Below are 72,089 nucleotides of genomic sequence, written 5' to 3' on the forward strand. Positions count from 1 at the left end.
GTTTTATTTTGTGTTTAAGTTACACATCTGTTGATTGAAGGCCACCAGGCACTGAAACAGCAGACTTTGTGCCTTTGTCTTTGGAAGTTGGAAAGTGATAAGTGCCAGCCTCTGAAGCAGCTACAGGATGTAGAGCAGCTTCACAACAGAATGGGGAATGATGTCCTCCATTTAAAAGCTTCAGCTCTTTTCTCAGTTTCTTGACTTTCTCTGATTGTGCAGCATTTGTTAATTATTTTTCTTCATTCTTTTTCTTAAAGAACCCAAGCTGCTTTTCAGTTAGGAATGAAGTAAAGTTTTTTTTTCTCTTCACTGTGTGGCCTATTAAACCTGCTACACAAATTCACTATTCTGTGTATTTTGTTCAGGGCCCAAACAAAACAATGGAACTGAGCATTAAAGTCTTTAGGGGTCATTTGTTTATTGCAGTTGCATTTGTTGAACAACTTAGCTGTCATACTTAAACATTTAACTGAAGTTGAGAAATCGGCATTTACTATCAATGAAATAAAACTATTTTAGAAAAACAGTACATATATATTTATTTATTCATTTATTTATTTTGTTTATTTATAGACATTTGTGATAATGATTTAATAGTTGGAGATATTTTAGCCAGTTTATAGAGAAATTAAAGGTCATGTTACTATGATACAAACAGGAATTGCAATATAAAGTGACAGAAAAGCAGGCTTATGTATTTAGAGAGAAAGCCAGGACAGAGAGAAATTGACAGAAGTAAGGAAGTGAATGAAGAAGGGAGAGTAAAGAGATGTAAGGTATAAGTAGGTATTTGCTCACATTTAGGAATATAGTTTATCCTGGTGTTGAGCAAGAAGAGATCCAGCTTTTGGCTAAGAAGTCTTTCAGAAGGATGGGATGGTGGGTATTTACCTGATGGATACACATAAGGAGTTCCAGGCCTTAGCAACATGGTGTGAGTACAGACAATGCCCAATAGATGTGATAGGTGTATGGGCAGATGGGAGTTTTTGATCACTGGATCGTAATGAACAACATAGAACATAGTTGTATAGAATGTTATTTAGTGCTGAACAAGCCAATGGATTCAGAACGATTTTTTGGTGGTAAGAAGCTGTGCATAAGTTCTAACAATATAGGCTTTTTAGTGTGATACAGTGGTGGGTTCTGAAAGGGGTATAACTTTGTTTGGGACTGGGGAAAGTGTGGTTTTTATTTCTCTAATTTTTTCTCACAATTAAACCTCACAGGTATGCACATCAGGTCTCTGTAACTTTTATGAGCCTGTGACAGTGTGGTCATTATTTCTTTAACTTTTCCCACAATCAAATCTCAGAGGTATGCACAAAAAAAAAAGATCACTATAGCTTGTTTATGGGCTTTGTACTGTTTAGGAGGAACAAGCTGGAATAGATGATGGATATTTTTTTCACTTTTCTCACAATCACATATCAAAAGTGTATACATGTGGCTGACTGAGGGTTAAGGCCTAGGAGGCATATTGCGAATATATGACTTGGATCAAGTTAAAATATATTACTGTATTCTGGTTTTCAGATGGATACACAGAAGATGGCTGTATTTTGGGGGTGAAGACACAAGCTGCATGATGTGTGAAAATATGACTGTTGCCATTTATAATTCAGTCTCATGCCAATCCATCATCAACAGGATACATAGTCGGTGACTATCTTTTTTTTTTTTTTTTTTTTTTTTTACAGGGAGACAGAACACTATTCTAAGATATGATTTGTGCATTTATCTTCTCAGTTTATTGAGAACTACTTTTTTTGCCAACTTTGATCATTAATCCTTGGGTACAACTTATTTCTTCCTTGAAAGAAAAAAAGTAAGACTGAATTTCCTCACTTGGTCATGATTTTTGTCTAGGCCTTAATTGTAGCAAAAGGGTGTGGAGTACACCTCACAGCATCTAGAACCTCATGGCTTACAGGGCTCAAGTAGCCTCCAGACTATCATCTTAATTCTGCTATTTCCTCCACAGTTCTTGCAGTACAGTCTTGACCATTTAGGGAGTGTTGACAGGATGTGGGAAGAAAATGAAGACTAAGAATGGATTTATTTATTTAGCCACAGTTTGTATTTGGGCAATCTTTGTCTCAAATGGCCTGAAACAAATCTCTAAAACACAACTCAGTGCATCTAGAAACTAATGTTTTCTCGGCTACCTAGACATTTGGCTTAATTTGATTATTTACTCTTACTCTTGATTTATTATGGTGCAATCCTGGCTGTTTAGGATATATTGAAAGAACACAGGACAAATCTGAAGAATAAGACAAAATCTGAGAAAACAAGAAAAAAAGTAATCTGAATGGTGTGGCTAAGCCAGGATGGGTGGAAATAGGGGACACACTGGGGATATGCAGGGGTAAATGGGGGCCCGTAGAGTCCTTTTCCTAAGGTTTCATTTCAGCAAAGGCCAGAGTCAAAATATTCAGTTCTGTCAGGGCCGTCCCCATTTTAATTACATCACATAGTTTATCAACAAGATTTTTTACACTTCATAAAATGTTTTCTAAGACGTTGACATCTGGATAAGAAAGAAAAAAGCATGCAAGATACTTGGTTTTGTCAGATTTCTGGTATACAACAATCCTTTTTATTATATCTTTATTTACCATTACATATCATATATCTGGTTGCTTAGTAAATAGTGTTAAACATGCCCTTGAAGGCACACTCCTCAAGTGGTTTAAGTTATATTTAGCCACTGGCTTTGTCACTGATGAGTGGCACACTGCAGTGGTGATGCCCCTCCAATATTGTGGGCTTACAACTGACTTGGGTAATTACAAACCTTTCAGCCTTCCAGGCCTCATCTGTAAAACCATGAGATGTATTAAATTAAACTCATAAACTGTGATATCAAGACCCTTGTTTTGCTTTACAAATGATAGAGCCTACCTATTTAAACTGGTAAACTTTAAAACTTCAGCTTGGCAAGCTAAGAACTTGGTTATATTCAACTGGACGTATAAGAGAATTTAAGTACCTTTTTATGCACTTTTTTTTAAAAAAAATACAGTATTTAAATTGATTTAAACTGTGTATGAAGGAGTGTTGAAGGAATTTGTAACTGGTTATTCTGCTCTTCAGTAACTTGAACTAAAAGCTAGTGTTGGCTGAATTTTGTTATTTGCTAGTAATTACAGGTGTGGGGGTAGCCACATTCATTGATTTCCTGTCCTTGCATATTTAAACTGGTGCATGTGAAATAATTCCTGCTTTAAAACTTCAGCTTGGCAAGCTAAGAACTTGGTTATATTCAACTGGACGTATAAGAGAATTTAAGTACCTTTTTATGCACTTTTTTTAAAAAAATACAGTATTTAAATTGATTTAAACTGTGTATGAAGGAGTGTTGAAGGAATTTTTAACTGGTTATTCTGCTCTTCAGTAACTTGAACTAAAAGCTAGTGTTGGCTGAATTTTGTTATTTGCTAGTAATTACAGGTGTGGGGTAGCCACATTCATTGATTTCCTGTCCTTGCATATTTAAACTGGTGCATGTGAAATAATTCCTGCTTTAAAACTTCAGCTTGGCAAGCTAAGAACTTGGTTATATTCAACTGGACGTATAAGAGAATTTAAGTACCTTATTATGCACTTTTTTTTAAAAAATACAGTATTTAAATTGATTTAAACTGTGTATGAAGGAGTGTTGAAGGAATTTTTACTGGTTTTTCTGCTCTTCAGTAACTTGAACTAAAAGCTAGTGTTGGCTGAATTTTGTTATTTGCTAGTAATTACAGGTGTGGGAGTAGCCACATTCATTGATTTCCTGTCCTTGCATATTTAAACTGATGCATGTGAAATAATTCCTGCTTTAAAACTTCAGCTTGGCAAGCTAAGAACTTGGTTATATTCAACTGGACGTATAAGAGAATTTAAGTACCTTTTATGCACTTTTTTTAAAAATACAGTATTTAAATTGATTTAAACTGTGTATGAAGGAGTGTTGAAGGAATTTTAACTGGTTATTCTGCTCTTCAGTAACTTGAACTAAAAGCTAGTGTTGGCTGAATTTTGTTATTTGCTAGTAATTACAGGTGTGGGGTAGCCACATTCATTGATTTCCTGTCCTTGCATATTTAAACTGGTGCATGTGAAATAATTCCTGCTTTAAAACTTCAGCTTGGCAAGCTAAGAACTTGGTTATATTCAACTGGACGTATAAGAGAATTTAAGTACCTTTTATGCACTTTTTTTAAAAAATACAGTATTTAAATTGATTTAAACTGTGTATGAAGGAGTGTTGAAGGAATTTTTAACTGGTTATTCTGCTCTTCAGTAACTTGAACTAAAAGCTAGTGTTGGCTGAATTTTGTTATTTGCTAGTAATTACAGGTGTGGGGTAGCCACATTCATTGATTTCCTGTCCTTGCATATTTAAACTGGTGCATGTGAAATAATTCCTGCTTTAAAACTTCAGCTTGGCAAGCTAAGAACTTGGTTATATTCAACTGGACGTATAAGAGAATTTAAGTACCTTTTATGCACTTTTTAAAAAATACAGTATTTAAATTGATTTAAACTGTGTATGAAGGAGTGTTGAAGGAATTTTTAACTGGTTATTCTGCTCTTCAGTAACTTGAACTAAAAGCTAGTGTTGGCTGAATTTTGTTATTTGCTAGTAATTACAGGTGTGGGGGTAGCCACATTCATTGATTTCCTGTCCTTGCATATTTAAACTGATGCATGTGAAATAATTCCTGCTTTAAAACTTCAGCTTGGCAAGCTAAGAACTTGGTTATATTCAACTGGACGTATAAGAGAATTTAAGTACCTTTTATGCACTTTTTTTTAAAAATACAGTATTTAAATTGATTTAAACTGTGTATGAAGGAGTGTTGAAGGAATTTTTAACTGGTTATTCTGCTCTTCAGTAACTTGAACTAAAAGCTAGTGTTGGCTGAATTTTGTTATTTGCTAGTAATTACAGGTGTGGGGTAGCCACATTCATTGATTTCCTGTCCTTGCATATTTAAACTGGTGCATGTGAAATAATTCCTGCTTTAAAACTTCAGCTTGGCAAGCTAAGAACTTGGTTATATTCAACTGGACGTATAAGAGAATTTAAGTACCTTTTTATGCACTTTTTATAAAAAATACAGTATTTAAATTGATTTAAACTGTGTATGAAGGAGTGTTGAAGGAATTTTTAACTGGTTATTCTGCTCTTCAGTAACTTGAACTAAAAGCTAGTGTTGGCTGAATTTTGTTATTTGCTAGTAATTACAGGTGTGGGGTAGCCACATTCATTGATTTCCTGTCCTTGCATATTTAAACTGGTGCATGTGAAATAATTCCTGCTTTAAAACTTCAGCTTGGCAAGCTAAGAACTTGGTTATATTCAACTGGACGTATAAGAGAATTTAAGTACCTTTTTTTTTTTAAAAATACAGTATTTAAATTGATTTAAACTGTGTATGAAGGAGTGTTGAAGGAATTTTAACTGGTTATTCTGCTCTTCAGTAACTTGAACTAAAAGCTAGTGTTGGCTGAATTTTGTTATTTGCTAGTAATTACAGGTGTGGGGTAGCCACATTCATTGATTTCCTGTCCTTGCATATTTAAACTGGTGCATGTGAAATAATTCCTGCTTTAAAACTTCAGCTTGGCAAGCTAAGAACTTGGTTATATTCAACTGGACGTATAAGAGAATTTAAGTACCTTTTATGCTTTTTTTAAAAAATACAGTATTTAAATTGATTTAAACTGTGTATGAAGGAGTGTTGAAGGAATTTTTAACTGGTTATTCTGCTCTTCAGTAACTTGAACTAAAAGCTAGTGTTGGCTGAATTTTGTTATTTGCTAGTAATTACAGGTGGGGGTAGCCACATTCATTGATTTCCTGTCCTTGCATATTTAAACTGGTGCATGTGAAATAATTCCTGCTTTAAAACTTCAGCTTGGCAAGCTAAGAACTTGGTTATATTCAACTGGACGTATAAGAGAATTTAAGTACCTTTTATTTTTTTAAAAATACAGTATTTAAATTGATTTAAACTGTGTATGAAGGAGTGTTGAAGGAATTTTTAACTGGTTATTCTGCTCTTCAGTAACTTGAACTAAAAGCTAGTGTTGGCTGAATTTTGTTATTTGCTAGTAATTACAGGTGTGGGGGTAGCCACATTCATTGATTTCCTGTCCTTGCATATTTAAACTCGTGCATGTGAAATAATTCCTGCTTTAAAACTTCAGCTTGGCAAGCTAAGAACTTGGTTATATTCAACTGGACGTATAAGAGAATTTAAGTACCTTTTTATGCACTTTTTTTAAAAATACAGTATTTAAATTGATTTAAACTGTGTATGAAGGAGTGTTGAAGGAATTTTTAACTGGTTATTCTGCTCTTCAGTAACTTGAACTAAAAGCTAGTGTTGGCTGAATTTTGTTATTTGCTAGTAATTACAGGTGGGGGTAGCCACATTCATTGATTTCCTGTCCTTGCATATTTAAACTGGTGCATGTGAAATAATTCCTGCTTTAAAACTTCAGCTTGGCAAGCTAAGAACTTGGTTATATTCAACTGGACGTATAAGAGAATTTAAGTACCTTTTTTTTTTTTAAATACAGTATTTAAATTGATTTAAACTGTGTATGAAGGAGTGTTGAAGGAATTTTTAACTGGTTATTCTGCTCTTCAGTAACTTGAACTAAAAGCTAGTGTTGGCTGAATTTTGTTATTTGCTAGTAATTACAGGTGTGGGGGTAGCCACATTCATTGATTTCCTGTCCTTGCATATTTAAACTGGTGCATGTGAAATAATTCCTGCTTTAAAACTTCAGCTTGGCAAGCTAAGAACTTGGTTATATTCAACTGGACGTATAAGAGAATTTAAGTACCTTTTATTTTTTTTTTTTAAAATACAGTATTTAAATTGATTTAAACTGTGTATGAAGGAGTGTTGAAGGAATTTTAACTGGTTATTCTGCTCTTCAGTAACTTGAACTAAAAGCTAGTGTTGGCTGAATTTTGTTATTTGCTAGTAATTACAGGTGTGGGGGTAGCCACATTCATTGATTTCCTGTCCTTGCATATTTAAACTGGTGCATGTGAAATAATTCCTGCTTTAAAACTTCAGCTTGGCAAGCTAAGAACTTGGTTATATTCAACTGGACGTATAAGAGAATTTAAGTACCTTTTATGCACTTTTTTTTAAAAATACAGTATTTAAATTGATTTAAACTGTGTATGAAGGAGTGTTGAAGGAATTTTTAACTGGTTATTCTGCTCTTCAGTAACTTGAACTAAAAGCTAGTGTTGGCTGAATTTTGTTATTTGCTAGTAATTACAGGTGTGGGGGTAGCCACATTCATTGATTTCCTGTCCTTGCATATTTAAACTGGTGCATGTGAAATAATTCCTGCTTTAAAACTTCAGCTTGGCAAGCTAAGAACTTGGTTATATTCAACTGGACGTATAAGAGAATTTAAGTACCTTTTATGCACTTTTTTTTAAAAATACAGTATTTAAATTGATTTAAACTGTGTATGAAGGAGTGTTGAAGGAATTTTTAACTGGTTATTCTGCTCTTCAGTAACTTGAACTAAAAGCTAGTGTTGGCTGAATTTTGTTATTTGCTAGTAATTACAGGTGTGGGGGTAGCCACATTCATTGATTTCCTGTCCTTGCATATTTAAACTGGTGCATGTGAAATAATTCCTGCTTTAAAACTTCAGCTTGGCAAGCTAAGAACTTGGTTATATTCAACTGGACGTATAAGAGAATTTAAGTACCTTTTTATGCACTTTTTTTTGTAAAAAATACAGTATTTAAATTGATTTAAACTGTGTATGAAGGAGTGTTGAAGGAATTTTTAACTGGTTATTCTGCTCTTCAGTAACTTGAACTAAAAGCTAGTGTTGGCGGAATTTTGTTATTTGCTAGTAATTACAGGTGTGGGGGTAGCCACATTCATTGATTTCCTGTCCTTGCATATTTAAACTGGTGCATGTGAAATAATTCCTGCTTTAAAACTTCAGCTTGGCAAGCTAAGAACTTGGTTATATTCAACTGGACGTATAAGAGAATTTAAGTACCTTTTATGCACTTTTTTTAAAAATACAGTATTTAAATTGATTTAAACTGTGTATGAAGGAGTGTTGAAGGAATTTTAACTGGTTATTCTGCTCTTCAGTAACTTGAACTAAAAGCTAGTGTTGGCTGAATTTTGTTATTTGCTAGTAATTACAGGTGTGGGGGTAGCCACATTCATTGATTTCCTGTCCTTGCATATTTAAACTGGTGCATGTGAAATAATTCCTGCTTTAAAACTTCAGCTTGGCAAGCTAAGAACTTGGTTATATTCAACTGGACGTATAAGAGAATTTAAGTACCTTTTTATGCACTTTTTAAAAAATACAGTATTTAAATTGATTTAAACTGTGTATGAAGGAGTGTTGAAGGAATTTTTAACTGGTTATTCTGCTCTTCAGTAACTTGAACTAAAAGCTAGTGTTGGCTGAATTTTGTTATTTGCTAGTAATTACAGGTGTGGGGGTAGCCACATTCATTGATTTCCTGTCCTTGCATATTTAAACTGGTGCATGTGAAATAATTCCTGCTTTAAAACTTCAGCTTGGCAAGCTAAGAACTTGGTTATATTCAACTGGACGTATAAGAGAATTTAAGTACCTTTTATGCACTTTTTTTAAAAATACAGTATTTAAATTGATTTAAACTGTGTATGAAGGAGTGTTGAAGGAATTTTTAACTGGTTATTCTGCTCTTCAGTAACTTGAACTAAAAGCTAGTGTTGGCTGAATTTTGTTGTTGCTAGTAATTACAGGTGTGGGGTAGCCACATTCATTGATTTCCTGTCCTTGCATATTTAAACTGGTGCATGTGAAATAATTCCTGCTTTAAAACTTCAGCTTGGCAAGCTAAGAACTTGGTTATATTCAACTGGACGTATAAGAGAATTTAAGTACCTTTTATGCACAAAAATACAGTATTTAAATTGATTTAAACTGTGTATGAAGGAGTGTTGAAGGAATTTTAACTCCTTCTTCTGCTCTTCAGTGACTTCGACTAAAAGCTACTGTTTCCTGAATTTTGATATTTGCTAGTAGTTACAGGTGTGGGGTAGCCACATTCAGTGATTTCCTGTCCTTGCATATTTAAACTCGTGCATGTGAAATAATTCCTGCTTTAAAACTTCAGCTTGGCAAGCTAAGAACTTGGTTATATTCAACTGGACGTATAAGAGAATTTAAGTACCTTTTATGCACTTTTCTTTTAAAAATACAGTATTTAAATTGATTTAAACTGTGTATGAAGGAGTGTTGAAGGAATTTTTAACTGGGTATTCTGCTCTTCAGTTATTCCCCCACCCACCCCTGTTTTTGTTTTGGTGTTAATCTTAGTGGCATTGAAACTGCCGCCCCTCAGCCTGCCTCTGGGCCCATCTCATTTGCTCACTCAACTGAGTGCAGTGAGATCATATTCTGATTTCAGGCACTCCTACTGTGTACAAAGAGAGCATCTGGGAAATAGAAAAAAAATTAAGCTTATTTCCTGCCTTTCTTGTTAAGTGGTACAGACTATTTGTACCCCAAGCCCTTCTGTGTTTGAGGAAGCCTTCTAGCTTGTTTTTTTTTCTTGTAACTAGCCAGTTTTCTAGTTTCAGCACTCTAATCTGTTTCTTTGATCTCAGCACTTGTTCAAAAAAAAAAAAAATTTCATCTGCTTTTACTGTCCTTGTGTTTTACCTACTTCTTTTACTTTTGCATCATCTTAAAATACTCAATTGTATTTATTACTGCTTGTTGTAACTCATTCTAAGCCTTTTGGTTAAAACACTTGGGCTTCGACCCAGTTAGTTGTTTTGCACTGAGAGGGTTTGTGGTCTGCACTGTTGTGGCAGAACAGGTAGCTTACATCCTTCTAGGTTGAGAACTGCTGATTGAGGGCTCAGTGTCTGTTATTCTAAAAGTGTATTAATTCTGGTTTAAGCACTTGGGCTTTCAAACCAGTTATTTTACATTAAGAGGGTTCGTGGTCTGCACTCTTGTGGGAGGAGAGGCTGGACTCTGCCCTTCTGAGATGGGAATTTCTGGTTAAAGGCTTATAGTGCATGCATATCTGAACTGTTTCTTACTGAAGTTGGTGCTTGTTTGCTGTGGCATAGACTGGATTCGGGCCTGCTGGATCTAGCTTTGTTTGTGTAACTTGAGCACTAATCCAGACATTCTCTAAAGTATTCAATGGTATTTATTACTGCTTGGTTGTAACTTGATTAAAGTGTAGCTATCATTCAAGTCTTTTGGATTAAGCACTTGGGCTTCAGACCAGTTGTTTTACATTAGGAAGGTTTGTGGCAAGCACTGTGGTGGCAGGACAGGTAGCTTTCATCCTTCTAAGTTGGGAACTGCTGATTGAGAGCCCAGTGTCCAAGTGTATTAGTTCTGGTTTAGGCACTTGGGCTTCAGGCCAGTTATTTTACATTAAGAAGGTTCGTGGTCTGCACTCTTGTGGGAGAAGAGGCTGGACTCTGCCCTTCTGAGCTGGGAATTTTCTGGTTAAAGGTTTATAGTGCCTGAATATTTGAACTGTATCTTACTGAAATTGGTTCACCTTGTTTGCTCTAGCATAGACTAGATCCAGGCCTACTGAATCTAGTTTTGTTTATATGCTTGTTGTTTGTTTGCTTGTTATTTCCCTGGAAGTGAATTCACTTCTCAGCTTCTGTGGATCACTAGTGATATCTGCATTGCTTACTGTACTTATTTCCTTGTTTCACTTGAAAAAAAGTTACTGTTTGTCATTTTTGCATTTAGTTACTTGTAACACATTGCACTCAAGTTACCTGGCACTTGCTCACTAAAGCAATTATATAAGTCAGCACTAAAAATTAAAAGCACTACACCCTCACTCCCCACTGGCCCTTGTTTTCAATTAAGGATTTCCCAATATTATTCTAGCATGTCCAAAGGTCAGTTGTCAATCTCCTCTCCGGTCCAGCTGGTGAATCTGGGAATCTTGAGGCAATGTTATAACTGCCTCATGTACACAGACAACCCTCTCCTCCTCCCACATAACACAAATACTTGCGAGATGCAGCTATTTAGCCAAACTGGAGGCTGAGCTCTCTCAACTCAGGACTGGCAAGACCAGACAGGAGGAGGAGAAGGCAACTACACACACCACAAAACCAGCCTCACATAATGCTACCACTCCACTGAATCAAACACATAAACACACAAAGACATACTCGGAGGCTCTGAGTAAAATGTACCTAAACAGCAGAGGCCTCCAAAGCAGACACCCAAACAACTGCTACCTCAAGACACCCCACAAGCAACACATAAACCACAAAAGCAGTGTGCAAAGCAGTCACAGCCCTTAAGGCCAAATACAACACCAAACATACTTGTCATAGGTGACTCCATAGTCAGACACACTGACGTCCCACTCACCAGGCTGAACAAGGAGAGGGTCACAGTAAGCTGCCTATCGGGCGCTAGAATCCGCCACATAACACAAGCACTCGGGTCACTCCACAGCAAGTACAAATATGACACAGTCATTGTCCATGCTGGTGTGAGCGACCTGAGCCTGGACTGCATGAAAGAGACATAAAGGAGCTCTCTGATTATGTAGCCCAGGCAGGTATGACCCTAACCCTGAGCAGTATCCTTCCTTCACCAAGAATGATGCCACAATATAGAGACAAGATGATCAGCTTTAACAATTGGCTTAATGTCTGGTGTCATTCAAAGGGGATCCAGTGTCTGTCTGCCTGGGATGACATGCTTGACAAGCCACGCTTGCACCTGTCACCCTGGATCCGGATATTGGCTAAGGCTCTTGCCACCCCATAGTGCCTTTTTAGGCAAGGCTCAAATTCTAAACCTACCACCCTAGAAAACAAAATGGGAATAAATTGAGGGTAATGCTGCTCAATGCCAGAAGTCTAAATCTCAAAATGCACGCACTCGAGGCCCTTCTCAGTATGGAGAACATCGATGTCTGTGCTGTAACTGAAACCTGGTTCAAGGCTCCTGAGAGCACCCGGCACTATTAGGTTTTACCTCATATCATGCGACCACTCCACAAAGGAGGGTGTATCCATATTCATAAAGGATACTCACACCTCCAGGTTGGTGGCAACGCATGAAGCTTCGAAACCATCCAGGTGCAACTAACCATAGGCAAAACTGCTCTACAAATTGTAGCATGCTACAGGCCACCCTCTCAAACTCAGGAACCCCACACAGCCTTCCTGAAGACACTGGAGGGTATAAATGTATCTCAAACACCATCATATTGGGTGACTTCAACTACCGAATATAGACTGGGAACATTACTCAAGCCCTAACTTTCTAGCCCAACGGTTCCTGGAGTTCATAAATTCAAATGCCATGGAACAGCTAGTCACTGTTCCCACGAGAGGAGAAAATATACTAGATCTCATTGTCACAAACATGGGGACAAAATGCTCCACACGAAGTATATCCTCATTGGTGAGATCTGATCATAAACTAATCTCACTGGAAATCCACATCCCCCACCCCAAACAAAAGACCATAGTGAAGAACTTCTCTAAAGCAAACTTCACACTACTCAAGACTGGTGTGGTATCCTTCAAGGCCCCTGAGTCAGAGGAAACCACAACCCAAGCTGAAGCCCTTACAAATGCCTTCTATGAACACCTCCAGGACTGCATGGATCAGGCAATCCCAAATAAAACCAAGACTCTTTCCACAAAGGGCAAACATCCAGTCTGGTGGACCCCAGCCATTAACAAACTTTACAATAAGAGGAGAAAGCTATTACATGATAGAACAAAATCCATAAAGAAGTCACCCTGATCATTATTAGTAAAAAATACGAGCACTCATAAAATCAACTAAGGCCAATTTTGAGAGAAAAATTGCCATGGATTCAAAGGACAATCATAAGGCCTTTTTCAGCTATGTTAGGAACCTGGGTGGAAACTCACAGATATGCTCAGAATTAGTCCAAAATGATACAAAAATCACTGAACCCACAGACATTGCCAACATACTGGCAGACAGGTTCAGTGCAAACTTCCCTAAAGGAGAGATAACTATCCCAGCGTGTAGCCTCCCGGACATCTCAAATGCGCAGGTGAAAGCTGCTCTCTAAAGCTAAAACACAGCATCCGGATGGTGTCCCCGGCTGTGTGCTACACGAGCTAAATGAGGAATTAAACCCGCACATAAGGCAGCTGTTTAATCTCAGCCTTACCACAGGATACGTGCCCAAGGAGTGGCGACGGCAACTGTGGTCCCACTGACCCTGGTAATTACCGCCCCATAAGCTTAACAAGTCTAGTCTGCAAAGCTATGGAGAGGATCATAATGGAGCTCATAAACAAAGATATAGGGGACTTGCAGACATTGGACCCGACCCAGTTTGGCTTTGTCAAGGGAAGATCATGCCTTTGAACTTGGTGACTTCTTGAAATAGTCACCAAGGCCATTGATGAGGAAAGGCAGTCCATACAGCCTACCTTGACCTTGCAAAACTTACCAGCTTAAATGTAAACCCATATGTCACAAGATGGGTTGCAAACAGGACAGAACCCACAGGGTTAGAGTTGCTGGCGCTGTGTCAGACTCCAAGCGGTCACAAGTGGTGTCCCACAGGGTCCCTATTGTTTGGCATCTACTTCAGAAGTACAGGCCAACATGGGAGGACTTTGGCTGACAAAGTTTGCAGATGACTGCAAACTGGGCTATAGGGGAAAGTGCATCAGACACGGATATCCTTCAGAAGGGACTCACTGAAACAGATAGCTGGTGCCAGAGCCATGGCCTGAAGTTAAAAATGTATAGTCATACCCTTCGGGAAAACAAGGTAACCCCAAGCTACCATATAGGTGGCAATCCACTAAGCACAGAAGAGGTTATCAGGGACCTGGGGACCCAGGTTGACAGTGGCCTTTCTTTTGACACTCACATTGCTAAAGTGGTTAGAAAGACCTTCTACATTGCCCACCTGATCATGAAGGGATTCACATCCAGATCTAGTGAGGTCATTGTTCCCTGTACTCTTCACTTATCAGACCAATGATCGACAATGCCCCATTCGGGATGTATCTCACCCGACATCTGCAGCAATTGGAGAGACCCCAAAAGTTCCTCACCAAAAGGATAAAGGGACTCCAAAATCTGTCATATGCTGCCAGATTGAAGAAACTCCAGCTCTATTCAGTCGCATACCGTCTGCTCAGAGGTGACATGTGCCTGACATACAAGGCCATGTCCAACCCGAATTAATGGACATGCTCCACCTCAAAAATCCAAATCCACCAAAACCACTAGAGCAAGCGACTTAAACCTTAGCACGGATATAAATAGGACGTGCTGGAGGGATAGATTTATCACTCAGAGACTCCCTATGCTGTGGAATAAAATCCCGGTCCATGTGAGGCAGAGCACCTCGCTGACTCTGTTCAAGAGAAATCTAGACCTGTGGATGGGAGATTTTAGGTTTACCCCGGGAATCATCTCTGGGTCACTGCTGGACAGAGGCACAACAAACTAATGGGCACAGTATTTTTTCATATAGGGGTGGCGTAATAATTTGGGCTAGGCTTATAAATGCCTTAGGGCAGATAGCCTAGTATAAACCTATGAACCTATGAACCTAAAAGGGTTACAGAGATTGTAGGTAGTTCCCATGCAGTACATAGTGTACATTGACCAGGTAAAGGTCTTCAACACCATTCCCCATGCTGGTATCATACAAAGCTAATTGCTTTAAAATCTATCCATATGTGGTAGGATGGATAGCAAACTAGATGACAAAAGAAAGAACACTCACAGAATGAGTTACAGGTGCCTCATCAGAATGTATGAAAGTGACCAGTGGTCTCTTTCAGGGCTCAGTACTATGACATCTCCTTTGTTGTATTTACTTTTCAGAACCCCATGTGGGCAGCTAAGACCCCTGGCTAACAAAGTCTGCAGATAACTGCAAACTACAGAATGCTGTTAACTCACCTTATGACACCCAAACTTTCATGAATGAACTCTCCCTAGTAAACTCTTGATTTACTAAAAATGGTCTCAAACTAAATGCTAAAAAGTGTAGTATCATCACTTTTTTGTAGACAGCTCCTCCCCTAATCATCCTCTATAGACAATACACCACTACAAAATGAAAATTTTGATAAATACCTAGGTACCTGGGCTAATAGCATCTGTTCTTTTGCCCATCACTTAATGATGGCTGTCAAGAAAGCCTATTATTAAGTATATCTAATTGCCAAAGGAATACTGCCATATTCTGAAGATGTGATCACTACTTTATACTCAGCACTAATCAGGGCAGTTATCGAGTACAATGCCCTGTTAGGGGTGTATTGCATTAATCTTATCAAACAATTAGCAAGACCCCAAAGGTTCCTAAGCAAAAATATCTTAGGCCTAAACACTCTGAGTTGTCAAGATAGGCTGGAAGCCCTATCCATTTATTCCATGTCATAAAGACGTTTGTGGGGAGATCTCTGTCTTACTTGCTGCACATTAAAGACCCTGTTGACCTGGACCTTCTCTTTTACCACAAGTCCAATATCTTACCAATACTAGAACCAGGGACCTAAATCTCCATCAACAGATAAATACAGCACAGTATAAGGCAGTGCCTCCTAGACCTTTGGAATAAACGTTCACTACATGTTAAAGCAGTGTGATTCACTATCTTACTTTAAACCAAAACTAGATGAGTGGATGAGTATTCACAAATTTATTCTGGGTCTGACTGGTGTGGCACTCCTGGAGAATAGAGGTGCTGGCAAATGGGAGGGTATTTGCAAGGCATGAATGGCCATAAGTCCTGTTACACTTGGAATATCTATGAATCTAAACTGTTTTTATTGCTTGCTGCCATAGCTTGTCAGGAAATCTCTGCCTACCTCCATAATGATCTTGAATAGTCTAAAGTGGGCTCAAGAGAATGAATGAATAATTAAATATATCAAACTGATTACTACACTGGAAGTGAGTCTAGCTCCAGTGAAATGTATCTCCATGGAAATGTCTGCCTAAAACAGGTTATTAGGCAGGAGAGCCATAGCCTATCCTGATAGTGGGTGAAAGGCAATAAACATGCAGGTCTGTGTCAATTTATGAAAATTAAACTTTAATTGTAGATCATATCTTTCAATTGTACAAAGTATGCACTTGAATGTAATGTCTTATTTACTTATATAAAGTGTTGTTTTTACTGCTCTTGATCCCAGGTTGTAGCTGAAAGGGATCAAGAGACCAGTACACTTACCTGGTAAGCAAACAGTGATAAATAAACAACTAAATAAACTGTCTAGGATTTTGCAAAACTTCCATGCCTTTGCCTCATATTTTTTGCCCTTTCCCTCATAAAATGTTTGATTTTTCTGGAAAATCACCTAGGATCATACCGCTCAACTCTCCAGAATTTCGCAGAATGCCTAGATTATTGACTCATCTTTTCAGTCTGTTCATCATAAAATATGTGGTTTTCTAGCAAACCATTGACAATTGTGCTCACTAAATAATAAGACATTTAAGTCTGAGACTTCATATCCTCTGGAAAATTCATGCAAATGCAAAACCTGTTTTCCTAGCAACGTTCTGACTTTATAAGAGCAATATTTAAAATCTGTTCCTGATTTTGGCCCTTTATCCCCATGGTTTTGTCCAGAATTTTCAAGCAATGGTTCAGAAGCATGCTGAGGACTACAGTCAGCCACTAATGCCAGATATTAAGACTTTTATATTTCTATTGTTCAGAAAATGCACATAGATACAAAACCTGCTCTATTAAAATTTTAAATAATTTTGAGCCTTCATTCCCGTTCCCTGCATTATTTTTTGCTTTGTCTAAAATTTCTGAGGAAAAGTTGACTGATATGCATAAAACAACACTGGAACAGGTGTTTCTATGGTAACTGTAAGGATGGGTAGCTTGGACAGCTGGAAGTAGACAATTTATTACTCAAATAAACTTGTTTCTGGGTGCCTGAGCTTGCAGTTACCTCATAAATGCCAGTGTGAATGCTCCCATGTAATTGCTATGCTGGCAGCATTTTCAGGGTATATTTGGCAGCTTTTGAAAGTGGGAGGACTCTACCCCCAACCCTATAGATCCAGTGTCTATGAAATACGGTATAATTTAACACTATTATTTGTTTTAAATAAAATTCCCCTTGATTCAATCTCTATCCCTTGTATGGCATGATGACTGCTTCCCATATTAAAGACAAATGTACAATCAAGCAAAAAAAATACCATTGTGATTTCGGTAGATTAAGAAAACATGCAATATAAACAAAAGTATCCTAGCTAACAAAATTAGTGCAAAACATTTACTCCACCCACAGTTATAGTTATCCCACAGGTTCCACAATCTGAATCACCATTTTAATTACTATGGAACAAGTTCTCTCAGCCCTTTCAAAAACTGAGAATACTTCATCTGTGGGCCCTGACAACATACCAGGTTGCCTGATTATCAGTGCCAAATATGGCTTTTCTGATAACTTACTTAAACTCTTTAATCTAAGCTTCTTCACTGGTTACACTGTTAAAGCCTTTAAAACTGTTATTGTAATGCCATTACACAAGGGTGGCCCAACAACAGACTCTGGTAACTACAGACCCATTAGTCTTGTTAGTCTCATATGTTCATATGTAAAGCTATGCAGCACATTATCTCAAACTTCATTAATCTGGACATTGAAAATCTCTTAACATTAAACCCCCATTAATTTGACTTTATTAAAGGAAGGTCCTGCCTATTTAACCTCTTCAATGTATTTGAAAAAGTAAATGAAGCAGTGGATAATGGATATGCAGTACGTACAACATATCTAGACCTAGGCAAGCCCTTTGACAATATTTCCCATGTAAGCATTACTAATAGATATTTAAAGCTGAATATAAACCCTTGTATTGTACTATGGATTGCTAACTAGCTGTCTGACAGAACCCATGTGGTTAGAGTAGTGGGTGCCACTTCTGAAGCAAAACAGTTACCAGTTGTTACCACAGTGCTCAGTGTTAGTCCCTCTCCTATTTGGCACATATTTCTTAGATGTTCAGGCCAGCACTTCTAGCATATGTCTGTAAATTGGGTGTAGCTATTCAATTATCAGCTAACTCACAGTTGCTCAAACACAGCTTAGACTATAACTGAAACAGCTTAGACTATGTTAACAATTGGTGTAAGGACAATGGTTTCAAATTAGATGTAAAAAAGTGTAGCATTGTTCATTTTCGTAAACAAATCAGCTTCACTTACTGCACAGGAAATTCACCCCTACAATCAGACATTCCTAAAAGGAATATAGGCACTCTTGTTGATAATTCCTTATCATTTGACCATAATGTCTTCACAATAGTTCAAAAAGCCTTTTATCAGGCCCATCTAATTTCCAAAGGCATCTCCACTAGATCCAAAGAAGTTTTAATACTCCTTTACTTGTATCTTATCAGACCCATTACTGAATATAATATATATTTTGGCATGTATTTATCTAAATATATCACACAACTTGAGAGACCTCAGAGATTCATAACTAAAAGGATCAGTGGCCTCAAAAATCTTAGTAATCAGGAGAGACTGTGAGCCCTTTCTCTGTATTTGGTCTCTTACAAATTCCTCCATGGAGATATATGTCTAGCCTTTTGTGCCATAAAAGATCCAACCTTATTTGATCATCTATTCCTTTGCAGAAGAAATGGTATATCAAATATTTGGTTAAAGGAACTAAAATTTCATCAGCAGATAAATAAGACACATTGGCATGATAGATTCATATCTAAAAGTATCCCTCACATCTGGAACAAACTTCTACTACATGTCAAACAGAGTAGCACCCTTGCTACCTTCAAGCTAAACCTAGATAATTGGATGGGTAGTCTCAAATTCTCTCCCAATTTATCTTCTCTTGCCCTCCTTGAGGCTAGAGGGAAATTTTGAATAGGGCTTTTTGGCAAGCCTTGAAATGGTATGCAGACCAATTGTCTAGTACTTACCTATGAACTTATGAACTACACAAGAGTGTGTAATGGTAAGTTGTCAGTGTCCACTGATTGAAAACTGAGATCAATGTTATCCCCAGGATTCACAAAGGTTCCGTGAAAGAATAAGATATTCTTGCATGGAACCAACTGCTTCCGTGTAGAGCAGCAGCTTGCCTTGCATATTCATAAAGGAGCGCTGCTCTACTCTTAAACAGATATGGTCTGTGTGTACAAGTGCAGGGGGTGTGTCTGACGGCAGTGCTCTCACAATACATACACCCCCTGCACTAAAGAATTGCCGAACGGCAATGTAAAATGAATGAAAGTCTCCACGGACACTTTATTGTCTGTGGATAAAATAACAGACAGCCTACCTCAAAAAAACACACATATATGGAAGAATGTACACATTCTGCCATATATGTGTGCACCATACACCAGAAAAGAAGTGCAGTCTGGTAAAACGGCAGTGTGACACACTGCATACCCCTTGCAAAATACATGCTACTGCAAAGCCTATCATTCTAGCAATGTTCTAAGTTTCTAACAGCAATATGTAAAATATGTTCCTTATTTTTTTTCCTGTGTGCAATAAAGTTTACGCATAGCTGCGTGGGTTTGCCCATCATGCAGCTATGCATAGCAGAGTTTAAACATCAAAAGAAGTTAAATAAAAATATACACAATACAAAAATGTAAAACTGGAATAGTGTAGTGGTTAAAGTGTTTGCCTACCATGCAGTCAACCACGGTTCAAACCCCACAGCAGTCCATACATTTTCATATGTGAAGCACAACTAAAATGATTTTTCATAAATAGGTAGTGAACATTACTATGTATATGTTAACCAGGGTAGTGTAGCAGCCCCTAATTTGAGGTGTCAGTGAAATTTAAAGTTTAAGAAAGATTTAGCATAGCTAAGCGGATTTGCACACTGGTAAGCAGGGCTTGGCATCTACCCCTTTAAGCAATGGTTATCTTTGCTAAATGGGTTTGCCCGGTGCTTAGCTTAGTTCAGCAGTTTCAAAACTGTCCAATCACAATAAAAGGTGGGAAATTAGCCCTATTTAAACCTTGCAGGTGGGAATACAGCACATAACCAGTTGTAGCTCCCCACTGTAGGCACTATGGTTGGTGTAGGTGAAGGTGTGTGCTTTTGGGTGCAGCACTGGGGCATTCAGGAGTCCAGGGTCATGGTCAGCCTCCCCATTAAAAACCATGAAGGGCATTGCTGCAGGACCAGTATCAGGGCTCCTAATACAAAGTGGAGGCCTGGGACCATCTTGTCTGAAATCTCTCAACTGCCATTGGCATCCTCGGACTGGTGAGCAGGTCCAGCACCACTTTGCTGAGTTGAAGAGGAGGAAGAGGGACCTTTTGGACCAGTGGGTCCAAGATGCCTGGGCAGGGAATGCTCCAGCCATGTATAAGTATTAGTCAAAATAAGTGTTCTTCAATGTCCAGCCTGCGTATGTGATGGATAGGTATGCATAAATGTTTTTCCTTATCTCCTGAACAGCTGCAGATGAGAGGGCTGTGAACTTGGAAGCCCATGCCAGCAGGCTGCTAAGGCTGTGTCGTGAGTCTGGTGAGTAACAATCTAGCTGGTATTATGTAGGGCAAATAAGTAAAAAGTAGTAGAATGTCACCTTGCAGTATTTAAAAATGGGTATGGTTTTTAATGACTGAAGAAGCCAGTAGGAGAGTAATAGTGATATACAGGTTATGTATCAATAAAAGTGTAAGTACCTGTCAGTAAAAGTGAAAACCCCAGACTGGTTGTATTTACTCTAGTACTGTATGACCTGAAATGTTTCATGCACCAAGATCTGATATAAGAATAGTACTGTTGTGTTAACCACTGTTTTCCACACTGTGCTATGTCAAAAGGTATGTAAAGGAATGTATATAAAAGAATGTTGTAATCACAAGATCAGATTGCACAACCAAGACAGAATTAGACAGAAGACATTCAAGAAAGAAACAACAGTTTCTCAATAGCTTGTTCTGATGAAACACAAACTTGTATTTTTAGCAAAAGCAGCCATGGTTCGAATCCCGGCAGTAGTAAGCTGTATGCATAATTTCAACTAGGATTTTGTGAATATGTGTAGAGTCAGGTAGTGTCAACATAAATTCCCTCCACAGGCCTTCCAGGTAAGAGAAGGTATAAAGTAGCTATAAGAAAGCTGTAGTTATACTGTGTCCAACACCCACAGTCCAACCCCAAGGTTGCAAATGATAGCAAGATCAGTATGTACACCAAGTGGTCTCCCCCAAGAAATTTTTAAAAGTGCAATGTTGTCACAGCTACCGGTCCCTGCTACCAACAACCAGGGTGACTGATAGAAATCAAGGCAGAGTATGTCAGTAGCACACACACTCACTCACTCACACACACACACACACTCACACACACACACACAAACACACACACACACACACACACACACACACACACACACACACACACACACACACACACACACACACAGAGTATGAGTGCACATATGTAACCCTGACTATGTGAATATGGGTAGAAAGAGTCAGGTAGTATTAACAAACATTCCCTTCACAGGTCTTCCAGGTAAGGGAAGGTATAAAGTAGCTATAAGAAGGCTGTAATTATACACGGTGTACAAACATACTACTTCCCAAGCCAAGGCTATAGGTTGTTGTAATAATACCTGTAGAGTAATGATTAGAGCAATGATCATTAAAGATGTGACCACTGCAAGAATCTACATTTGTTAACTGACATCTCTCTCTCTCTCACCCACCTTATCTTCATCAGTAATCTAAACACATAAATGAATGGGTATGTTTTCCACCAAACCTACTATTGGGACATGTGTCCTATTGTTCTACAAATGTTGAAATGTATTCCAATTAATGTTCCCTGCTCAAATACTATCATTGGTGGCCGGTTGCTATCAGTGTAATCTGCATGCCGGTGTAATGCTCACTGTGGTTCCATATATGCATGTGTTCTGTTTGCTATGCAAATGCTCCAAATCTGTTGTTTTGGGTTAATGGGAATACTCATGCATGCTGTTATAACTATGCCTGGAGTGTGTTTACCATTACTAACCAACATATGTTCTAAAACTGCAACACCATAGCGCGTCTGAGAAGGCCGATCCCAGTGGATCCACCTCTCCCGTATCATCTGGCCATGGCACTGGGCCCCAGCATGTCTGGGACCCACCCTGGGACATCCCCATCTGCTGGCCCTACACCACCTTCATGTGGAACCACCTCATGGGATGGGGCTCGTCCCACCCCTGTTGTGGACGCGGACAGGATCCTGTCACCCAATGCCAGGTCCGAGGTCTGGTGCACAGCGAGCACCGCAAGGAATTTGGAGATCTGCTATGCCAACTTGGCCACGTGGCACAATTAGAGGGTCAGCCTGCCTCTCTTGCTCAGCCCCCAACACAGCAACTTTTGGAGCTGTGAAGGTGCAGTGGTGAGTGCCCATGGGTGGGAACCTCAGTCCCACTATATCCATTTGGGGGCTTGTGCCTTATGATTACCAAACACCCCTCCCCATCCAAGATGTTTATCCCCCCACGTGTCATATACTGCCCCTGCATGTTGTCTTGTCTGCCTTCCTATCCAACCTACCTCCCTAAATATACCTACTATCCTTCCCTAACATCCCACTTTCACCTTAAAAAAAAAGCGCAATCTGTTCCCAAAAAAAAAAATGCTGCCCCATACATAGCTGTCCATTTTGCACACATGTCCACTGGACACATGTAATCTGGTCTAACTGGCTTCACAACACATTATTGTTGTCCTCACCCCTCTCTCAGGGGGTTTGAGTGTCCACAATTACCTCCAAATTCAGTAGAAATGCACAGCTGTTGCTATAGAAGAAATGGACAGCTATGGACCTTCCCTGCAGCCATCCTGCACATCCCTAGTTATATTTCATATTGTTTTTCCCTCTTTGTGCCCCCTTTTTCACCACTTTCCTATCATCCCTTTTTATTTTCTTTTAAAGAAATTAGCACTGGGGTAAGTGGGAGTAAGCAATAGTAAACGGGACTAAGTCGATGTCTACACAGATTAAGCACTTTTAATGCTGTCTGTCAGCATAGTTAACTGGAAGTTAACATTGCTTACCACTGTGCAAACCTACTTACAACTGCTTAAAAGTGCCTTAATCACTCTGTATCCAACAGTCCTTGTTCTTCCCAACAGCAAATAAGCAGCCGTTGCAATTCTTGAACTCAGGACTCTGCATACCATACCCACAAGCCATCTGAGCTGTAGATATGTCTGATGATTTTTCAAACATGTCATGCAGCAGAGTCATTCAACAGTAGGAAAAAGGTTTTTTAACATTAGTCACGTGTTGTACATAGATATAAACGTATATGTGTATGGAGATGCATATATATATATATATATATATATATATATATATATATAAAATCTATACATATATATATAAATATTTCAGTATGTACGTAAAACAAATTTTTATCAATATATATATATATATATCTGTGTATGTATATATATATATATATATATATATATATATATATATATATATATATATATGGGTCCACTTTGTAATCTCGAAATACTGAAATATCAAATTTCAGTATTCCGAGATCACAAAACCAAAAACCCATAAGTCCGACCGTTCAGAAAAACGCATACCACAGTCACGAAAAAGTTATAAAAGGATGTACTATACCTTTAACAACTTGTACACAGTACCTAAACAAAAATGTGTCTGCGGCGTTTGTGTATGAACCACCTGGAACCATCGGAAGCATCTACCAGACAATGCTATCACAAAAGGAGAATCATGTTCTAATAGTGTAAGGCCATGCGTATCACCTGGAAAAGCAGGGCAGCAGAAAGAACTACTAGTGCTACAAATGGAAGTCTGCACGGAAATGTAAAGGGAGGATGACAACTGAACCTGTACCTACTGGTGAACGGCTACAAATAACAGTACCCCACAACCACACAGGGGATCCAACAGAGGTGGAAAGGTATGCCATGTATGCAGAGCTGAAGCATAGAGCTGCTTTTTCCAGGGATGCCCCCTGTCTGCTTGTCGTAGAGGACACTCTAGCATCCACATCATGGATATAGTTCCCAACCTGCCTACAAGGCATGCTCTGCTACAACAAGTGGGATGGGTGCATCGGAAGGTGTCTACAGTCCCAACAGATCCTGCCATAACAATGAGGACACTTAATGTGCAGGATTACCCCATTAAGATGGATACATTCCAGGAAAAGTGGATATCGGATGGTGGTGGTGACCATTTGGCGATAGTGTTCAGCACTGTCACAACCTCTTTGATCTGAGCCGTACCACCATATGACTAATGGACAGCATGTTGTTCTACAAAGGGGTAATCTGCAGGCAGCTTTACAGCATACATGGGGATGGTATGTTATGGAGGGTACAGTAAGTCAGTCCCACTCATGTATTGCTTGATGAGCAAGAAGTCCCTGCATGTTTACAACTACATGTGGGACTGTCTCTTTGCCCTGTTTGCTGAACAGGGATTTGAAACCACTCTCCGGTATGTGCTGTGTGATTTCAAAATAGCTGCTATGAAGAGCATTCAGCAGAATATAAATTGTGTTAAGTCCAAGGGATGTTTATTCCATTTTGGGAGAAATATATGGCACAAGGTGCAACAGTTAGGGCTGGCCCATCTCTACAACACCAGTATGCCAATCCAGACTGCAGTCAAGTCTTTGACTGCACTAACATTTGTGCCAGAAAAGGATGGGTTACAGGCATTCCAGGAGATGAAGGAGTTCTTTCCACCAGAGGGGAAGGAGCTTATAAAATACTTTGGGGACTGGTATGTAGTTGGGCGAAAGAGGATGTTTGCAACACGGTCCACTGCTGCCTGCAAGTTTCCCCCTTTATTCCTCATATCATTCTGGAATGTGCATGATCCGAACACATTGTTTCTGCCCCATACACAGAACTCAGTAGAGGCATGGCATTGCTGGCTGAAGAGTTTACTGGGGTTTAAGGCAACTAATATGTCAGAACTGATGCACACACTGGCACGGGAGCAGGATAGGGCTGATGAGTTGAGGAACCATCTAGCAAGTGGGTGCCCACCATCCCCTAAACAATGTTAGTTGGTGCAGAGGCATGCACAGTTTGAATCTGTGCTCGCACACAGGGAAGCATACACTACGATGGAGTTCTTAAATGCTGTGGCTAGGATCCTGCAAATGTAAGTGTACGTGCACAGATTTACTGTATGTATGGGGTTGTTCCTGCTTGGGAGTGCTTCACATGGTGTTATTGAAAGGTGTAGGATGCATTGACATGGACAAAATGCTTGTCAAAGGTGTTGTAGGGTACATAATATAATTGTCAAAGGTGTATGGTGCATAAAATACAAAAACAAAAAAAAAGCCGCATTCCTCGTACTCGGCATCTTGAAAGGTCGGACTTATGGGTTTTCGGTTTTGTGATCTTGGAATACTGAAATTCGATATTTCAGTATTTCAAGACTACAAAGTGGACCCATATATACATATATATATATATATATATATATATATATATATATATATATATATATGTGTGTGTGTGTGTGTGGTGTGTGTGTGTGTGTTTGTGTATATATATATATATATATATATATATATATATATATATATATATATATATGTATGTAGTGCAGTCGGACATCATATCCACACTCTGAACCTCGTACTGCAACAAATCTGTCCAAAGGCTGTCTAAATGGGGGTGAAGGCACCCAAACTAGGGACCTCTTTTAATTATTGCCATTATCCCTTCCTCCCCAGCAAAACTGTTTTGCTTTGCAACAAAATAATAAGGCCTGCCAAGTCTTGAACCCAGTGCCCTGTAAACTACAATCAAAGCAATGTACCATTACACCTCTTGAGCCCTATAAAATAGTGATGAGATTCCCAACATATCAGTTAGTACAGTCATTCAACAGTAGGGAAAGGAGTCTGTAGAATCAGTCAGGTTCTCTCAATCTCTCTCTCTCTCTATATATATATGGTTCCCTATGAAACCATGGGGTTACACTACATCGAGAATGACTACATGAGACTCACCCTAACCCTAACTCACTCTACCCACTAGCCCAACTACCTGCACCCCAACCCCAACTCACTACCTGACCCCCCCCCCACCTCGGCCGTCGCTAAAACATACACCAGTGCTGTGACATTCCATTTCGGCGCTTTGGAAAGTTCTATTTTCCGTTTTTATGTTTTTCATTTTTCAATATAGAAGTCCCGATTCTCTCATTCGATGTATATATATATATATATATATATATATATACATGTATATATGTATGTAGATGCATATATGTGGACAAATCTATACATAATACATACATATATCTAGAGATATACATCCACATTTATATCTACATATATGCATACACACATATGTATAAATGTGAATAAATACACACACACACACACACACATATATATATATATATATGGGTTAGTCCTGCTGAACCTAAATTGCCCATTTTCAGTGGAGACCAGAGGAAAAAATCTCCAACTGCAATTACAAACATTCAAAAAGAGATTACATCATAATAAAACTTTATAACACAAAGGAACCCAGATAGCTCAAATTGTAATTTACAACATACAAAATGGAAATTACATTGCTATAATAATTATTGCTCCTAAAAGCTGTTAACACCACTATAGGGTTTTGTATACATTTTTGTATAAGTGAATATACATAAGAATAGTTCCAACATTATGGTGAGTATACAGAAATATATGACAGCTACAAATACATGCAATCTGAGGGTCATGCTGCTGAACACTAAAAGTCAAAATCTGAAAATGCACTCATTGGAAGTATTCCTTAAAATAGGGAACAATGACATCTGTGCTGTAATAGAGACCTGGTTAAAGGCAGCAGGAAGCACCCCTGCACTACCAGCCTATAACTCATTCCACAACGTTTGGCTGCAGAACTTGGACTGAAGCTCCCTGTTCAAGCACAGCCTCACCTCAGGCTTTGTCCCTACTGAATTGTGCACTGCTACAGTCACCCCTTTCTTCAAATGAGGTGCAACTACAGACCCTGGGAAATACCACCCCAACTGCCTGACAAGTCTGTTATGCAAAGCTGTGGAATGCATTGTCATGCACCTAATAAACAGGGATATGGGAATCTGCACACTCAGGATCTCACACAGTTTACTTTTGTGAAGGGTAAGTCATATCTGCTCAATCAACCTGATCAACTTCTTGGCATCAGTCTCCTGAGCTGTGGATGAAGGCAAGGTGGCACATACAGCCTACCTTGATCTGGCCAAAGCCTTTGATAATGTTCCTCACTCAGGAATCATGCAAAACTTCAATAAGCTAGGCATCAACCCCTATATCACTAGGTGGGTTGCAAACTGGGTCACAGATAGGACTCACAGTGTGGAAATAGCTGACTCCAAGTCAGACTGCTGAGCAGTCATAAGTGTAGTCCCACAGGGTTCTGTCCTGGGTCCTCTCATATTTGGTATCAAAAAGTGAAACACAATGACACCCACCAGGGCAGAATCAAAAAAGAAATCTGAACACTACAAAGTCCAGCCGCCAATCCAACAAGGTGACTCACAGCGAAATAAACAGCAGTTTATTGAAGTAGGCAAAATCAAATAAAATACAGAACTGTAGGACTAAGCATAAAAGATCCAAACACATAGGCATCATCAGAGTCTTAATTAACAACAATATACACCATTTTTAAATACCATACCTCGCGTTACTATAGGTTGAAGCAAACCCCTCCCACCCTAATTACATTTATTCATAGTTAAATAAAAAACTTGTCTGTGACACACATACCTTAATTTAAAAATACCTTAATTTAAAAACTCATCATATCCCAAAATTTTGTTACAGTTTGTAAACACTACACCAATAACTTACAACATCTAAAACCTATTAAATGAAACACATGAGAATATTATTCATGAAACAGGTTTTGTGTTTGAAAACGGGGACAACAGAAAATACGTTATTCAAGAAGGTAATAACTTTAAGGTCCTTCGGAAAAATGATTACTGTATTTATAACTACACTAATTTGAATGTTAATGATGATTATTTTGACTTATTTTCTAAAGGGGTAAAATTTGTTCCAAAGTTTAGGCCCGACACTGTTAAAACATTGGTGGAAATGAAAATGTTTGTTAGGCAGATGCACCTGAAAATGTATTTTGAGAAGTGACACAAGTCAGTAGTCAAGATAACAACAAATTAAAAAGGAAAAGTGCTTTTATGCCTCCACTTCATAAAGAGGTGGTGTGTTTTGAGAAAATAGTTGAGGTTTATATAAGAGAAATTTTAAAAAATGTTCAGGTGTTAGATGACAATTTAACCAAGAAAGAAAGAGAGTTGTTGGACACATTGAAAAAAACTGGTTTATACAGATTTATGAAGCCTGACAAGGGAGGGGGCACGGTGATTACGACCAATATAGACTACATTTCAGACATTTCCGCACTACTTAACAGAGATGAAACATACAAAATTGTGTCACGGAATGAGATCAACCGGGCGTATATGAAGATTGATGTCTTCTTACGAGATGCCCTTTGTCAGGGTTCAGTTAATGAGAGTGAATTTAACTTTTTGATGGTTAAATTTCCAAAAATACCGACACTGTTTGGTATCCCCAAGACCCACAAGGGTGTGGAGCACTTGGAATACAGACCTATAGTTAGTGCAAGGGGATCCTATAGACATTTCACTACCATATTATAAAAGATTCATGGCACTGTTTGAAAAGATTTAAAGACTTAGGAAGTGTTGAAGAAGAGTTTGGTTTTTTGACCATAGATGTGGTTAACTTGTTTTCGGTTATTCCGCAGGAACAAGGTCTTGAGTTATTTTCTGAGGCCATAGTTAAAAGTGGGTTGTTTAGTGGCCAGAAAACTAACTTTTAATAGGCATGATGGAAAACCATGTAGAAAGAATTTTGATGTATAATAGGTTTTGGACGATATTTTGATTCTATGGAAAGGGGACCAAGATTCAGCAAAAGCATTTGTGGAATACCTGGGAAAACTACCAATTTTTGAATTTCACCTTCAGAGCATTTCTTATTTGGATTTATTGATTTCTAAGGGGAGGGTTTTACGAGTAACATCTTTAGGCACTTTAACAGTTATCACCCATTCCACCAGCGGAAGGGATTAATTAAAGCCCAAATGGTCAGGACATCTAGGTTAGTCAGTCAAGATGACGAATATAGAGAAGAAATGTTTAAACTGATTGGGATGTTTATTGATTAAAACTGTTACTAAGTGTTAAAAGGATATTAATAGAAAAGAAATGATAGATATCCTTAAGGGTGGATTGAATAGTAGGAGGTTTCAGACAAGAGTTTAGAAGAGCAAAATGAGAATTGTGAAATTCAGTGAGATGACACCAGCTTTAATAAAAACAGTGCAGGAAGTTTGGAATTTCTCCCTAAGTGAAGAGGTTAAAAAGATTTTGGGGAATGGTCCAAAGGTAGTTTATAGTAGAGGTGAGAATATGAAGGATATTTTGGAAAAGAGCAAATTAAGAAATTATAGGTCAAACATGAGGAAATGTGGGTTTTGTACATTGTGTAGATTTATACACCAAGCTTCATATGTATGTGTAGAAGGATACAAATATTCTATTAAATGTCCAGGACAGTGCAATTGTTGCACTAAAAATATTGTGTATCTAGCCTCCTGTTCTTCTTGTAGTTCCTACTATGTGGGTAAAACCATTAGAGGCTTATTTGAACATCTTAGGTCCATTAAAAATAAGGATTTGCACAACGCACTTTATGTACACACAACAAAATGCAAGTTTTTTAAAAAGTTTTTGTTTTTTGTTATTGGCCGTGTGATAGATTCAGGTGATGGGGGTGATGTTGACAACAAGGTTGGTGCCCTAGAAACTGAGTGGCAGATTAGGTTAGATGCCTGTATCTCCATTAGATCTCAGTTGTTATAGCATTTGGTTACAACTTAGTTGGAAAATCTGATATATTGAGAATTACTACCAACATTGTTATTACTATCATTATTACAATTATTATTCATTATTTGTTATTTATATTTTGTACATTTATATATATATATACAAAAATTTTTTGCACATTTTAATGTTTATTAAATACATTGTTTATTAAAATTATTTTGATTAATTAAAATATTAAAGTGTGATTATGAACTTACGAATTTAATAGGTTTTAGATGTTGTAAGTTATTGGTGTAGTGTTTACAAACTGTAACAAAATTTTGGGATATGATGAGTTTTTAAATTAAGGTATTTTTAAATTAAGGTATGTGTGTCACAGACAAGTTTTTTATTTAACTATGAATAAATGTAATTAGGGTGGGAGGGGTTTGCTTCAACCTATAGTAACGCGAGGTATGGTATTTAAAAATGGTGTATATTGTTGTTAATTAAGACTCTGATGATGCCTATGTGTTTGGCGAAAGCATCTTTTTATGCTTAGTCCTACAGTTCTGTATTTTATTTGATTTTGCCTACTTCAATAAACTGCTGTTTATTTCGCTGTGAGTCACCTTGTTGGATTGGCGGCTGGACTTTGTAGTGTTCAGATTTCCATATTTGGTATCAACTTCTAAGTCCATGCCATCATGAAGGGGCTCTGGCTGACAAAGTCCCCAGACAATTGCAAGTTGGGAGCTATTATTAACTACCCAAGTGATGTTGGCATCCTACTGAAAGGCCTCACCGAGACCAATGACTGGTGTCAGAGCCATGGCCTTAAGCTCAATGTCAGAAAATGTGCTGTCATCCCCTTTGTGGAAAACCCTGTTCCCATGGTTTAATGCCTAGTATAAACCTATGAACCTATGAACCTATGATGGCAGTCCCTGAGAAGGTGTTATAAGAGATCTGGGTACACAGGTTGACAGCAATGTCTCTTGACCACCACATTTCCACTGTGGTCACAAATTTCTTCTATGTGACACATCTCAGTGCTAACACATTATCCAGGAAGGAAGAGGTCATTGTCCCCTTGTACTCTTCTTGACAGAGTGACACAGTTTGATTCAACATACATATTCTGATGGATGTGAGGTATGCAAATGAAATGTATGTTCTCATTTTCTGATAACAATCATATCATTACAGTGATTTACAAGAGAATGATAATAATCTGTAAAACAGATCAGAAATATGAGCAATAAACCTGGACATCCTGAAACAATCCAGCCAGTTGACAAGTATGCTCAGAACCACATTTTGCAATGAATCTGGACCAAGGCTGACAAAGTGGTGGGTGGAAGCCATGAAAATGGGGATGTATTTGAAGTACTGGCATAGATAAGCTAGCACAGTTGCTGTAGTAGCACCCTCCTATATCAGGCATTATGTGGATGTAACAGCAGTGACAAACATACACCAGTGTGAAAGTGCATACCCACAACCAACATCATCACAGTCACAGCCACATACTGTTAAATCAAGTGAACAGTAGAGTATACAGACTGTGTGAAAAAATACATAATTGTTTGCCACTCACACACTAGCCCTAAATATACAGTTCCAATTCTCAGCGTAGTCTGAATCCTGACCTTGGTACATGACATGTCTCAGTCTGCCCCTAAATCACATACAGATAACAGATCAGCAGAAACTGCAGCAGCATGCACAGTCAGATAAAGAAGGAGCCATAACACTTACATCTACCTCCCTCCATACACAGCCCAAATAACGTACACATGACGTGTATAAAGTCATGACAGCCTGTTAACAATGGCCAGACATACACAGGCCTCTCACATGTACAATTCACCTCAGAATGCACAGGACTCCTATCTAAGGCCTCTTCCCTGACATGTCTGTGGGTCTACTACATCACTGGGTTGGTAGCAGGAATGAAGTCAAGAAATAATAATAAATATGTCTGCGCCTCATTGACATCTGAACAAAGCCTGGCATCATTTGGGGACATAGGCACAAACACAGGGGTTGATTGGACATACTTCTGTCATACATTGAGACAGTTGCAGATGTTACTGGGTTTGTTGTAACATCCTTTATAAGGAATATGACGTTAGTAATACCAATAGATGTGAGTATTTGCTGACTGCATTACCCAAAGTTCATGACTGATTTACCAAAGACACCAACTGTCTGGGGAACAGACAAAGCATAACAGGCAGACATGTGGCCAGTCTGTGGACAGTGTGCCAGTGGAGAGGTATGTCAGAGACATATCACTGTCAGTCGTAAAGTCACTCACTAAATGCATGTCCACACAAACCCTGTCAATCTATTAATCCACCATGTGTATAACAGTACTGATGACATAGAATGTGTTCACAAATCTGAGGATATGCCCCCCTCCATGTTGTTTGGCTGTCTCCACATGTCCTGTCCTGTGACGTATTGCCACCTATTGTATGTGACTCTGTAGGCCACCACCTCTGTAATGTCCCTCACACAGGCAAGGAAAAAGAGCAAGGCCCACAGTAAGGAATGTCCCATATGTCGGAACCAGCAGCAGTGTCCAAGCCCACAGCACAATACAATGTGGGAACCTACATAGTGGTATGGCCTTAGCCATACCTGATATCTGCACATCTGTACAGAGGACAGAAGACTGAAATTAGATAGCCAACAGGTTATGCATTAGGATGAACATTTTGAAAGATAGATGTCTGAAACTGAAAGGTATGCCATTAATACATGACAGCAATCCTCAATGACATGTCCAAAAAACAGTAGTCTACAGTTAATATCAACATATCAGATAAATATCCAATAGGAGATACATAAAAACATACAGCTCATGCACCAAGAACAAGATAGTCAGTACTCAGAGTCCCAGCTTTGCATGCAGGGGTGGATGGTTCTAGTACTACAATCTGCAATATACTCTTACTTGGAAAAGCACTGTTAAAAGTACTAATGTAATGATACAATATGTGTTAAACTATTTTTGTCAATCAGTGCACTGTAGCTGGTGTAACATGCAAGTGTGACTGCATATAACCTGGGATACTAACTATGTATGAAACAAATGCAAAGAGAAAAGATTGTGGTACTACTCGTGTATACCCAGGTGCCCCATACAGTATATTCACACCCCTTGCTACTGTAATGAGGATCTATATTAGATCACTGACCACTTAAAAAAGTGAACGGGGATTAATCGACCCTATGTAAGTGAAAGCTTACAATCTCAAACTATCAGAACAGCGATTTTTTTTCTAGGGAAAAAGTCGCTGTTCCAAAACACATACATACAACACAAGCACACTAAACAAATAGAAATCCACACACATACACCTAAAATCTTACACATAACCCTACACTAAACTATACACACACCACAAACTATCCACTTACCTTAACCCAAACCCTAAGGTCCATCACTATCGCACACTCACCTCACCCGCTCCCTAACCCTAACTCACCTAACCCACCTTAAACCTCACGTCCACATAATCGCACACATACCTAACCCGTGCCCTAACCCTAACTCACCTAACCTGCCATAGCCCTCACATCCACACAATTGCACACTTACCTGAATCTGACTCGTAACTTTCCACCACAGTGCTGAAAATACCGAAGCAACAGAAATGGACAATCGAATTATTTCCCTAGGAAAAAATGTGGGTTTCTGTTGCTTCGATATTTTAAGCTTTTGCTGTATAGGGTTCGATATTAGAACATTCAAAGGTTTGAAACCTTGATGTTCTAATATAGACCCTGTAATGGCAGCACATAGAAGCATGGTTTGTTTGTGTCTTTTGACTTTTCCCAGTTAGGGGTCGCCAGAGCGGAACTCCAGTCCGATAATGATTGGTAGTTGATTTTTACGTGCCGAGTTACCAGCCCTGATGCACAACCTTCAACAAAGGTACGCCCATTCAAGCATGTCTCCATGCAGAAGACGCTCTAGCTGAGAATCGAACCAGACAGCGTCTTACTGTGAGGTGCGAACGCTACCGCAGCACCACCGCATGGTATGTACAGGAAATATAATACACTTATTAAAGATGTCATTACCCTATGTTTGTAACAGGAGTATTTAAAGTCTGTCCCTATTTATCCCCCTATCATTTTAGGCTTTGTCCAGATGTGATGCTCTGAGAGGTTGCGAGGTAGGATCACAGCTCAGGAGCCTGACTCACCCTGGGAAAAAATAGCTCATATATGACAACTGCTGGGGTATTTGTCAAACAGTTGTGACTGTGCCACTACTAGGCCAGTTAATGGGATGTTGTCCATATCCATGTTACCTGTGAATAGGAGTATGACACATGTGTGTCTTGTAAAGCTAACAGACTTATATAGGGCATGTGCATAGTAAAGTACTGTTGCAAACATGTGTGTTAAATTGCATGTGATATATTGAATTAATAACATTCAACTGTACAGTGTTCTGCTGGACAATAAGCACATTTGTGACTGATGTCTGTAGTCACATACACATATACCTGTGTTATGTCAGCCAAACCATTGTCAGGTCTGTGAGCAATGACACTGTAACATAATAACCTACTTATGACTGTTGGACATCTTCCAGGTTATCACAGTGATGTCAAGGCCTACTATGCAATCAACGTACTAATGTATGGTGCAGCTATATTAATACAGTATCAATATTGATGTCCCTTTTGTCACCCATTTATGTGTGCCATTGTCCAGACGTACTGCTATAACAGGTTGAGAAGTATGACTGAGCAGCAAGACTGTAAATACAGTGTACCATACTAATATAAAACAGAAATGTATACCAAGTATCCCCTGAGCATATGTATGGATGCATATGTTCAGCTGGAAGGCACAAAACTACTCACATGGGATTCAAGCAGCCAGGTACACAGGTTGTGCATGTTGCACATGTGTGTAATATCAGTGTCAGTGCATACAACATACATAAATGTGTACAGCTACTGTTTTTTGCATTGCCCTGACACTGATATGGGTACCAGAGTAGGCAGGAATATCAGATATTAATCAGAGAAGTGTCCAACTGTGTTATGACCTTCTATCCATGCCAACCACTACCAGCTAAATCAACACCTATATACAGTGGATATCACAAGTGTACATACCCCTGTTGGAATGCCAGGTTTGTGTGCTGTATGACAATCAGACCACAGAAGATCATTTCATAATGTTTCTCATCTTGAATGTGACCCCTAACCTGTACAATTCCATTGAAATACAATCAAAGGTGTTTCTAGGAAGGTGAGCAAGTATTGCGAAGTGAAGATGTGCAATGAAGTTAGAGTCCAAACCAAGACAAATGAATGCTGTAACCATCTCAAGAGGTGCAAACCCAACATACCAGTTTAAGGGTGTGCACACTTATTCAACTGGCTTGTTGTTTGTTTGTGTTCGGCTTTTCCCGGTTAGGGGTCGCCACAGTGGAACTCCGGTCCGCTAATGATTCAACCGGCTTGTTGTACTGATTATTATTTCCATATGTTTTCACAGGCCAGATTTTTATGTTTTTCAATTGAATTGTACATGCTATAAGTCACATTACAGGTGGGAATTGTTTTGAAATTAGTTATTGTGGTGTCATGTTCCAATTGCACAAATACCAGGAATTGTAACAGGGGTGTGTACCCTTTATATCCACCATAGCTATAAGGACTCAGCAGTACCTGACCTGTATAACCAGCCTCCACCAAAGTAGAATAATCCCCTTTGGTGGACAGCAGCAATAAACAAACCACATAATAGGTTGCTACATTGGCTGTACAGGGACACACAGGTGCAGGCAACAACTTGGAGGCAGGTCCACCTATATCTGAGCAAGCATGTAAGTTCACAGGTGACTTTCTGTAAGGCTGACTATGGCTACAAATCAGACATATCCACACTACGAAGGACAATTGCAACTGTGACTCCACATATGTTGCAAGTCTCAGAGGAAACAACACAATTCACCCTGTACTGGGGGTAAAAAACACCTCATACACACATGCCATGGATATAGGCAACCTGCATCACAGAGGTTAGGTGGGAACATTGCCAATCTGTCCACCCCAGTTGTACAGGGGGATATACACATCAACCACACTCCTCCCCTCAGCAATGGTGAGCATGTACATATTGCCTACTAATGGCAACAACAGCATATCTCCATGGGGCATAATAACATCACTGTCTGCCTCCTACTTGAACTCAGGCATGTGCTCCTTGCTCCATTACACACCACAGTCAAACACAGGCCTGCCACCATCCACACACAATCCACATGGAAGATGGCCACTGTCAGCCCTCTACACAGAAATGAATGGAGAATAGAGGACTATGCAATAAGTGTCCAACATTGGGGGGAATATGATTGCTCTGGGCCAGGAGTATAATGCAAGCTGCTATAGCCATGATAGCTTGGAGGGTTATGGTGTAGTGTGGATTATTTGCAAGTAATATCCACTGTTGATGTGCAATTTGACAACCGTATGAGGTCCTGTGACCTTTTTCCAGTTTATGTCTTCCAGGTAACATGCAGAGGACTCACCTACCAGCATTCTCTGTTGGGGAAACTGACATAATCACCCAATATGCGATTGGACATTATGCCCTGTTATTTGGAGAGAGAGCAGAAGATGTGTGGGAGAGGACCACTCTGTGGAACAGTGTGGTCCACACTGTTCTACAGGGTGGAACAGTGTGGTCCACATGGTAAATGATGCCGGCCTGCACAGCAGAACTTATGAGCATGTGCAGCATCGGGCCACTGACCTCATCAGCCATGCCTGTCAACGGGCTGCTGCTGTAGCGAGGGACCAGCTAGCCACAGGTGGGGGCCCAGTCATCCAGCCCCCACTGACACCCACAGAGAAGCGCCTTTCCAAACTTGGGGCACCCGCCCAATGCACAAGCCATGAAATTAAGGGAAGCATTATGGAGGTGGGTTGCACACACACACACACACACACACACACACACACACACACACACACACACACACACACACACACACACTAATGTATCAGACATACATCTATCTGTATTGTATCTACATCCATGTATCAGGTCTGACTGCAGTTATGGATGGAGTTTTCTAATGCACAGAGGTGTACATCTATGGTGAGGACAGGACATTGTGTATTATTGGAGTTAGTACTGTAGCTGTGCAGACATGCTGCATCCATCTTGTACCAAGGCCACATGTGAGTCTGCTGACAATAACTCTCTCTCACAACTACCTAGAACCCTCTGGTCTGCATATGGGACAGCAGCCTGAAGCTGATGAGTATGACATTGTTCTGTTGTTGCCTGGCAATACCCCATGCATGTGAAGGGCATGCAATTTACCATGCACACAATCATCAGTAATAGATAGCTAAACCTGCTTTATATAATAGCAATATTGTTTTTCGTGCATGTTCACTTGTGCTAGGGTTAACTGAATTGCATCACAGTGGTGATGTGAATTCAACATTCCTGTAGCATACCTCACAACTTGTCAGTGCCAAGATGTCTGGACAGAGGTCAGCAAAATGGGCTGGACAAATGGCTTAAGGTAGGGACATGTGTGACACATTAGTGGTATACAGTGGATATAAATTGTGTACACACCCCTGTTAAGATGCAAGATGTTCCTGTTACATACTAATTAGGGCCACAGTATGTCAGTGCACACCTCTTCCAGCCTTTAATGTGACCCATAAAAGGAACAGTGCACTTGTAAAACCAAGCATCTGGACTCATGTATTGCACCTACAAGGTTGGCCAACTGTGAGGATGGCAGACTTTGTATCAGTCAGATATGACCCCTCATGCTGCCATATGTGTCAGTACACTCACGAAGGCCTATTTGACTACAATATCACATACATGTGCATTGTTAAGGCACACAGACCACTTCCAACCATGTATAGGTTGCAAACATATGGATATTCCAGATACATCTGTACAGCAGACTGTGCAATGGTTTAACCTGCTGCATGTGAGGCAGATGCTGTTACCACACTATATAAAGTAATGGCAGCAGGAGGTGGTCACCAGCCGTGTATAGTATACACATCAAAATGGTATAAGCCACACAAGATATAATCCTCACACACACACACACACACACACACACACACACACACACACACACACACAGTTGCCAGCATTGGGATTAGAACTCCTGTCTATCAAGGTATTCCTACTATAGTGCTACACAGTTATCAGACATGCCACAGAGCTTATACATTTCCACCTATTCCAAAGGTACTTCTAAGGTGGATGACATCAACAGGCTACTAAACTGGAGTGAGAGGAAGTGTAAAGGGTAGTACACAGGTCAAAAATGGTGTAACCCAAACACTACATGATTCTCACACAAACACATACAAACCATTGCCAGTAGGGTGATTAAAATTCTTGCCTATCTAGTTATTGTTACTATAGTGCTATGCAGTTATCAGATGCGCCACAGAGCTGATACATTTCCACGTAGTCCAAAAGTATTTCTAAGGTGGGTGACATCAACAGGACTATTAGACTGGGGCGAGGGGAAGTGTACACAAGTCAAAAATGGTATAAGCCAGACAGTACATGATTCACACACACACACACACACACACACACACACACACACACACACACACACAAATGCCAGTATTGGAATTAGAACTCCTGCCTATCTAGTTATGTCTACATAGTGTTACGCAGTTACCGCATGCACTACAGAGCTTACTGAAGTTTTTACATGGCCAAAGCTGCTGATAACTGGACAGCTGCGGTAAAGTATTACATGTGGAAGACAGTCTGCCTTCTGTTCCACCCTTAAATCATGATAGTTCTTTCTGTCTTGCACTTCAACTAGCATTATGGCTTGGCACTTCACCAGGGTATAGTATCAAGAAGTGTGGCACACCTGGGAGCTGTCAGCAGTACTTGTTCATCACAGATGTAGCCCCAGTACTTACAAGTTATGTCCACCCCTTCTGGCATGTTTGAAGGGCAGTTTTCTGTTCTCACCCATTAACCTGGTGCACTTGTCCATTCTGAGGCACTGTTGCAACTCTCTCATGTACACAGACAACCCTCTCCTCTAAAGTCCAAATACTCAGACCTGTGAGAGTTACCTGTATATCATCCAATGTGGACATGTGCACTCTCCAGCAAAGACTGGACTAGCAGGTCAAGAGGATAAGATCAACACCTGCACCACACCATGTGGAACACATAGCTCACCATGACACCCACTTTGACAGCCATGACATACAGTGAAAAGCCACACACCCACCTTCTCAGAGGCACAGAATGGACATTTACCCAAACAGCACAGACCAGCAAGACAGGCACTCACTCAGACACCACAACATGGCACATGCCAAGTGACACATATATAACCTACACAGTGTGCCCTCAACCTAAGCTCCTAAGGGTAACCACCTTGCACAATACAGTGATCATGAGTAACTTGATACTGAGGCACACACATATCTCATTCACTAAGTTTAATATAGAGCAGGTAACAGACAAATATCTATCACATGCCAGCATCCAACACATGACACAGTCAGTCATGGCACTCCACAATAAATATGAGTATAATTCTGTATCCATGTGGGTGTGAATGACTTGGGACACACCTCCCTGGACTACATGACAATAGACATGGTTGAACTTTCTGATTATGTGGTCCAGGCAGGTGTAACAGTAGCCCTGAGCAGTGTACTGCTGTCATCTAGAATGATGCTGCGGTACTATCAAGAGATGATTGACTGCAACACTGGCATATGTGTTTTGTGTCATTCTCAGGGGCTCCAGTACCTTTCTGCTTGGGATGACATGATTGACAGAACCCAATGACTTGCCACAGATGTCCTACATCTGTCAGTACTGGGTTTCCAGATACTGGCTAAGTGTCTTGCCAACCCTATGATACCTTATTAGGCAGTGTTCCTAATGTAATTACCACCATAACAGCTAGACATGTATGCAATCTGAGGGTCATGCTGCTCAACAGTAGACATCAGTCAGAATGCAGTCACTCAAAGCACTCGCTGGAGTGGAGGACACATGTCTGCTGTAATGGAGAGATGTTTCACAGCAGCAGACAGCAGACCTGCAGTATCAGGCTATAACACATTCCACAGCTGTTAGCCCCCAAACATGGACCACACCAAACCTCCACAGGTGGTGTCTCCATATTTATTATGGCTAGGAACACCTCCAGACTAGTAGCTCAGCCTAATGCATTGGAAATACTTCCGGTACAACTTTCTTGAGGTAATAGTGCAATCCAGACCATAGCATGCTATGGGTCCACATCTATGCCCCTAGGCTGTCAATGCACATTCCTCAACACTCTGCCATCTATGATGGTTCAACACAACACTGACATAGTATGAGACTTCAACTACCCCTCCATCACCTGGGGAAAGTAGCCATGTGCCAGTACAGTGGCCCAACACTTCTGGGATTCATCATATCCAGTGCAATGGACCAGCTAATACTGACCCCCTGGTAGAGGATGCAACAATCTTGACCTGTGTTGACTACATAAATATGGGACTGTTGCTCATCCACAGATGTCAATCCCTGCATGGTGAGAACCCACAGGCTGTAATCAACATGGAACTCAACATGTCAGCCACACCCCCACAAAGGTAACCACCTTGCAAAACCTCTCCAATGCTGACTTTGCAGCCATGAAAACAGGGGTGGATGACTACACTGCACCTATAGCAATGGGAAATAGCTGCATGACTGTGGAATCATACACATATGCACTGTACAAACAGGTACATGAATGCATGGTACTAGCCAGAGCCAACAGAACCCAGACACTGTCCTCCAAACACTGGGAGACAATGTGATGGTCCCTTGCCATTACTCAAGTGTACATCAGAAGGAGGACACTGTTGCAGAGAAAGGTGGTGTCCCATGACTGTTGAACTCCCTTACTAGCCTCAAAGACAACTTTGGATCCCTCAGGGAATCCCCTAACAGGCATCTATGATGGCAGACATGCAGCAGACATTGACAACAATCACAGCAGCTTTTGATAGTTATATCAACAACCTCCACAGCATTAAACACAAGTGCTGTGAGTTACTGCACAATGTTAATACCTATCCTGAGACAACAGATATTGGTCACAGTCTTGGCAACACATTCAGTGCCAGCTTTACCCCTCTCTCCCACCACAAGTGAAGTGCTGAGTGAATGTGTTCTCACATGCTGTATCCTGTCTCTGTTCTAGGTGTCTGTGTGTCACCAGGATCTGGCCTTGCAGCAAGACCACGTAGAATGGCAGTGTGGTAACGGGTCTATATCACCACATCAGATGGTGATAAGTTTGAAAGCCCTTTGGTTGTACCTAAAAGCCTGAAAACCTTAAACGGCGAACTCACGGAACAACTATTTTTTTCCCAGGGGTAAAAAAATCAAAATCACAACTTTAAAACAAACTGAAGTGGGAGGCTTCACCCCCACACCCCCTCCTACTTAAATATACCAACTCCAAGATTGCACTACAGTGAAAGAAATAGAAAAGCCCCGAAGATGGCCCACTATTTTTTTTCCCTGGGAAAAAAATCGATGTTCCGTAACTTCGCGGTTTAGGACTTTCAGACTTTTCGGTTCGAACAAATGGCATTCAAACTTACCACCATCCGATGTGGTGATATAGACCCTGTGGTAACACATCCACCATGTCATAGGCAGGGTACAGCTGTATGTGCATGGAAATCCCCAGTCTGTAACACAGTGATTGCATATGCCTCACAGATAATAAGGCTGAAGGTTGTACATAGGTATATGTTGATTTACAACATCTGTTGTAGAATGGAGAATGGTATGTGTTGTGGTTTGGACACACCTCTGATTGCTAATAACCACAGCCACAGGGGATATTCATCAACCTAACACACTGAGATTACTATTCACACACACACACACACACATTTGCCAATACTGAGATCCATAGGTTCACTGCTTCATAGGTGTGTAGTAGGTGAATGGGCCTGAGGGCTCTATAAGTCTTGCCCTAGGGAATACCATGGCATCAGGCCACATGAAAATAGTCCCCAGTGTGACTCAGGAATATAGTCACTGGAGTGGTCCCCAGGGGTGGGTATTGTATTCCCCATCCACTCATCCAGATTTCTATTTTGGGTGGCCAGTGATGTGCACTGCTTCACATGTATGTGATTTATATTCCAAACATGGACAGTGTCTGGGTTATGCACATGTCCCACATGCATGTTCTTTTAAGTGTAGAAGTGTGCTTGAGGTCTCTGGGGCATGTTTTGCGGACAGATTGTTATCTTCAGAAGTAGCATTCCTGACCTCATTTGGTGAAACCTGGCTGTGTAACTGAGGTAGTGATTGCCCCTACATAGACAGCATGAGACAGGGATTCATAGGAGTTATTGGAGTCTGTCCATACAGGGCATGTGTATAAGGCATGGTATTCCCTTTGTGGGGTATGTTTGCAGACTCGACAGTTGTTGCAGGTGTCCAGTGGGGAACATGGCAAAAGGGCCACTGTACACATTGGCTGGGCTACTGAGGGGATGGAACAGGGTGCCATGTCCTTTTACTTCCTGGATAACACACACTCAGTCGGGAGATGTAATTTATCAAAGTACTTTCTGATGTCAGAGGCACTGTTGTGGTTAACAGGCAGCTGACTGTCAACATTTGTTCCCCATTCTGTTATAATAACGTCACTGTTCAGTGGACTACCACAAATGTATTACTTCATGTGAGCCATGGTGTTCCCAAAGGTCATGGCGGCACATCTCTTGGCATTGAGGTAATTTCCAGGGTTCTGACAGCTTTCATAGGTGTCAAGAGACCTTTGGGCGTGATGTCAACATCACATGGATTGGGAATGCTACCATACACCTTACTGTTGTATGCAAACATTATCAGCCTGGGTGCCTTTGTGTTCTCCTACACCTCAGAAGGGTAGATCCCAAACATGAGAGGACATGGGTCCATACCCTGTGTGACACCAGTCATGTCTGGTCATCGGTTTGATATTGAGTCCACTGCAATCACACCGTGGGTACTATCTGTGAGGCAATTTGCAAGAGAACTACTGATATATTGGATGCTGCCTAGCCAAGTGTGTTTGTGTATGATTCCTGGTTGGAGAGTGGTCTCTGAGTATTAGAAGGGTTGCCTATATTGTTAACTAATCCATACTGTCACATAGTAATTGCACATGGCACTACACATTTAGGGCTGTGGATTGTTTACACCAACCTCTAAAGTGTTTGACAACTGTTGGCCTTGTAATGTGGACATCGGGATGTATACTAGGTCATCAATATAATAATTTAGCAAAACCCACCCTCCACACAATCATGCCCACACTACAGTGTTGCACATTTATCGCACGTGCCATGGAGCTTATAGGATGGATGTTGTCCCAAGGTACTTCTAAGATGAGGGACATTACCAGCCCTTGTAAATACTGGCATAGGGTGATGTAGTGGGTGAGAGATTTCAAACAATATTTTATCTTACACAGACACATTTACATTTGCCAGGAGTGAGGATCAAACCTCTATCTATGTTTTCAGATCTTTATGGTTACACATTTACCACATGCACCATGGTTCAGTGTTGCCAACAGGTACTTCTAGGTGAATGATATCTGCAGGATTGCTAAAGTCAGGCACTGAGAAGTGCCCTGGGTGTAAATGGGGCCAGAATCTTTAAGGTACAGACACATATATGTAGATATGTATATATATATATATATATATATATATATATATATATGTGTGTGTGTGTGTGTGTGTGTATATATATATATATATATATATATATATATATATATATATATATATATGTGTGTGTGTGTGTGTGTGTGTGTGTGTGTGTGTGTGTGTGTGTGTGTGTGTGTGTGTGTGTATATATATATATATATATATATATATATATATATATATATATATATATATATATATATATATATATATATATATATATATATATATACACACACACACTTGCTAGGAATGAGATTCAAATGCCTCCCTATGTAGTTATTGCTATTACATTGTTCCACATTTATCATACACCCCACAGAGCTTATAGGTAGAACACTCTCCAAACATACCTCTAAGGTGAGTGACATCAGCAGCAGTGTTAAAGGAGGGGTAAGGGAAGGGTAGTGAGTGTGAATGGCCTCAAAGTCACGTCTTTACAGAGACACACACACACTCTCTCACACAAATACACACATCTCCACAGTTGCCATGACAGAGATTAGAACTTCTACCTAAGTAGCTTGCTACACTGTAGCACTACGCAGTTATTGCAAGCACCACGGAACTCATATGTTGGAGAGTTGTCCAAAGGTATCTTTGAAGGTGAGTGACATCAGCAGCAGTGCTAAAGGAGGGGTAAGGGAAGTGTAGTGAGTGTGAATGGCCTCAAAATCAGGTCTGTACAAAGACACACACACTCTCTCACACAAACACACTTTTTCACAGTTACCAGGACTGGGGTTAGAATTCCTACCTAACTAATTTGCTACACTACAGTATTACACAGTAATTTCAAGCACCACGGAACTTATATATTGGAGAGCTCTCCAAAGGTATCTTTGAAGCTGAGTGACATCAGCAGCAGTGCTAAAGGAGGGATAAGGGAAGTGTAGTGAGTGTGAATGGCCACAAAATCAAGTCTCTACAAAGATACACAAGCACACACATTTTCTCAGTTGCCAGGATCAGGATTAGAACACCTTCCTAACTAGTTAGCTACACTACAGTATTACACAGCAGTTATCACAAGCGCCACACAGCTTATAGGGCTGCAAGCTGCCCAAAGGGTTATTTTAGGGTGACTGACATCAGCAGGAGTGCTAAAGTAGGGCAATGGGAAGTGTAATTAGTGTGACTGACCTCAACCACATTCATCTAGAAAGACACACATGCACTCAAGCACTACTTTACATTTGACAGGACTGAGATTACAACTGCTACATGGATACTTATTTGTACTGTAGTGTTGCACAGTTATCATGAGCACCACTGAGACCATAGGGCTGAGGGCTAACCAAAGGAATTTCTACAGTGAATGACAATAGCACATCATGTAACACAGGCCAATGGGATGTGTAATGGGTAGGAAAGGCCTCATAATGGGATTCTCTCTATCGTTCTCTTTTCCCCATGCCTCTGTGTGTGTATGTTTGACATATTATATTATGTTATGTTGGCCTTAGATATCTGTGAGTACTCCTATCCAATGTGTGTGTGTGAAGTATCAATGGTGTACAATTTGGTGTGTGTGCACAGACATCTGCGAATAATGGATATCTGTAGTCCACTGCATTTTCAGACATGGGCTTCATTTCTCTAAGTGTAGGAGCATGCCCAGTATGACATTCTCTATTGAGTGTGTGCATCCATTCTAGGGAGGGTTGGACTCCAGTTCAGGGCTTTGTGTGCTACAGCTACACTTAGCAACCTGCTTCGGCAGGATATCTGTAGATAGGTTGCCAATATGGAGACACAGTGGGCATAACATACAGGGGATACAGTAACTATTGCTGTATGTGCTGCTTGTGTAACCTGGTTAGTTGTAGCACAGATTTTTTGACATATGTACTGTTTTACACTGTGATGTATCATGTCATCAACTACTGACAGTGATCATTCTTTGCACACAGTTATTTACCAAGGAAATACAAGATGAATGAAGCTGAGACCAATATTCTGAGGCATAGACTACACATTCTGGCACACTCCTGCCATTGTGGAGGGGTAGCTACAGACAATAGACTGCTAGTTCTGTGTAAATGGTCCAGCACCTTGTTAGTATGCTGGCTGAGGATCCCCTTCTTGTGCTTTTCTCAACTTAATGGAATGGCCATATCCTGCTGGGACAATACCGCTCAGCTATACAGATGCACCTAGGTTATCCAGAGGCATATATCTGGTCATGTTACCTTCACATTGTGGTTTACAAGCAGTTTTGTGGCTATTCATTCATGGGTTTGCAGTCAGGGGGTAGTATGGGTGGGCATTAGAGTTTCAGACTTCACACACTCCATGACAACCATGCTTCTACACCCCCCTCTATTATTCTCTCCACTTCCTAACATTATGAAAACAATATCTCAGAGGTATCCCTATAGTTGTGCCTTTATCCCAGTAGTATTTATGGCCTGGTCCACAGTCCTTGCAGTAGGACAAGGTGGAGGTATGGTACTGGCATTTGTCAGCATAGCCTTGCATTTGTTTTCTGTTTACTGTGTTAGGTTGTTAGTTAGGACTCCCTGACATTCCGTACATTGGCACTATGGGTGAGGCATGGGCCTTTGCCAGAGGAATGTAGGCCATTTGACAGTGCTGCAGACCATCTGTAGCAGGCCAGTGCATTCTGTCAGTCATACGTTCCCAGTCTGAAAGCCAATGGATTACCCTGGGGTGGCAGTGGTGAGTGATTGAGGTGTTCCTGTCAATCCTTTTTGTTCATACTGATCCACGAGTCTGGATGCAGTCGGGTTGCTGCTTACAGCTAGGGACACACCCGGATTGGACACCTATTCAGCATGCAGCATCATGTATGTATTCCCATACAGAGATGGGTACATTCTGTACTCATTCCCTACAGCACGGATATGACCTGTGATACACCTGTGGCTGATGGTGGGGTGAGCTGGGTGTATGTATGATATGGAAGCGACTTGCACCTGACTCACAAATATACTTGGGACATTCCCCTTATGCTGGCTTGTGTGTGGACATGGACAGCCTGTCATCAGTTTATAACTGTGCCTTTTGTGGTCTGCCAGTGATTGGCCAGACTACCAGTATTCCATACTAGAGGGACAACTAATGTGATGCTAACTTCTATGTATAATTCCTAACCTGTGTGCAGTTGACAGTTATTTTATATGCACTCTGTGTTGGTTACTTCCACCTGTGTACTGTTTCTATGTATGGGCCCCCATTCATGGTGTGTTCGGCTTTCCGACGGTGATAAATATTAACATCTGGACAGTGAGTATGTACAACCGCTGACATGGATGTAGCTGAAAAGCAGTGTGGTTGGCACTGCAGTTGTTGGAACATGGCCCTGTCAACCACTGTACTGTTCCTAGGCCACTGAGACACAACTGTCGAGGCCCACATGCTGACAACTTCCAGGCAATATTAAACACACAACAAACTTATCACACTGACCCCTGCATATTGTACACATGCAACAATGTAGATTGGGACAACTCTGACAATCTGTGCTCCAGTGATATCACTCCTCAAACTTACATGTTACTGCATTTGTATATGGGATTGTGGGGGGGGGGGTGACTGTACTGGTATTTTGGTTACTTTGTTGGCTTCCATTTCATATTGTATTGTGACCTATCATGCAGAAAGGAGGCATATCAGTAGCGTACACGTTAGATCTTAATGGCATACATTTCAGTTTCAGACTTCTTACCCTTCAGAACTAAAATGCAACTGCCAGACCTGTTGTAGTATGCCTGTGTAGGTCTGGTGGGGCTGTTTACCATTACCATCATTTGGGGGCCTTAGCCCAGCCTTTCTTTATGGTCATCTACACCTGTCCTGATGAGTGAGGCTGGTTATGGGTATGTGACTCTCATTGACATCCATGTGTGTGACCTATTGACACCCTCAGTTATTTGGACCATCACATGTACTGCGGTGGGAGTTGTTACCTTGTGTAGTGCTGCCTAGTATGTTGACACCAGTATTTGTTATGAATTTCCTGCTGTCCCATATAGCTGTCAGCTGTCTGCTGCTATCCCATTCAGCCATCCAATTCCCTTGCATGCTTGCATCCATATCATACATACAAGTGTGAGAACATACTACTCCATTCAGTAACTGATAGGAAGGGTGACTTACCTTGTTGCTGGGACAGTATTGAGGACAGTGCTGGAGGGCTAACTATGTTGGATGCATGTAGTACACTCCCTATACATGGTAAAGCACAGGTAGTGTCATGTTTGGCATCCCTTATACTGTGTGTGCGAGTCAGAGAGATCAGTGTGTGTGCTATGCATTGCCTCTTTGCCAAGGCATGGGCATACTGGGCACACCTCCTTCTGCCTACAGGGGCAGGGTCAGGATGTTTCTCTTCCAAGTCCCTCTGTGCCTTTGCTGGCCTTGGCAATGGTGAGGGACTGTGTAGCCCTGCCCCATGCTGTTTCTGCTGCAGCTGTTTCCGCAGGATCATATTGTGCAGCATGGCACATACTATGAACATTTATGTACATGTATCTGGAGAGTACTGCAAGGCTCCACCGGATATGTCAAGGCAGCGGAACTGTGACTTCATCCCAAACCCACGCTCTACAATGATTCTGGTTTGTGCGTGTGCCTCATTATGGTGTTCTTGTTTGGGTGTATGTGCATTTCTGATGGGAGTCATCAGCCATGGCTCCAGTGCATAGCCAGCATCCCCCATTAGATGGCCATATGGGATGTCCCCCCTGACAAACACCTGATACAGCTGTGAGCAATGCCAGATGTGGGAGTTGTGATACCTTCCAGGGCTGCCAGCACACACATTCATGATAATACCCTGGGCATCACACATGACATGGCAAATGGAGGGGAAGCCCTTGTGGTTTATGTAGACCCTACCCCACTCACCGGGTGGTGCTTTGATCGGATGTGCATGCAGTCTATAGCACCAACTACCTCAGGGTGTTCTGCTATACAGTGGAACATATGCATACATCTGGTCAACACCTCACGGGTGGTGGGGAAATATATGTTCTCATTGGTATGTGGTGTCATGGCATCCAGGAACTGGATGCTGATGCCTGTGAGACCCCATGATATCCCCATTTGGTCTTTGGAAGGTACCTGTAGCTAGTATTCTTAAGCCTACACATACCTTGGTATCCACTGGGATGGGTTCCCCTCTATTAGTTCTGTGTGTGAGGCATGGCCGTCACAGCTCAATGATTTGCTGTAGAATGTCCCTGTCCACCCTATAGCACTCCACTATCTCCAGCTCATGTAGGCCCTGGTAAGTTACCCTGGGCCTGTGCACTCTTCTCTTCCTTCTCACTGTGGATCGGTTGTCAGCATTCTCCTCCTCACCACCCTCAGTCTCTAGCACATATTGATGGAGTAAAGCAGCAGCAGCCTCTAACATTTTTAGTTAGTTTTGCCAGTTAAAAATCCCCCATCTGTGTACACTGGAGTAGCAGAGTTTGTGGGGAAAACCAGTCTGTAGGGTATTTGCATAGTTTATAGTAGTGTGCTGGGCTGCTGCATGTGTAATTGGCTGATTCTGATACATTCCACCTGCCAGCTATGTTAGTTCTCCTTGATTGCCTTCCTACTGCTGTTTCCCTTTCCAAGTCCTCCCTATTTAAGCCCCGAGTGCATGCCGTGCATACCCAGTGCTCAAATGTAAACAGTGCTGCCATTTCCTTTTTTTTTTTTTTTTTTAAACCGTTGCTCGCATACCCATTTAGGCTATGAACACACTACTCTGGCAAATCCGACACATCCCCTTCCTTAGCTCTGCTTAGCTAAGGGCAAACAAGGTCCACAGAGCTCCAATGTGCTTACAGCAAACATGACACATCCCCTTATTAAGTCATTCAGCTCTTAAACTTGCACTGTTGTATTGTTGCACCTACACGGTTAGGTACAAGCTGACACTTTGAAGAAATATGTGATTCAGGATAACACCCCTCATTTGCATAACCCAGTGTGTAGGTTGTTAGTTACTGCACTAAAATGGACCCTTTCCCCTTGACAACCAGTGTTCCCTGGTATTGTTTACATTCTGCATGCCATTTACTATAATGGCAAAATGCAGAATTAACTTAAAACTGAGTTTTCAAGTTTTTTATTTTTTGGCACAGCCCCGTTTGTACGCTGCTGCCCTTTGCTTAAACAGCCGAGATCAGTGAAAAAAAGTTTAATTTTCATAATAATTAATCACTTGTTAATGCCAATGGCCTTATATTTGGCCATTGGCATGTCTAATGTACATAATGTACATAATGCATGCTTTTTCAAGAGCTGTCATGCCTCCGTTTTGTCAGTTGCAGAAATGTACTCAGTTATTTTCTGAATACATTTCTGCACGACACTGTTCTAGCGCAGAGACCTGGCAGCTTGGTGAATCACTAAATCACCTCATTTGCATGTTTTCACCAGCAAATGAGGTAATTTGCATATTTGCCAGTTTTCCGTGCTAGAACAGTGTAGACTGCTCGTGCATGTGAAAACGGCACTATCCTGAATCGTTTGGCGGCCATTTTCCATGCAGGAGCTTCTACCCTGTTCCTGCATGGAAAATACAGCTTCCTGAATCCTGGGGTATGTCTTTTCAAATACAAAGTCTTCCTGGTTTTGACACTGAGTGTCATATGTGTTGTTTTGGCCTTCATTGAAAAGCTGGGTGGCAATTATCATTAACTATAACCACTGTGAATGTAACATATAGATTAAATGCATCAAATATGTTTTAAATATGTTTTAAATTGTACTTTAGGAAAGACTAGTAAAAAAACCTTCCTCCCCCTCCCCTCTACTGGACCAGCACAATGTTTCCTCTATCTGCACCTAGTTGACACATTCTTTCAGTGGGGTGATACCTGAACATTTCTCTGTTGGGCAAGAGCCCTATAGCCCATTTATACCCCCCCAGGTAGCCTAGTTGACCCATTCCAACAGTGAGAGTCAGCTGGGGCACCTTTCAATTCCTGTGAAATGACCTAACCCTCCATAATGGAGTACCCTCCTATGCATGCTGCCTGCCACTGATCACTTGGATATGTAGAGATGCACAATGATGGCACATACTCATAGGCACTTGTTCCACAGGTGCAACACATAGTGCTCCTGCTAGGAGTTACCATAGTGGTGAACCAGATCCACCACCCACCCAGCACTCCCCAGGATGGCCAAGCAAGCAGTGATTACACAAACCTATCCCCACCACCAGCTAGCTCTATCAAACCCCTGGTCACTATCAAACTTTGATCACATGGGGTCATAGTCCTTTATCTGAAAAACTTATTTGTCATTAAGAAAACTACTTAAATTCACAATCAGTAGGAGTACAGGCAAGGCACAGAGAATATTAAAAGTAAAAAAAATATCAGTTTAAGTTCAGTGTAACTAACCTGTGAAGAAAGTTAAGAATTTTGGTTAATACAAACTTACAGAATCCAAAGCTAAGAATTTTAATGGTGCCTGCTTGTGGCAAGTTAATAACATCCCAGCAAACCTCTCCATCTGCAGACAGTGAAAACAAAACAATAACAACAGATATGTCAGTATTTTAAATTCAAACACTTGAAGACATCAGTCTACCATCTACATACTGATGGATTAGTAGTAAAAACACTGAAATCCATATTGAGGAAAACTATGCATGCATGTGGCAAAATCTGGGACCAGTTGTCACCATACCTCTCAACTGTAAAGATTTTCACAGACTCTCCAGATTTTTGTCTCATATTTTTGGACTGTTTTTCATAAAATTGTGGTTTTCTGGCAAATTAGTGGCAAATCATTAAAGACTGGCGTTAGAAAATAATGACAGAATTTGAGTTTCAGACTTCATACCCTTTAGAAAATTCATGCTAATGCAAAACCTGTTTTCTATCAACTTTCTAAGTTTGTAAGAGTAATATATAAATACTGTACCTAGTTTTGGGCCTTTGTCCCACTTTTATTTATAGCTTTGTCCAGATTTGATGGTCGAAGAGGTTGAGACATATGGTTGTTACCCTACTTACTGTTTGCAGTCAAGGTATGCCATCATTTTCAGCTGGTTTTACTCCATTAAACCTCTGCACAAGCATCCAAAAGTGCTGCTTTACATTGCTAAGGAAACTTGAGAAGAGGAAAAGGCATGTGGCAGAACATTGTGCTAGCTTATAGCACAAATAACAATCCGATAGGCTAACAAAAGATACATACAGGCAACAGGTGCCTGTTAGTCTAATAATTCCCACAGTAAGGATGCAGACAGCCAAGGAATTGCAATAACACATTACATTAAGAATGCCTGACTTTGAGATTTAACACCAGAGATCAGGTAGTAGTTTGCTCCTCAGCTTATACACCTTTTATGTAGAGTCGGCATGCCCTTTCTGTATTCATTTTCTATGAGTACTTCTGTTTTCTTCAATTTCCCAAAGACAACTGGTGGAAGGAAGTAAGTGATTCTCATTTGTCCCCGTATTTTGGCTAGTTCACTCCATAGATGGTGGCAACTATTCACAGGGTCACAATAGATGTCATTTATGACTCATAAGCATAAATGGATGAAAATCAAATTTCTGACAGGGTAGTAGGGGTCATTTAAATAACTGAATGAATACATGTAGTAAACTATATGGTTAAAAAGCCAGAAAAGAGAAAGGTACAGCACATGTACTACATTAATGTAATAGAGCCCAGAAAGGAAACAGAATTCTGTAGAGAGCTTGCAAACTGAAGTTTATGTAGGAGAGATTAGGCATTTTCTACCTAAAGTATGCCTGAAGAATCCCTGTCATAGCTACGAAAGGAGGAATGGGAAAATTCTTGTTAATAAATAAAATAGTATTCTTAATATCTGGGACAACTAAACTAAACTAAACTAACAGAGCATTAAATACCAGGAGTGAAAGTTACACTAAAACTTTATAGAGTACCTGAGTAAAATAAACAATTAGTAAGAAAATAAATAAAAAAAAATGCTTAAATTAGAAATGATGAAGCAGTTCAACAGTGGTAGTCTCTAAATCTGAAGGAATGTTCTGCAATGACTTTACAAAACTGAACAGCATTTCAAAGTTTGATGGCTATCCAATGGCCAGAATTTATGAGTTAATAGAGAACCTGTGAAAGACAAGACACTTGGCTATACTGGTCTTGATGACATATATCATTTAATCCCTTTGCCAGTGAAAGAACAACTTTTGTAACCCTTGATAATCTATTTCAGAAAAAGTGTGTTATGATTTGTTAATGGAGCCCTAGGCACCTTTCAGAGGCTGAGTGATGCAGTTTTGAAGCCCCACCCCAAATACACGGTGGCATATGTGACCATTCACGTAAGAGGATTGGTAATCACACTTATTCAAAGTACAGGCTATGTTAGAGTCCATAAGAGATATAAGATGGGCTGTAAATACTAAGATAAGTAAAGTAGATGTGGTAGCTGCTACAAGTCCACAACTATAAAGGTTATAGACTATAAAAGCTGTCTTGTCCTGTACCCTCTGGTTAGTCAGGTGAAGACTTTTCTTGGACTAGCTGGCTTTTACTGGTGATTTGTGAATAATTCTGTGATTATTGACTGCCTTTATACAGATTTCACAGGGGAAAAGCTCAAATCAAGGTGCAAAGGGATCTTTGAGTCAGACAGATAATTTAATGAACTGAAAATGATCCTTTGTTCTAAGTCTTGTGTTAGTAACTCCTGGTTTTAATAAAGAGTATACCTTATACACCAACATATAAGAAGTATCGTTTGGGAGCAGAACTATCCCAATGCTTTCAAGGTGAGTAGCACCCTGTGTGTTATATCATTAGGAAGCTAAGCAATGCAAAAAGGAAATACTTGGCTACTGAATCACAAGCTATAGTATAAAATGAAATTTTATGACTTAAAATACTATTTCAAAGACAGCACTATAATATAGTAACAGAATATGGGTCTTTGCATTGGTTAAACAAGTAAACTGATGGAAATACAAATTTTGCCTTGGGCACTATCTCTCCAACCCTTTTTAGTATACAGTGAAACAAAGGCCTGGCCTAGCCAACAGGGGAGCTGATGTGTTGTCGGGGACCTACAACCCATGGTATTAATTCCCCCCAAAAATGGTTTTCTGCTGGAGGCAACTCCACGATGTTGGTTCTGAAAAAAGAAGTACTGTAGAAAACCATCCCAAGTACGGCTTATGAAGTGAAAGTACCTTTGAGCTACAATGCTAGCTTCTGCATGACTGAGTATGAATTTTAATAGAACTGTTCACCTTAACAGAACTGTGCACAGAAGGCCCTGACCAGCTTGCTAAATGTCTAATAAGATAGTTGGAGCTAATGAGTTTATTGAGCCACATTTAATCAAAGTGGTAGTAATTATGTAAAATACTTTGATGACAACACTCATCAAGATCAGGTAATAGTTGGAGTAAGAAAGGTTGCACTCATCCCTAACTTTGTGTAATCTTGGAATAATTATATTTTGAGATGCAGCAAGTGTGGGGGAGTGCAGGAGTCCTGCTAAATTCATGCATGTTAGACTTGATAGATTGGTACTTGTATCAAGAAGGTGAATAGACAGAAGAACAATAGTTTTCATGATATGCTATTTTGCCACTGTTGTGAGATCTTGGAATTACTATAGTTAAAGATGCCTGGGTGGGGAAGGGGCGGAGAGGCTTCCTCTTTACAAAACCAGTCAAATATTCATTTATTCCATCTTGGATGAATTGGCTTTCAATTGTACTTCTGTGAGGCACTGAATCTTGATGGAACTTGCATTCATAACTCTCAACCTCTTAGTGCGAAGAATCTGGACAAAGACTGACATAATGGGGGGACAGCAGCCCAAAAATAGGGACAGATTTTAAATATTGCTCTTTTAAACCTGGAAATTTGCTAAAATAACAGTGTTTGCATTGACATGAATTTTCTGAAAGATAAGAAGTCTAAAACTGAAATGTGTGTAATTATTTAGTGACTTCAATCCTGATTTCATACTTGTGGCTTGACAGAAAACCACAACTTTTATGAGGAACAGACCAAAAACATGAGGCAAAAATATGGACATTATGTGAAAATCTAGACAGCTGAGAGGAATGCTTACAGTGATTAAATACAGGCCTGTGATAATTACCCACATAATTTCATTTGTCTGCCTTCACTTCCAAGAAGTTTCTGCATGGTTATATCATTTCTTATATTAGACAGTCCAAGTTAAATATATATATATATATATATATATATATATATATATATATATATATATGTATATATATATATAAATTACGGTAACAAGCAGTGAATGAGTATTATGCAACAGCAAACTTCTTTCTTAGAACCTTAACTCATACATTTTACATCTATTTGTAAATTAGTAGCCGTGAACAAAGCTCCTTGGTTGCACATCAAATCATAAGAGGCAATCCTGCCTTCTGGGACTTAGATGTTTAACAAAGATTAAATGGATATAGATCCAGTCACAGAGTATTTGCACAGCAAGCTATGTCAGTAGAATTTATTGACAATGACTAATGTAGGATTTTGAAGTCGTGTATTAACTTGTGACATTTGCTTCTTTCTAAATATGCTAGAAATGTTTCGACTGAATTTTGAAAAAATTCAAATCTTTACACCACTCAGGGTGCAAAACCTAGTTTTCTTACATGGTACTTGTAACAGTTTGCTCTTCAAGTTTGCAGAAACACATAATAATAAGTACGGCCCATGGGTACATACACAAGAAGGCTAAGTGCTGGGAGCATTTAATCTGAATGGGATTCAGTTAATTATCACTTCTTAGCTGCAAATTTAAAAGCTAAGCTTTAGACATTACCTTAGAGATGAGTGCTCTCCCTAGCATATCTGCCCATCTGTTTTATTTGGCTCTTCTAACGCAGAACTCTGACTTTTCACTGAGAACCACTGAACTGGATTGCCTTACTTGCCACCTCCAGCAAAAGCAGTTAGGATTAACATATTTTTATTCCTGCACACAGCTTGTACATTATCATATTTCCAGTCAACCATACCAATACTGGAATTTAAATAACGGACTTGTATGACAAGGCTGCTTACAACAATTCACTTGAGAATGGTTAGTCAGCTTACATAGTGCACAACTCTTCAGAAAGCAAGATAATGCAAAATATAAACTGTTACTTATGATCCTTATCTATTACAAATGTTACACTTTAAGTTAGGAAATCCAAATGTTAGCAAAGTATTCAACAAATTGTTCATCGCTACTTACTCTGTAATTATCAAGGATTGCATAACTACTTTAATATAGTAATACAAGTGTTAACTGTCACTAATGCCACACTTTCTTTTTATATTAACGATTTCTGTGTATTTTTACCTAGAACATACATGACAAGCCTCATTGATACAGTTTAATGCAGCCGCACTTTTTTCTGTCTCATCTGCTGCCTCCCATCCTTGTTCATAAGAGCTAAACAAATTCTGCATGATTTAGTTGTTGATACAAATGTTGCTGTTTTATAAATGTCAAACAAATATTTTTTATGAATAAACTGAATGAGACTACAGAGGTATTCTTACTTCATGTAGGAATCTAGAATATTTAAGCAGAAAACAGTATACATACTTTTTATTTTTCCCCAGCTGTATGCCAGTCATTAACCTTCGCTTCCACCTGGCCAGTTGACCATCCCTAACCCCATCACTGAAGTAAGAGTCAATTGGTAGGTACAATCACTGAAGCATTCACAGCCCCCCACCCCACACATACATACATACTTGAGAAAGGTGAGTAGGTCCTGTCCTTTGAGTTCTGTACACTCCTTGCCTCCAGTGCCGGGGCTACTAAAACCCCTTCCCCCTGTACCACAGAACCAGACAGTAACAGTAATGTTTGAAGATGGTACCTTTCATGAAGTTTATTTAATTTTATGTATATATCCCTTTACTTTCTAGACATAATTCTTGCCCATGTTAAGCACATGTAGAATAGACAGACATTTTTGTGAAAAACTACTATAGTCATATGAAATTATAATGCAACATCTGTAATTATTACAAGCAGAACATATTACTCATTTTGTTGCAGCATGACAGGACAAGAATCGTGCAGACAGAAAATAAGCAGTGATGATATTAGTTAGGGTTTCTCATCCTTCTTTTTACACCAATTTTGTTAGGGAAAATATGACATATAACCACAATGCCTCAGCCTTTTCTTGCTACTTCAGTGTTCTCTCTTCCTTCAAACACCTTGCCATATCATACTATGTGATCATACTTGGCCTCAGTTATAATCACACTGGAAAAAATTATGTAGCTGCAAGGGACCATGTCATATGACTAGATTTTCATCCTAGGTACAGAACATAAGGCACATTTGGGAACCCTATTAAGCACCCAATTGCCCATTTGCCATTGGTCCTCATATTTGGTTAATAGGTTACAGTGGAAAAGTGAAGAGAGGTCCTGGAGATGTGCTGTACATGAGTATGTTAGTTTTTCTTTTTCACAATAACCCCAGCTGCACCAGCAGTAACAAGGTTCCTGCACACAATTACAATGTACCTAGTCTATGCTACATAGCCATCTTAAGTGATGAGGTAGCAGACACATTTACATGTGCTTGCCATATGCCATATCTGTACGCATCTTTAGTGATAGGTAGCAGACACAGGTACACTGTGCTTGCCCTACACTCACTCTCTCTGTCTATATACATATGCATCTACAGTGATGAGATAGTAGAAACAGCTACACAGTCACTGCCCTGTGCTACACATTCTCCTGCAGTGATGAGACGGGTGACACAGATCTGCCCTATGTAACGTATGCTTTTGCATGTTGGAGGTTTCCTGTGATGAGAAGATCTAAGTTCCAGACTCTGCTGGGTATCATATTACATTACATCACCATATCCACGCTCACTTTGTGCATGAAAGGAGATCACAGGTTCATCAGTCTTACCAATGCATAAGGCCTGATTCCTTCCTTTACCCTGCCACTTTCATCCTCCTACAGGAAGCAGCACTGAAATAAATGCTTGACTGCAGAATTTTAAATAAAACATTGTCATTTCTTATATACCAGAGACAGGCAATGAGCCACCTAGTAAAAACACTATTTTTACATTATGTTAGCTTCTCATCACAGCGATAACTATCATTTTTAATCCCAAGCTGCTGTCACATATACAAAAGAAATGCATTCAGCAAAAGGCACCATAGTGGGATTGTAACTGAAATTAATTTTACCAATTGGATTATAATGGCTGTCTACAAACATACTTAATACACTCTTGTGCTGTATGAAACATCCTGCTGCACTATCCATGCTCCGTCTACTTATTGTACTTCAGTATTTATTAACTAACGGTATTACACAAACTGATCTCACTGATTTTGCAAAAATGTCACTTCCCTATCCCCTCCAAATTTATCACAAACCTTGCCTTCAACTTCCCCCCACCCTACATATCCAATGAGCATGTCATTAAAGCCTTGTCTAAGGCAAAAATCACAGCCTCTATGGGACCAAAAGGCATCCTAGGCTGTCTTCTAAACAAACTAAAACATGAGCTATCATCTCCATTAAGTACTCTATTCAATCATAGCCTATCCACAGGCTTTGTTCCTGCAGAATGGAGAACAGCAACAACTATTCCTCTCCACAAAGGTGGCCTAGCAACATACCCAGGAAATTATAGACCCATTAGTCTGACCAGCATCTCCTGTAAGGCCATGAAACGTATCATCATGGACCTTACAAATAAAAACATAGGCGACCTCCAAACCCTGGATCTGACCCAATTCAGCTTCATCAAGGGCAGATCCTGCCTGTGAAACCTGGTAGACTTCTTAAAAAATGTGACCAGAGCCACTGATGAGGGCTAATCTGTGCACACAGTATACCTCAACTTGGCAAAGGCCTTTGACACAATCTCACACTCAGGCATTACCAATAACCTTACCAAACTGAATGTAAACCCCTTTGTTGTAAGATGGGTTGCCAACTGGCTCATCAACCTGTCACACACTATCAAAGTGGGTGACTCCATGTCAACCAACAGACATGTCACCAGTAGGGTGCCACAAGGGTCACTGCTGGATCCCCTACTGCTTGGTATATACTTCTCAGAAATTCAGACCAAAACTAAGGGACTGTGACTGACCAAGTTTGTTGACAACTGCAAACTGGGTGCAACTATCAAATCCCGAAATTATGTCAGTATACTCCAGGAGGGTCTTACACACAACTGGTGTCTTGGTCATGGTCTCAAACTGAATGCAAAGAGATGCATCATCATTCCCTTTGGTAAAAAAAAATGTCACTTTACATTATTAAATTAACAACAATACCCTATGTATCAATGAACTGGCAAGGGATCAGGGATCACAAGTAGACTGTGACCTTAATTTTGATCACCACATGTCTACTGTAGTGAGGATGGTCTTCTATATAGCATACTTGATTAGCAAAGGCATAGCCTCTAGAACAAAGGAGGGGTAACCCCCCATACTTGTCTAATCAGGCCCATAATTGAGAATAATTCCCCTTTTGGCCTGTACCATACAAAACACCTGCAGCAATTTGAGAGACCTCAGAGGTTTCTAACAAAGATGATCAAGAGACTCCAGCATGTGCCTTACACAGATCAACTAATATCCCTGTCACTATACTCTGTATCGTATGGACTTCTTAGGAAAGACTTATGCCTGGCTTACAGAGCAATCTCTGACCCAAACCTAATAAATCTTCTCCACATCCATAAATCAAACAGGACTAGAGCTACCCATTCCAGATACCTAAATATAGCCTGTGACTTGAATAGGATGTGCCAGAGGGACAGATTTATCTCCCAGTGATTGCCATGTTTTTGGAATAGGCTGACAATTCATGTGAAGCAGAGTACCTATATGATGCTGTTCAAAAGGAACCTGAACGGTTGGATGGGGCATCATAATTTCTTACTGGGGATAGTGCCCACAACCCTCCTGGACATGGACAGTCATTACTAAATATAATCCTGGGTATTGACTACAGCATTTATGATATTACATTGGGATGAAATGGCTAGGCTTGAAATGACCTCCGGGTAAACAGTCTAGTAACCTCCTATGATCCTATGTTCCTATGAGCCTGTGAAGATAGTTGAAGGCTGCCAGCCTAGCCAGATAGAATTTTGGAGATAATTCTGTCATCTGTAAATATTAATGTAAACCACAGGCTTGTTGTCTTAAATGGTAAAAACAGTGTTACATGTGAAACTGGAAAAAATGTAACAGTGCACTCTACTGATGAAGTAAAGCATGTTGTGACCCTTTGATGTTAAAATACGGCTCCGGCCAGTCTAGATGAATTCTTGCTATAGCTTTAAGGCCAGAGTTAATGGCCAGAATTTGCATGCATAAATGTCCTTAATGGCTTTGCTTCCTGAGCTGATGTGAGCTTACTAAAGAATGTAGCCTGTTAGCCTGGGAACCCCAGGAAAGTGTAAAGAATGATGTAATGGGAATCAGGACTATAATATCAATTTAAACAGAGAGAATCAGGGAGCATTACGCATTTTGTCTTGACCATCCAACTCATCAGCACTCTGCCTTTGCTATATATGTAAGTTTATCTTAGACTTGCGTTTTCTCTTAGAAATAGCTAGAAACTAGAAAGATTAGACTAAGTGTTTTTCTGTGATGTCAGAACTGTACTTCTGAATTATTTTAAGTATTTCTCTGTGATTTCTGAACTTTTGACTAGCACTGTGGAGTAAAATGTATTGTCTTATGTTCTGACTATTTATTATTAAATATTTTTAAAGCCTTTTAACTGTGGCTGTTTTGTGTAGAGATAATTTAAGCTCTAGAGTACATTGCATATATATGGTGATCCTGTATCAAGTCACTCTAAGCCTTGACTGTTTAGTCGCACTTACCAATTGGACAATAATATTGCACAGTAATAATTGGACACCCTTTTAAGGGCCTTTGCATAGCTGATAATTATTAGCTGGGTGGTGGCAGTGATTTCTACTGTATAGTCTGGGTAAACGGGGCACAGCTGGAGAACCTGTGCCAGCCTTTCCCAGGAGTATCTGTGTGGTTGTATAAAACGTGTATCTCAAAGTGTGTGTGTGTGTGTGTGTGTGTGTGTGTGTGTGTGTGTCAGATACTTGGGCAGGAACACGAAGCACTGGTTGGACATAAAGGGTGCTGGAGGTTTTAGCTTGCCCACTAATCTGCGATCTGGACCCAATAGCTGTGCCAGTGTGGAGTCTTACTGGGGACCTGGAGAGCAAGGGAGCGACAAGCCCTGGACTGACTGTGATCTCTGTGTACTCTTAAAGTAAATTGTACTTTACTGTGTGTATTTGTTATCCTTTCCTCCTATATGAGATGACCCCTCACTGGTGTTAGTAGTGAGGATTGAGGCTCACTGAATGCTGGGCCAGGGCATGGGCATCACATATTAATTGTTTGGCAGTGGTGGGATATCCACACCACATATTAACTGGTTGGCAAATACTAATTGGCTTGTAGTGGTGTGGGTAGACTGAATTCTTGCAGCCTGTGTACAGTGAGCTTTGAAGGTGTTTTGTACTCTAAATCAGCCACGCAGTGAATACTCAGAGTTCAGATCACAATTGTTTTATTTCTTTTGTTAGCTTAGTTAGTCTGGGTGAGCAGGCAGCATGTCAGCAGAGGAGTATGGAAAGCTGACAAGGATCCAGCTGGCGGAGATGTGCCAGGCTAGGGGACTGGTGCATGGAAACCTGACTAAGGCAGACCTGATTGCAGCCTTGGTTACAGCTGCATCAGAAAACAGCAACCAGGAGGACAATCAGACTGGCAGTGGAGATATAATACCCTCAGAGAATGGACAGCTCAACCTTTCTGCAGAGGACTTAAAAATCCATCTGGAGCTAAAGATTCTTGAGTTGGAGGCCAGGCGTTTGGAGATAGAAGCCGAGGAAAAGTAGTGACAGAGGAGGCATGAGAGAGAAATGCTCACTCTTCGCTACAGTCATGGTAAAGCTATAATTGCAGTTCCGCATTCAACACAAGTAGCTCCATGTTTAGCGATTTTTGATTGACCCATATACCGGCATATGGGCCAATCTAAAATCACTAAACATGGAGCTTCTCGTGTTTAATGCGGAACACAAGAAGCTCCGTGTTTAGCAATTTTTGATTGGCCTGTATGCCAGGTATACGGGACAATCAAAAAAAAAAAAAAAAAACAAACAAAGCGGAGGCTGACCGGGATTTAAACCGGCAGGGTGGTACTCGGGATCAGGCTGCTGATCTCGGGACAGTCCCGCCCAAATAGGGATGTCTGGCAACCCTGTCTGCATACCATAGTGTGGGTAACACTGCTTAATACAACAGTACTATTTATAGAATGCAACTGTACAACAACATATGACAGAAGAGTAAACAGAAGCACTCCAGGGGTTATACCTTTATTCACAGAATATTACACCTTTATTTGTACTGGTATAGCACTTTCTAAGAATCTTATATTTATTTGTTATGACAGTACTTGCAGAATAATTACTAACCTGCCTCACGACACAGCCTTTTCAGCCTAGCATCATGGGCTTGCTGGTTTGCAGCCCACTCATCTGCAGCTGTTAGAGAAATACAGTGATATTTAGCCATATCTATCCATAGTATACACAAGCTAGGCAATTATTAACTACTTAGTAGAATGAGTACTTATTCAGTACTGGGGCATTAGGCATATGCCGAGATTCCTGGATCCACTGTCCCAGTACATTCCCCCCTCTGCCGCTTCAGGTCAGCATGGTGGTGCCTGACCTGCTCACCAGTCTGGGTAATACCTGTAGCACTAGTGAGGTCATGGGTGAGACTGTCCCAGGCCTCCATTTTATACTGCATGCCCTGATACTGGCCTTGGAGTAGTCTCTGCTTATGGTGTTTTACCAGGAGCCATACCATTATTTTTGACTCCTGGATGCCCCAGCGCTGTGCTCTAAATCGAGTGCCTTCACCCACTCCAGCCATTCTGCCTGCAGTAGGAAGCTACAACCAGTTATGGGAAGTATTCCCGTCTGTGGGCTTTAAATAAGGCCATTTTCCTGCACTTTTCTGTGATTGGCCAGTTTTGAATAGGCTAAGCTGTGGGCATATCTGCTTACCTAAGGTTGGCAGTGCTTAAAGAAGTATACCAATAGACAGATTGAATTGGCTGCCCTACACATTGCTTACACTTACTAAGCTGAGCTGTGCAGTGCTTAGCATTGCTTAATAGTTAATTAGCATTATATTTTCTTTTTGGCAGTGATTTATTATTCATTACAGGTTATATATGTGTCTTTACTGGAAAGGCTCACCCAGACTCTGCTATACTTTACTGTGAGGGAAAGGTCGGTTTGCTTTTTATTTGTTGTATTTTGTTTTAGTTTATTGCCTTTTTATATTTTGAGTGCTGTGATTTGTTTTCTTTACCTTGTGTTTTGCTTGTGTTCTGCTTTTAACTGCATACTAAAACTTCAAAAGACACCACGGCTCTGTCTCTTGTGAGTCAGGCAGAAATTAGAACTGATCAGTTAAGGACTCATACATAAGACAGAAGAGGTCACTTAAGGTTAACCATTTGTGAACTGAGGGGGTGGTAGCTAGGAACGAAACCTTCTATTTAAGGGGTAAAATAAAACATTTCAGAGCTTTATTGGAAAGGCTCACCCAGACTCTGCTACACTTTGCTGTGAGGTAAAGGTTGGTTTGCTTTTTATTTGTTGTATTTTGTATTAGTTTATTGCCTTTTTATATTTTGAGTGCTGTGATTTGTTTTCTTTACCTTGTGTTTTGCTTGTGTTCTGCTTTTAGCTGCATATTAAAACTTCAAAAGACACCACAGCTCTGTCTCTTGTGAGTCAGGCAGAACCCCCCCCCCCCACCCTGTCCCTGTCGTGTTCTTAAATACCATTGCCTTTCTAGTTGCCTGCCTCTTATGTTAATTTGACCATATATCTCATTTCCTCTCCTCTGCTTTCACTGGCTTGTGAGAGTAAGCACAAAATTATCATTTTGTGAAATCACTCCCCTTCAACTATTTAAATTTATTGGCCATTCTACTGTATTCCATAGTACCGGAATACAAACGTGATCACCCCCTTTCAATCTGTCTTGCTGTTTTAAAAATAGTGACTCTCCACTAAAACCTAACTTTTTAGACAGGTAAAACTTAAGTTAACTTTCACATCTAACTTCTCTAGTGCACACTGCAGTGTTTAGGATAAACCTTTTTTTTATCTTACCTTTAAGCATCCCTGTGACTTGCACTTGCTCTAATACCTGCTGGAAAGCACTAGGAAGCCTTAAACTGATACAAGCACTCAACTCTCCTTAGTAATAAGGAGAAATTAATCATAGGCACTAAACAGCCTATAATTGCAAAGTACCTTGCTAAGCTAAGTAAGAAGAAAATGGAAAACACACTCGCTAGACATACAAGTGACTTTGAGGGGCATGAATTCAAATTTAGAGTCATTGATCAATTATTTAATGATAGAAGAGGTGGTCCTGAGTCATTAAAATTGGAGAGAATAGAATTACTTTGGCAACTTAGAGTGAATGCCTGTCAATACCCTGGTCTTAATGAAATATGTTAAATTATGTGTATTCTTAGATGGAAAGAATAAGATAATAGATAAGAAAAGCAATGAGAATAAATGTTTTGTATATTAGGGAACATCAACAACAACAATGATATTTTTTGGTAATTTTTTGGCACTAATTTTCTGGTACTATTAAAAAGCTTATCAGAATTCGTTTACATCAGTTGGGCTGTTAGAAGAGGGTGTTTATATACCCATACATTTTTATTACCATTTTTATTACCACTACAATGCTACATTGTTGTTACACCAATATTTTTTGAACATTAGTTGGATATATACATGCATACATGTATATATATATATATATATATATATATATATATATATATATTTATACGCATTTGTGTGTATGTGTATATGTATGTATGTATATTTTTTCCCTGTAGAGTTCACCATTTTTATCATTGCTATATGTATTATTTGAGCAGCGATCTGATATGAGCTGAATTATATAGACAAACAAATAAATTTATACAGTTATTCGTAACTGAACTACCATTATATTGGATTTATTAATATCTATTTCTATTGATATTTATATATATTTTTTAATAAATAATAACATACATCTTTTTACATACATATATATTTTTTATATATATTTTATAATGAATTTTTAGTATACACGAAAGTATAGTTGGTAGGTTGTTAGTGGGTTTATTTACTTACCCACCTATTTATTTATTTATTTATTTATTTATTTATTCATCCATTCATTTATTTGTTTATTTATTGTTAGTTGATGAATCAGTATCTGATAAATAGAGGAGAAAATCTTATGAATAGTTGTTAACAGCTGCTTAATTAAGCTAAATAATACACATATATATATATTTTTATACATATATATATATATATATATATATATATATATATATATATATATACTTTTTTCATTATTTTTAAAGTACGAAGCTGGGTTTTAATCATTAAGTTATTCATTCATTAGCAGTTTATTTTTTAGCGTTTATTGTATGGTTCAGTGTTTATGTTTGTATTATACCACTTTAATTTTATGGATTAATCAACTTGTGCATCACATGCTTAATTAATTAATTAACTATATAAAATACGTGTTGTTACTATGCCCATGTTTATTCTGAGGAAGTTGGGAGATTGCTCCCGACGAAAAGTGGATTTTATTTCTTTGTACACTTAAATAAATCATTTTACGCACTCCGACTTGTGTTATCGGCCGACTTGTTGTGGCACCAGGATCCGTGTTTGTTGCAGAAAATCCCAGGATGCAAAAAACTCCCTTAAAAGCCTCAGTAAGAAGCTGAGATCCCTCATAAAATCCTCCAATGCTCATTACAAAAATAAAATTGTCAAAGGTTCCAAAGACAACCACAAGGCATTCTATAACTATGTCAAGAATCTAAATGGCAATGCTTAGATCTGCTCTGAGCTACAACAGAATGGCATTATTTATTTATTTATTTTACATTTGTTGACCGGGCTAGTCCAGCTGGATCGATGTCCATTTTCAGTGGAGGCCCGGGAAGAAAAGCTCCACAGATTAAAGCATGGTTATAGAAATACATGTAAAATAATCACTTATGATATAGGCAAAGAGCAAAATTACAAAGATATTAGTTCAGGTCAGGTAATGCAAATCTAACAAAAAACAAATAATACCAACTATGTAATACCAATTATGTAATTAAAACAAGAAAATAAATTTGTTTTTGTTTTTTTTTTGTTTTTTTTTTTACAACAGTAGTAACAATAGAATCATAAAGTTATTTGTGATTAGAGAGAAAGATTGCAGTGTTAAATAAATACAGAGATAGTAGAAAGATGAAAGTAGGTTAGTCTGGATTGGTACAAGAGCAGAGCCAGAAATTGTTCAGATGTGAAAGAAGTTGTTTCTTAAAGAAAGGAAAAGTGGCTAGAGATGAGATATGTAAGGGAAGGTTATTCCATATTTTGCCAACTGAGTTGGAGAAAAGGCAGTTCCCTGCAGAGTTTGTAATTCTGGTAGTGTTAACTTGTAGCTTTTGGGAGGAGCGTAGTTGTTTTAAATTATTATAGGGAGTCAAGAGGTTGCTAAGAGCTGGTGTTTTTGAGGGTTGATATAAAATTTTATGTGCTATTAAGAGTTGTTGATAGATAATCTTGTTAGGAAGTTCCAGCCAGTGTAGTTGTTTTAAGTTTAGGCAGTGGTGAGTTCTATATTGAGATGCAGTGGCAAATCGAGCTATGTTGTGGTAAGATGTAGACAGTTTCCTAAGGTTACCTTTAGAGCGATTAGTATAGATAGAGGAAGCATACAGAAGGGTAGAGATAAGATGTGATTGGGCTAAGGTAGTCCGTGCCTCGGGTGTAAGGAAGGGTTTGATTCTGTACAGTGAACCAATCTTTTTATTAACTGCTTTTATTGTGTTATTAATGTGATGATCAAAGCTAAGATTATTATCAATAGTAACACCAAGCAGTTTTGTAGTGGAGTTGGGGGAAATGTGGGAATTATCACTTGCAGTGATAGTAAAATTTAGTTGAGTAGATTTGTGTGTAGGTGAAAAAAGTAATAGTTTTGTTTTCTTGGGGTTGAGGAGAAGACATCTTTTTGAGAACCATTGTTCAACGGTTGAAAAGGTTGCTTGTGTAAGGGACTGGAGTTCTGTTTGAGAGGAAGCTGTACAAATTATGGTGGAATCATCTGCATATTGTATGCAGGTAGTGTTTTGGATAGATGATTGGAGATCATTAATAAAGATGAAGAATAAAAGTGGGCCTAGTATAGATCCCTGTGGTACTCCTAAAGAGATAGGTAGTAGAGTAGATAGAGAATTTTTCCAGAGTACTGCTTGATGTCGGTCTTCAAGATAGGATGAAAGCCAGGTTAAAGAAGAGTAATCCAAGGCAAGGCAATTAAATATACTGATTGCAAGGATATTGCAAATATCCTGGCAGATCAATTTAGTTCCAACTTCATCCCCCTCTCACCCCCTAAATGGTCCATCTCAAGACCGGAAGATTGCCAAATTCTGGTAATAACGGCCACACAGGTAAAAAACGCACTCTCCAAAGCTAAGAATAGAGCATCCATGGGACCAGATGACATCCCTGGCTGTGTACTACATGGACTACAAAATGAACTGGCACCTCACCTAAGTGTCATGTTTAATCATACCCTCACCTCAGGCTTCATGTCCACTGAGTGGCGCACAGCTGCAGTTATCCCACTCCACAAAGGGGGATCCACCTGATCTGCAAGGCCATGGAACATATTATCATGGAACTTATAAACAAAGACATAGGCAACCTTAAAACACTGGACCCCACCCAGTTTTGGTTCGTGAAGGGCTGATCTTGTTTCATGAACCTGATTGACTTCTTTGAATCAGTCTCCAGAGCCATGGACGAGGGTAAGGCAGTCTACACAGCCTATCTGGCCCTCGTCAAGGCCTTTGACACCATCCCCCATTCTGGAATCATAGATAAACGTACTAGGCTAGGCATTAATCCCTACGTCACTCGATGGGTTGCCAACTGGTTACTGATAGAACCCACACTGTAAAAGTAGCTGACTCCAAATCTAGCTCCATACAAGTGACACGTGGAGTACCTCAGGGTTCAGTCCTGGAACCTCTCTTGTTTGGCATCTACTTCTCTGAAGTACAGGCCAACACTAAGGGACTCTGGCTAACAAAGTTCGCAGATGACTGCAAACTGGGAGCCATTATTGAATCCCCAAATTATGTCGATACTCTACAAAAGGGCCTTACAGAAACAGATATTTGGTGCCAGAGCCATGGGCTCAAGCTCACTGTCAAGAAATGTATTGTTATCCCCTTTGGGAAAAACATGCACCAGTGAATTACCACATAGGTGGCAGTACACTAAACACCGAAAGTGTAATAAGAGACTTCAGTACACAGGTGGACAGTGGTCTCACCTTCAATAACCACATCGCCACAACAGTCAGGAAATCCTTCTATGTGACACACCTCATCACTAAGGGCTTTTCATCCAGAAAAAAGGAGGTCATTGTCCCACTGTACTCATCCCTCATTAGACCCATTATAGCATACAACGCCCCATTTGGTATGTACCTCTCAAGACATCTGCAACAACTGGAAAGGCCGCAGAAATGCCTCACTAAAAAAATCACAGGCTTAAAGCAGATGCCCTATTCTCACTGCCTTAAAAACTCCAGCTATACTCTGTCGCATATCGTCTACTCCGAGGCGATCTCTGCTTAACATACAAGGCCATGTCAAACCCAAAGCTATTGGACATGCTACACTTAAAGAAATCCCAATCCTTCAGAGCCACATGCTCCAGGGATCTAAACTTTGTCATCAGAACAAACAAAACATGCTGGAGGGATAGGTTCCTAAATCAGAGACTCCCCAGTCTCTGGAACAGACTGCCCATACATGTCAAGCAGAGCAGTTCTTTGGCCCTCTTCAAAAGGAACCTTGATGATTGGATGGGAAAAAGGAAATTCACCCTGGGGATCATGCCAGTTGCCCTGCTATACAGGGGTCCAGGGAAGTAAATAGTGTGGGAAGAAATAGCCAGGGAATTGTTATGGCTAGGCTTGTATAGGCCCTAGGGCCAATAGCCTAGTACCAACCTATGAACCTATGGTATCCAGGATTCATGTGAACATACACTGTATGGGGTCCTTGGGACTTCTACAGTTTATTACAATAACACCTCACATCTGTGCTTACTGCAGTACTCCAGTTGACATATGTATGTGATGTAGCTGGGTATACAACATAAAGTTGTATAGAAAGTCCTTTCATATGTTCAGCTTGTTTTCCTGTGAAGAGGTTTGTTTATTAAAACCTCAGTCTTATGTACTCTTGTGTTGGCTTAGTGGTTAAGTACTGTGACTGAAGAGTCCAGGGTCCTGGATTCACAACTGGCAAAGGCTGGTTATTTTTTCCTGCCCAGAATGGCGGCTGATGCATGCTGTGTGATCAAGGCACTTTTGAGCACTTGTAAGCAGGTGTTGCATGCTTTGCGTGAGAGTAAGTAATGCTAACCTCCGGTTACATATGCTTACAGAGAGATAGCTTTGATCTTGCTTAACCTGTGTGTGCATTGCTAACCCCCACACAAATGGCTGTAAACCCACTTACTAGTGCTTAAGAGGGCTTACTACCCCTTACTACTGCTTACTAGTGCTACATTTTAGACAGTGATAGTGTAATGGTTCTTAGGGAGGTGGGAAATTTGAGGAAGTGTGTGGAGTTATCATTCATTACACAATTTACCTTCCATTTATATCTGTGATACTGTATGGGTCACGTGATTATCTGTGGATTTTGCAACATTATGACACTGACTCCTCACATCTACATTAACTGCAGTATTACAGTTCAGAAATATATGTTATTTATTAGGTTATGCAATAAAAATATTTATCATGACAAGTGATTTGGATGGGAAAATGGAATGTACTGAAGTGGGACTTAAACCGGTACTGACTGCTCGTGAGGCAAATGCTGTGCCCATTACACTATTGCTGTACTGCTTCATTTGCATATATCTTGCTTTTTATCCCCTTTCTGCTCTTTAACCTGTATTAACCGTAGCTAAGCGATGGGCAAACCTGCGCACCTATGGTTACACTTCGTCCATTTAATTAAAAGAAAAAAAAACTTTTTATTTTTGTTCTTCAGTATTGCTTTTATACATGTGGGGGATGTCGCTGGGGATATACATACATCTATCAGCTTAAACTCTAGGCGTTCGTAACTGCTGCAAAACGCCGATTGATGCTAATACACTTGTGGTAGTTCCCTGGATGAACGAATAACCAGCTGATAGTTCCAAAATAAGAAAACTTTTATTGTACAAATCAGATTAAGCGCTTTCACCTACTAACAACGTAGGCTTCATCAGAATAACACTCAAATACTTTTGTAGCTCTTATATAGTATTTTTTTGGCGCCAAAAAGTCAAACAAATTTAAAGCTGTATACACTTAATACATTAATACTGAAATTCAAATTATTAAAACTCATTCCAATTTGATCTGTAAACCTTTAAAACCCGAAGGTGTTTATGACTTAATATAAAAAATCATACAATACAGTATAATACTTAAAAATACTTTATAAATATTAAAAATACTCTAATATACTTTTTGTTGATATACTCTCATTTAATCCTGGGGGTGTAGTTGCGTCTGTTAAAATTTGCCAATAACTTTCTCTATAAGATAATACATTTTTTGTATTTCCTCCCCTAGGATTTGGTGTAACTATTTCCAAAATGCCAAACCTGAATTGATGTTCTGTGCCCTTATTTATCACATGCTTTGCCAAGGCATTCTTTTCATCTTTTTTCTTTATACAATAATTATGTGCATAAATTCTCTTTCTGAATTTCTGCTCAGTTTTGCCTATGTAATATGACGGACACATAATACATTTTGCCATGTATACCAAAAATTTGCTATTGCAATTCCCTCTTTTATAGAAAATCTTGGTTCTGTTGTAATTTAACAGTGTCATGTTGGTGTCTTCTGTCACATAACTACACTGTTTGCAACTACCACATCTTCTAGTACTTAATCTGTTTCCTCCTTCATTAATATTTACTTCACTTTTTTCCTTTTCTAATAATCTTTTTAAGTTTGTGGCCATTTTGTATACATATGACGGCTTTATCCCCATGATGTCTATCATCTCGTCATTTATCAATATAGTGTACCAATATTTATCCAAAATATGTTTTATTCTGTGACTATGCGGACCATACTCCACTATACAAGCCCTACCGTATCCTTTATTTAACTTATCTTCCTCCATATTAATGATTGATGGTTCCTTGTAGTTACTACCTAATAGTGGAAAAATATTAATACTCCACCTATTTATTAATTCTGTACTTATCTTTCTCATCATGCTTGGGCTATAACCCCTATCCATAAATAGGGTGATTATAAACTTTATCTCCTTTAAAACTTCTTCAAATGAGGTAGTCATTCTCATAGCTCTGATGCATTGACCTTTAAATATATTAGTCTTAGTTTTGACTGGGTGGCAGCTCCCATAATCCAAATAAGAATTTGTGAAAGTATCCTTTCTATAGATTTTGGAATTGAAGTTACCACCTTCCCTTGTCACTAAAGTATCCAAATAAGGTACTCCGTGTCTATTACTGTTTGAGGTAAATTTCAAATAACTACTACTTTGATTAATATATTCTACAAATATGTCAAATGTTGCCTGATTTCCTTCCCATATAATATATATGTCGTCCAGGAAACGTGAGTAGTATTTTATAGAACTCATGTGTTGACTTTTGAATATATGTTCCTCCTCCCAATCTAGCATAACCATATTGGCATAAATAGGGGCACAGGCTGCCCCCATCGCCACACCCCTATTCTGCCTAAATATCTCTCCCTCATAGTATATATAGTTATTTTCTAATACTATTGCCATTAGATCATACACTACATGGATTTTATCTCTTGTTAAGTCACTGTATCTATACATACTGTTATAAAATGCCTCTAAGCCTTCTTCTTTGGGTATACACATGAAAAGATCTATCACATCTATAGATGCAAAAAGTAATTCTTCAGATTTTAAAGCAACTGGGAATTTTTTTAAAAATTCCCATGAATCCTTCACCATGTGTTGCACTTTTTGATACACATGTTTCAATAAATTGTCTATTAATACTCCCATAGGGAAAGTTTTCGATTTACTGCCCGAAATTATGGGTCTAAGAGGGGGGTCCTGTATATTCTTATGGATTTTTGGTATTCCTACCATAGTGGCTAAGGTTGGATGTTCTACCTTTATGAAATTA

The sequence above is a fragment of the Protopterus annectens genome, chromosome 12.part0 (genome assembly GCF_019279795.1).
Source record: "Protopterus annectens isolate FY-2018-M chromosome 12.part0, PAN1.0, whole genome shotgun sequence".
Lineage (NCBI taxonomy): Eukaryota > Metazoa > Chordata > Ceratodontiformes > Protopteridae > Protopterus > Protopterus annectens.